This window comes from Protopterus annectens, chromosome 12.part0, assembly GCF_019279795.1.
Source record: "Protopterus annectens isolate FY-2018-M chromosome 12.part0, PAN1.0, whole genome shotgun sequence".
Lineage (NCBI taxonomy): Eukaryota > Metazoa > Chordata > Ceratodontiformes > Protopteridae > Protopterus > Protopterus annectens.
In genome coordinates, this window is record NC_056746.1 from 675,215,089 (window position 1) to 675,287,177 (window position 72,089).

Consider the following 72,089-nt stretch of genomic DNA (forward strand, 5'->3'; position numbering starts at 1 on the left):
ATTGGAATTGTAGTGAGTGTGGTTTCCTTCTCTTCCTGACTGGTTACACCAGTACTGAGTTGAGAGAGCTTAGCCTCCAGTTTGGCTATATGGATGTATCTCTCACATGTGTTGGAATTTGTTGGGAGGCGAGAGGGTTGTCTGTGTACATGAGGCAGTTGTAACATTGCCTCAAGATTCCCAGATTCACCAGCTGGACGGAGGAGATTGACAACTGACCTTTGGACATGCTAGAATAGTATTGGGAATTCCTTTATAATTGAAAAAAAGGGCCAATGGGGAACAAGGTCCTCAAAGGGAGTTTGTGAGGCTGTAGTGCTTTTAATTTTTTAGTGCTGACTTATATAATTGCTTTAGTGAGCAAGTGCCAGGTAACTTAAATGCAATGTGTTACAGGTAACTTAAATGCAAAAACGACAAACAGTAACTTTCTTTCAAGTGAAACAAGGAAATAAGTACAGTAAGCAATGCAGATATCACTAGGGATTAACAGAAGTGCTGAAAAGACGCGTTTTAGGTGGAATTAGCATTTCAGGTAAATAAGCAAACAAACAACAAGCATACAAACAAAGCTAGATTCAGCAGGCCTGGATCTAGTCTATGCTACAGCAAACAAGGTGTACCAATTTCGGTAAGAAACAGTTCAAATATGCAGGCACTATAAGCCTTTAACCAGAAATTCCCAGCTCAGAAGGGCAGAGTCCAGCCTCTCCTCCCACAAGAGTGCAGACCACAAACCTTCTTAATGTAAAATAACTGGCCTGAAGCCCAAGTGCTTAAACCAGAACTAATACACTTTTAGAATAACAGACACTGAGCCCTCAATCAGCAGTTCCCAACTTAGAAGGATGTAAGCTATGTGCATATGTGCTTTGTATGTGTGTATGAGTGTGTATGTGCATGTGTGTGCTTTGTATATGGGTGTGTGTTTGTATATGAATGTGGGGATTTTCTATGTATATGTTTATGCATATAGGGGTATGAAAATGCCTTTGTGAATGAGTGTGTATGTGTGTCTGTGTATATGAATGTGGGTGTATGTTTATGCATAAATATATACATTTTGCATGTTTGTGTATGTGTTTTGTGTGTATGTGTGTGTGTGCATGAGTGTGTGCACATGTGTGTGCGTGTGTGTGTGTGTGTGTGTGCGTGAGTGTGTGCACATGTGTGTGCGTGTGTGTGTGTGTGTGTGTGTGTGTGTGTGTGTGTGTGTGTGTGTGTGTGTGTGTGCGCACATATAGCTGTTTGTACATGTCTTTGTGTATATGTGCGTGTCTGCTTTGCATGTGTCAGTTTGAGCATGTGTGCATGGTATTCAATAAAGTGTCTTGTGTGTGCTGTTTCTGGTGTGATGTGATCTGTGAGACTGGACTTTGGTATGCAGAGCAGACCCATACGAATTAAAACTTATGAATCAGTACCTTATATATTGGATATTGCCACCTTCACTGTTGCAGTGGAATAATATGTGGGAAGCATGCAGTCTTTAGAAGATAAAGGACATATATTAAAACCAGATGGCTACTGGCTGTTTTATACCAGATGTGGATGGCTTCCTTCTTGCATTATAGCTTCCATAATATCATACCACTTTGTAGGTTTAAAGGTTAATAAGTTCATAGGCAAGAACTAAGCTGCCTTACATTGAGGGCCATTTTAACCTATATAATTTTCCTTTGTGTGCTCAAATTAATCTAGCTCATCTGGTTAGAGATTGTCCTTAACTGTGCCATGGCTGATAGTTATATATTGCAACTAATGAGAATAACTGGGATCAAATCACAGATAATTTGATGCATGGGATAAATCTTTTTGGAGCTGTCTCTCTCCATTTGTAGTACAGGGGGCAGTCCTGGGGTAAATGCTCTGTTTCTCATCCATAGATCCGAGTTGTGTTTGAATATAGACATGGATGCACTTTTGTTTTATGTAGACGAGGAGTCTGTTCCAGAGCAGCAGTATTCTGTGCAAGATATATCTGCCCTCCATACTGTTTTTTTTGATATTGCAGAATAGGTTTATATCCCTAGACTGAGTATTTCTAATATCATTTGACTTGCTGATGTAAAGTAAATCCATCAGTTTTGGGTCAGAGGATGCCTTGTATGCCAAACACAGATCACCTCTGAGCAGTCTGTTGGATACTGAGTATAGTGACAGGGCTTTGAGTAGGTACACAGAGGGCATTTTATTAGCCTTGTATCCTTTTAGTAAGGTATGTCGGTGGGATTTCCAGTTGTTGCATGTGCCTGGACAGGTACATGACAAGTAAATCCATCAGTTTTGGGTCAGAGGATGCCTTGTATGCCAGACACAGATCACCTCTGAGCAGTCTGTTGGATACTGAGTATAGTGACAGGGCTTTGAGTAGGTACACAGAGGGCATTTTATTAGCCTTGTATCCTTTTAGTAAGGTATGTCGGTGGGATTTCCAGTTGTTGCATGTGCCTGGACAGGTACATGACAAAGGAGCATTATATTCAATGATTGGTCTAATGAGGGCTGTGTGTGGGGCAAAATGAGATCAACTGATCTAGACACAATCCCTTTGTTTATAAGCTATGCAATATAGAAGGATTTTTTTTACAACAATGGACACGTGGTCAAAAAGTTGCTACTGTCCACGCAAGTTTCCAACCCAACAACTGGGCTCAGCTCAGATGTATTGTTAATGTGGTAGTTATTACTTAGAGGATATAATAGTGCATTTATGGCATTCAGTTTCAGATTTTGAAAAATTAATTATTTGGGACAAACCTTCGCAGGAAAAGTAATTTAAATTCAATTGCATCTCCTAACTAGTCATCTGCAATGTTACTCAGCCATTGGTATTTGCATTTATATTCTTAGATAATGCTGAGTTTCATTTATTTCTAGAATAAGCTCCTGCATAAATACAAGTTACTATAGCAGGTGCATAAAAGTATCAAATGACAAAACAATTAATTCCAGTTTATCAAATGAACTGAAAAGTGACCCGCTCACTGACATCTGTATTCTGATACTTATGTAAAGTTTTTTCCAGGATGACAATTTCGCATCCCACTCATCTACTAAACTAAACTAAATATACCTACTTTAATGTCATACATCCTTGCTCTCACCTACTAAAGCATTCCTGGACCCAGTATTGATAAACTCTAATCTGATAATTTTACTTTGATGAAATAACATTTGACAATCCATGAGTCACCCAAAATCTTACATCCATATCAAGTACCTGCATCCTCACAGCTTTGCATATTGCAAATATATGGAACAGATCTGAGATAGATTATGACATGGTAGAATGCTTCAAACTTTACTGATAATTGCTCATAAGATATGGCACATCATTTGGGGAGCCATTATTGAATCCCCAAATGATGTGGATACTCAAAAGGGTCAGACAGAAACAGATGCTTGGTGCCACAGCCATGGGCTCAAGCTCAATGCCAAGAAATGTATTGTTATCCCCTTTGGGAAAAAACATGTATCCATGAATTACCATATAGGTGGCAGTACACTAAACACAGAAAGTGTGATAAGAGACTTAGGGACACAGGTGGACAGTGGTCTCACCTTCGATAACCACATCGCCACAACAGTCAGGAAATCCTTCTATGTGGCACACCCTCATCACAAAGGGCTTTTCATCCAGAAAAAGGAGGTCATTGTCCCACTGTACTCATCCCTCATTAGACCCATTATAGAATACAATGCCCCATTTGGTATGTACCTCTCAAGACATCTGCAACAACTGGAAAGGCCTCAGAAATACCTCACTAAAAGAATCACAGGCCTAAAACAGATGCCCTATGCTGACCGCCTTAAAAACTCCAGCTATACTCTTGCATATCGCCTACTCAGAGGCGACAAGGTCATGTCAAACCAGAGCTGTTGGACATGCTACACTTAAAGAACCCAACCTCAGAGCCACGCCCAGGGATCTAAACCTCACAATAAACAAAACATGTTGGAGGGATAGGTTCCTGACCCAGAGACTCCCAGACTCTGGAATAGATTGCCCATACATGTCAAGCAGAGTGCCTCTTTGGACCTCTTCAAGAGGAACCTTGACGGGAGAAAGGAACACCCCAGGGATCACGCTAGTCGCCCCTGCTAGACAGGGTCCAGGAAAGTAAATAATGTGGGAAAAAATATTCAGGGAATTGGCTAGGCTTATAGGCCCTAGGCTGATAGCCTAGTACTAACCTATGAACCTATGAACCTATATAGCTGTGGTAAAGGTGTAGCCACTGCTCTTACTGAGACTATATTCTTCCATTAAATTTTATTTTGTACCCAAGATATTTCATTGATAGTACTCCTGAGTTCTGACAGCGTTTGCTACAATACTCTCTTCCATTAAGAATTCTTCTTCTGCTGCTGACACTTTTGGAGATTTTTTGTGTTTTGAATAGTTTTGGCATTATATGTCATTAAGTAAAATGTTCTTCATCAGTGTACTCAACATTATATTTGGTGAATGGTGAGTGTACTGATCATCTGTAAGAAAAGAAGTTCATGGAGTGTCATTATAAAGATTTTTAGCATTTTAACATTTCCCATACAAAGGGTACTTTCAGGAATAAGTATTCTGACCATCAGAGGAATGGTAAACACTGCAAATACTCATTCTAAAAGTACCTGTCAACAATTTACATTTTTAGTGGCTTTGAGAAAATGAGAAGTTAACACACAAAACGACGTTTATTCAAAAAACAAAACTAACTGCTGCTGCTTCATCAGACCTAATGATAAATGTTGCTTTGTGTTAACTTGGTGCAGTTTTTTGTTTTGCTATATTTTCTACACCTTTTGCTTTTACCTCTAGCCATTTTTAATCTTCAGATTCTACATAGAAGTAGTATACACAAATGGTTAATTAGTTATTGGCAGTTATCAGTATTTTGAGGAATGACAAAGGAATTTTCAGTGCATGTGAACTTTGCTGACATAAGGCACTGTTGTGCCACAGAACATTTCACAGAACTGTTGAATTGACAGAACTAAGCTGATCTAAGATACCTGGCTATGTGAACTGTATAATATACCAGAGGTAAACATGATAGCCTTCATGTGAAGAAAAATCACTGGTGTCTATGACGCCCCTACCACTGGCACCACTGACATTGGGGAGGACTTATAGGTACACACATACAGTATTTCCAGATGCAGCTGTTTGCATCAAGTGCAATTTCACTAAGAGCACACAGAAACGCAGTCTGGGGCTGGTTTTCTCCTTCTACAGATCCCCAATAAACTCCCCATTGGCACAACTATGGAGTTGAGATCTGAGTTGAGTTACCAAGCCAAGGCTCCCAGCACCCTGTCTGTCCAACCAGTGCTTTGTGCCCTGCCCATATAGCTGACACACATTCTTTTGATGTTTGATTTTTACACACACACACACACACACACACACACACACACACACACACACACACACACACACACACCTGGGAAAGACTGTCACAAATTTAGCTATACCTTCTGCACTATTGGGTAGTTGTTATACCAGTCACCCTTATCAGCACTTTAAGGCCCTTAACAAAGGGTGTCCAATCTTACTGTTTAAAAATTACTATCAGTACAAATGGTAGTTTGAGCTATTAGGAGTAGTGTCACCAAATAAATATGGAGTACTCTCAGAACTTAAATATATCTTACAAATATCAGCCACAATGATAGTTTTAAATAAATAATAAATAATAAAAAAGAAAATACTCAGTAAATAATCACAGTTACATCAAAAGTTCAAATCACAGGAAATACTTAAGACAACATTGCAAGACAGCCTCAAATGAATACAGAAAACATCTAATGTATATTTTCTATATTACTGACTGACTCTATGAGAATTATTATACTGTGTCACACTTCTCGACAGCCCCCTACCTGAGGCAATGAGGGCTGTGTGTGGGGCAAAATGAGATCAACTGATCTAGACACAATCCCTTTGTTTATAAGTTATGCAATATAGAAGGATTTTTTTCACAACAATGGACACGTGTTGGTCAAAAGTTAAGTTACTGTCCACGCAAGTTTCCAAATCCCGAACAACTGGGTCAGCTCTCAGGGATGTATTGTTAATGTGGTAGTTCCCTGTGAAAGATTACTTCCCAGAGGATATAATAGTGCATTTATGGCATTCAGTTTCAGCCCATGATTTTGAAAAAATTAATTATTTGGGACAAACCTTCCTGCAGGATGGCAAAGTAATTTGGGAATTCAATTGCATCTCCTAACTAGTCATCTGCAATGTTACTCAGCCAGATCCCTTTGGTATTTGCATTTATATTCTTAGATAATGCTGAGTTTTATTTATTTCTAGTATAAGCTCCTGCATAAATACAAGTTACTATAGCAGGTGCATAAAAGTATCAAATGACAAAACAATTAATTCCAGTTTATCAAAATGAACTGAAAAGTGACCTGCTCACTGACATCTGTATTCTGATACTTATGTAAAGTTTTTTCCCCAGGATGACAATTTCCCTGCATCCCACTCATCTACTAAACTAAACTAAATATACCTACTTTAATGTCATACATCCTTGCTCTCACCTACTAAAGCACCTTTCCCTTGACCCAGTATTGATAAACTCTAATCTGATAATTTTACTTTGATGAAATAACATTTGACAGTCCATGAGTCACCCAAAATCTTACATCCATATCAAGTACCTCGGCATCCTCACAGCTTTGCATATTGCAATATATGGAACAGATCTCTGAGATAGATTATGACATGGTAGAATGCTTCAAACTTTACTGATAATTGCTCATAAGATATGGCACATCATTTGGGGAGCCATTATTAAATCCCCAAATGATGTGGATACTCTACAAAAGGGCCTTACAGAAACAGATGCTTGGTGCCACAGCCATGGGCTCAAGCTCAATGCCAAGAAATGTATTGTTATCCCCTTTGGGAAAAAACATGTATCCATGAATTACCATATAGGTGGCAGTACACTAAACACAGAAAGTGTGATAAGAGACTTAGGGACACAGGTGGACAGTGGTCTCACCTTCGATAACCACATCGCCACAACAGTCAGGAAATCCTTCTATGTGGCACACCTCATCACAAAGGGCTTTTCATCCAGAAAAAAGGAGGTCATTGTCCCACTGTACTCATCCCTCATTAGACCCATTATAGAATACAATGCCCCATTTGGTATGTACCTCTCAAGACATCTGCAACAACTGGAAAGGCCTCAGAAATACCTCACTAAAAGAATCACAGGCCTAAAGCAGATGCCCTATGCTGACCGCCTTAAAAACTCCAGCTATACTCTGTTGCATATCGCCTACTCAGAGGCGATCTCTGCTTAACATACAAGGTCATGTCAAACCCAGAGCTGTTGGACATGCTACACTTAAAGAAATCCCAATCCCTCAGAGCTACACGCTCCAGGGATCTAAACCTTGTCATCACAATAAACAAAACATGTTGGAGGGATAGGTTCCTGACCCAGAGACTCCCCAGACTCTGGAATAGATTGCCCATACATGTCAAGCAGAGTGCCTCTTTGGACCTCTTCAAGAGGAACCTTGACGATTGGATGGGAGAAAGGAAATTCACCCCAGGGATCACGTCGGTCGCCCTGCTAGACAGGGGTCCAGGAAAGTAAATAATGTGGGAAGAAATATTCAGGGAATTGTTATGGCTAGGCTTGTATAGGCCCTAGGGCTGATAGCCTAGTACTAACCTATGAACCTATGAACCTATATAGCTGTGGTAAAAGGTGCAGCCACTGCTCTTACTGAGACTATATTCTTCCATTACATTTTAGGTTTTGTACCCCAAGATATTTCATTGATAGTACTCCTGAGTTCTGACAGCATATGTTTGCTACAATACTCTCTTCCCATTAAGAATTCTTCTTCTGCTGCTGACACTTTTGGAGATTTTTTTTGTGTTTTGAATATAATCTGATACTGATGTTTTGGCATTATATGTCATTAAGTAAAATGTTCTTCATCAGTGTACTCAACATTATATTTGGTGAATGGTGAGTGTACTGATCATCTGTAAGAAAAAGAAGTTTCCATGGAGTGTCATTAGTAAAGCTATTTTTAGCATTTTAACATTTCCCATACAAAGGGTACTTTCAGCCGAATAAGTATTCTGACCATCAGAGGAATGGTAAACTTGTGACTGCAAATACTCATTCTAAAGAGTACCTGTCAACAATTTACATTTTTAGTGGCTTTGAGAAAAATGAGCTCTACATAGGAGTAAAAACAGAAAAACTGCACCAAGTTAACACACAAAAACGACGTTTATTCAAACCAAAAAACAAAAACAAAAAGGAAAAAAATGTAAGCGCTTTCACAACTGCTGTTGCTTCATCAGACCTAATGAAGCAACGGCAGTTGTGAAAGCACTTACCTTTTTATCCTTTTTGTTTTTTGGTTTGAATAAATGTTGTTTTTTGTGTGTTAACTTGGTGCAGTTTTTTTGTTTTTGCTTTATATATTTTCTACACCTTGCTTTTACCTCTAGCCATTTTTAATCTTCAGATTCTACATAGAAGTAGTATACACAAATGGTTAATTAGTTATTGGCAGTTATCAGTATTTTGAGGAATGACAAAAGGAATTTTTCAGTGCATGTGAACTTTGCTGACATAAGGCACTGTTGTGCCACAGAACATTTCACAGAACTGTTGAATTGACAGAACTAAGCTGATCTAAGATACCTGGCTATGTGAACTGTATAATATACCAGAGGTAAACATGATAGCCTTGATGTGAAGAAAAAAATCACTGGTGTCTATGACGCCCTACCACTGGCCCAATAATCAAGGAGCCTCAATCCTCACCACTGGTAACAGTGGGGGGATGTACACATTGGGAGGACGATAGGTACACACATACAGTATTTCCAGATGCAGCTGTTTGCATCAAGTGCAATTTCACTTAAGAGCACACAGAAACTGCAGGCAGTCTGGGGCTGGTTTCTCTCTCCTTCTACAGATCCCCAATAAGACTCCCCATTGGCACAACTATGGAGTTGAGATCTGAGTTGAGTTACCAAGCCAAGGCCCCCAGCACCCTGTCTGTCCAACCAGTGCTTTGTGTCCCTGCCCATATAGCTGACACACACATTCTTTGATGTTTGATTTACACACACACACACGCACACACACACACACACACACACACACACACACACACACACACACACACACACACACACACACACACACACACACACACACACACACACACACACCTGGGAAAGACTGTCACAAATTTAGCAGCTATGCACCCTTCTGCTCACACTATTGGGTAGTTGTTATGGCCACCAGTCACTCCTTATCAGCTACTTTAAGGCCCTTAACAAAGGGTGTCCAATCTTACTGTTTAAAATTACTATCAGTACAAATGGTAGTTTGACCAAGAGCAAGGCTATTAGGAGTGGCCCACAGTGTCACCAAATAAATATGGGAGTACTCTCAGAACTTAAATATATCTTACAAATATCAGCCACAATGATAGTTTTAAATATGCTTAATAATAAATAATAAAAAAAGAAAATACTCAGTAAATAATCACAGTTACATCAAAGTTCAAAATCACAGGAAATACTTAAGACAACATTGCAAGACAGCCTCAAATGAATACAGAAAACATCTAATGTATATTTTTCTATATTACTGACTGACTCTATGAGAATTATTATACCCTAGTTAACTTACTTACAGAGCAAGGCAAGTGTGGTGAACGAGTCTTCTTGTCAGGTCAAAGCCAAAATGCAGAAAGCTCTCTCTCTCTCTCTCTCTCTCTCTCTCTCTCTCAGAGAGCTCCTAAATTAATAACTCTGCTGCATTGAAACCATCTTTTATGGCACAGTTATAAAGTAATTTAATTTCAATTATTTTTCTGAAGTTTTGCAGGTTAACCTTCTATGTTCCAGTTCCCACTGTTAATATATATATGTACACAGTTACAATAGTTTATGTACATTTCTGTTCTTTTCTATTAGGGTACACTGTGGACACATTTCTATGCTAAGTACTCTACAAAATATCTTTTCAGCACACGTCTGTATAAATCATCTTATATGACATATAGTTCTAATACATTTGTAGCACAAAAATATGAATCATGTTGAGCTTCACAAATGACATGATTATTTAGAAAATTCCATCTAGCTGTGCTGGAAGTACCTCCTGTTGTCACACTTCTCCTTCCTTCAAAGACTCAAGCTAGTTTTTCAAGAGACCCTTGAGAAATGTTGCTTGAGAGGGATGACTATCTGGGAATACATTACCCCATTCCCTGTCTTGACAGCCCATCTATGTTGGCACTGCTAACCCCACTGTGGTGCCACACTGTTATATCATATGCCTGCAACTCTAGGCTCCACCTTAGTAACTTGGAATTTTGCTGGCTGGCTTGATATAACCATGTTAAGTGATTGTGGTCTGCAACTACAGTGAATTTCCTTCCATATAAATAAGTCTGAAGTTTCTGCACTGCCCACACTATGGTTAGACATTCCTTTTCTATAGCTGCATAGCTTTCTTCCCTGGGTTGGAGCCTATAACTGAGATATACTACTGGGTGCTCTTCCCCCTCTGAGGAAACCTGGCTCAGTACAGTCCCCACCCCAAGGTTCTTTGCTGTAATCTAGATTGGCTAACACAGGGGGTCTTCCCAAAGCTCCTTTAAGCTTCTGGAATGCCTGCTCACATGCTGTGCTCCACACTACCTTATCTGGCTTGTTTTTCCTTGTCAGGTCTGTGAGGAGAGTAGTTATGGTACTACAACTGGGGACAAACTTTCTGTAGTACCCTGCTTTCCATAAGAATGCTCTCACCTGCTTTTTGGTAATGGGGCAGGGCATGTTTGGATGGTTTCTGCTTTGGCAGGTTCTGATCTGATCTTACCCCTCCACACTCTATCTCCCAGGTAGGAGACCTCTGTCATACCAGCTGCTGTAGGGCTTCATCTGTGCTAGGCATAGGGTAAGCATCTGACTCTGTGTGACTTTTTAATTTCCTGTAGTCCACACAGAACCTAGTGCTGGCATCCTTCTTTGGTACCAGCACCACTGGGAAGGCCCAGGGACTGCTGGACTCCTGGATTACCCCTAGTTCCAACATTTCCTATATCTCCCCCCTCAGAGTCTGTTTGAGTCTCTCAGACACCCTATAAGGGGGCTGCTTAATAGGCTTTTTGTGGTCCTGAATCCACATAGTGCTGCACCAGGTGGGTGCTGCCTGGTTTCCCAGTGAACATACCCCCAAATTCCTGTAATACTGCTCGGATTTCTCAAACCTGGGAAAGGGATACCTGCTGGGACATTGCTACCCCTTCCACTGAGGTGTCAGTTCGAGCTTCACTGAGGAGATCAATCAGCATATCCCTCTCACTCTTTTCCTGCCATCCACTGCACAAGGGCCTGTCTATCATGGTAAGGTTTCATCATGTTAACATGGTACAGTTTGTGCCCCTGAATAGCATTTCTACCATGTAGTTAACATGACTGACCTTCATTACCACTTTGAAGGGTCCCTCCCAAGCTGCCTGCAGCTTGTTGTGTCTGACAGGAATGGGAACCATTACCTGCTGCCCCACAGCATACTCTAGCGCACTCTCTAGCTCAATCATTCCTGTCATACCAGACCTTTTTTCTGTTGTTGGGCTTCTACCAGGTTCTCCTGGGTCAAGCCCACGAGTTCCCTGAGCCTTGTCCTGAGGTTTAGGACATATGTCACATTAGACTCCTTGTGGGATGCACAGATACCCTCCCACTCATCACAAATCAAATCAAGAGGTCCCCTCACCCTATGCCCATACAGCAACTCAAAGCGTGAAAAACCTGTGGATTCCTGGGACATTTCTCTGTAAGCAAACAACAGATGGGGTTAATATTTGTCCCACTCCCTCTTGAACTGGTCTGCAAATGCCTGTAGTATGGTCTTTAATGTAGAGTTTAACCTCTACACCAGACCAGTAGTCTGGGGATGGTAGGGAGTGGTCTTTAGGTGCTTCATCCCACAGTGGTTCCATAGACAAGCCAGTAGGTCTGACATGAAATTGGCACCTCTGTCAGTCAGTATTTCTTTTGGGAAACTTACCCTGCTGAAAATCTCTAACAAAGCATTTGCCACCTTTTCTGCCTCAGTGGCGGACAATGCCACTGCCTCAGGGTATCTGGTAGCATAATCTACTACCACTAGGATATACTTCTTCCCTTTGGAACTTGGGGTACTTAGAGGCCCCACAATATCCATAGGTACCCTTTGAAATGGCTCCTTAATCACAAGCAAAGGCTACAAATGAGCTTTCACCTTGCCCCCTGCCTTGCCTACATTTTGGCATTGCTCACAGGTCCTGCAATTCAAATAGTCCAAGAATAATTTGCCCCAGAGTTCTCAACTTAGCCTGTGACATAAGCAGAGTATGTTGGGGAGGCAGATATGTCCCACAGTGATTCACACTGCTCTGCAATAGGCTCATACCCCATGTGAAGCAGTGCTCCTCAATGACCCTGTTCAAGTGCAATACTGAGTACACTTTGGGTGATTAGAAAGTCATCTCTGGACTGGCACCTATGTCCCTCATGGACAATGTCTGTCGGTGCTGCTCACAAACTTTGTGTACTATAAGCAACCATCCAACTATACCCATTAAGGGTACTTGTGTTTTTACACAGATAGCCTTCCAAACCTGTTGTCTCCGACATGGCCTGGTGATGTCATCTGCTATAAAATCAGCTGCACTCCTATATAAATCAGACTTGTGCTGTGCTGCTAAGCACTGGGTTCTGTAGTCTGTGTACTTAGGTAGGGGTTCTGTTCTCACTGCAATTGATATGGTGTGTGTGTGTGTGTGTGTGTGTGTGTGTGTGTGTGTGTGTGTGTGTGTGTGTGTGTGTGTGTGTGTGTGTGTGTGTGTGTGTGTGTGTGTGTGTGTGTGTGTGTGTGTGTGTGTGTGTGTGTGTGTCTAGACAGTACAGCAAAAGTGTGTATCCTACAGTTACTTCTCCAATTAAATGGATTGCCAGTATTTTGATACTGACACATGCCTACACATCCATTTCATACTGGCCTCACAATGCCTTGTCTCCCACAAGACCTGCTGATGTAATCTAGTATAAGTTCACCTGCACTGCTATATAACTCAGACCTGTGCTGTGGCGGTTGGGTAAAGTAACCCAACCTTCACCACACTGATAATTGTGTACAATGCACCCTTCTACATGTACCTCCCTACACATCTTCCAGTGATGTGTAACTGAAGTGTACCATCTCTGTCAAAGTGTGCTGTCACACAGCTTATCGGCCATACCTAGGTATTCTTTCTGTGGAATATACATGAGTGTCTGATGGTGCGGAACAAGTTGTTACACCAGATGCATGTGTGCTACCTATTCTGCTTATGCACACACTACATATATAGGTGTTTGGCAACATTAATGGCATGTATATCATTCATGACAGTGTGGAGTGTGCCATTTTATATATATATATATATATATATATATATATATATATAAATATATATATATATGTATATATAAATATATACATATATATATATATATATATATATATGTATATAAAAATATATATATATATATATATATATATATATATATATATATATATATATATATATGGGTCTACTTCTATTCGCTGACAGCCCATTTCACTGAAACCCATTTGGTCGACAGCTGATTTCATTGACAAAAGTATTCAAGGCAAAAACCTGGGATTTGCCCCTCTCCCCACTGTTGTGCGACTGTGGAGTTGTTATATATAGTTGGGGTGTGTGGGGGGCTGTATTACAGCCCCCACATTGGGGGGTGCAGCCGCCTAGAATGTTTGTCAATGAAATGAGCTGTCGACCAAATGGGTTTCAGTGAAATGGGCTGTCAGCGAATAGAAGTAGACCCATATAATATATATATATATATATATATATATATATATATATATATATATATATATATATATATATACACACGCGCACATATACATATATATGCCGTGCACGCAAGACAACTAGCCTGTAATGCCCATACTGTCGCATAGAGATATAGAAGTGTCCCTCTTAACACCTTCAGCAGATGTCATAGTACCAGGACAGTGTGCATGATTACCCTCATAGAGTGTGGATGCATCATAATAGTTGTTCAAGTGTGTGTGTGCAGACTCATTTCTTATCCCTCTGCATCACATATGTTATGTCAGAGGCATGGGAATAGTGGTGGTATTATTTTGATATTGTCCATGATTGTGGTTGGTTCTTGTAATGATTTCCATGATCCTTTTCCTGTGGCCACCTTGCTGGAGACCTCTGCTGACAGTACACTCATATTCAGGCCTATCATTTTTTACAGCTTCACAATATGTGCCCTACCCCAATTGCATTTCAGATCCCCAATAGATGTCCTCTGCATTATTCATGTAAGGATCTTATCTCACACAGACCTCCTCCCTTTTGTTATGTCACCTTTTTAATGTACAGTCTGTACCGTACCATATAGATGTATACTTGGTGTTGCTGCTACAACCATCTTCCATTGACATGCCTTTCTCTGCTGTACATGAGGGACTTTCACCTGTCCTCTTTCCCTGCATTAATTCCTAAAATTCATCTGTGTGTCCCTATTCAATACACACACTTTCCCTGAGTGACCATGGCAGTCCCATGTCCTGTTACAGATCATTAACGCACCTTCAGTTCAGAATGCCAGGAATGGGATATCACAATACTCTGCACTGTAGGTACACTGTCCTGTACTGTGTTTGGACCATATACTTCACATTCATACCTCTCAACTATCCTAGTATTCCCAGGATGCCCAGATGTTTTCCTTATCAAATTTGTGGCTTTCTGCCATATCACTGGGATGATCTCTGCAGTGATGTGACTCGATCTTACATATATTTGAGTGTAAACCTCTCGACTGTCCTGATTTGTGCAGAATGTTCAGATTTTGTTTCATATTTGTGATATTTTCCTCATTACATTTTTGTTTGTTTGGTAATTATTGGCATGTCATTGTGGAGTGAAGTCAGAAACTGATGGCTGACATTTGAGTTTCAAACTGCATGCTCTTCAGGTAGCTCATGCTAATGTACAACCTTTTTATTCTATCAACTTTCTAAGTTTGGAAGTGAAATATTAAATATCTGTCCATATTTTGGGCCTTTTCCCCCGTTATGCATGTCTTTGGCCACATATCTTGCTCCAAGGAGATGAAAGGTATGTTTGAGTTTCATTCTTCCACATGTCTATGCAGCACCTTTGGCAATTATATCCCTATTTCTGGTTAAATGTCCCTTCATTATGTTGGCCTTTATGGAGATATGTTGAACTAACTGATTCACAGCTATCTGTGAAGCACTGGTGTTCATTGTGGTACTCCGTGCAAATCCTCAGACCATAGGTGCTCTGTTTTACAAGGAGTTGATATCAGTGTTTGCTTACAAATAAAAATGCAAAATTAGCTTGTACCATCACACCTCCACCTCTCTAAATATACTGAATTTGCTATAAATCATAGATTTTGATGAAACAGATAATGGACAGAACATGATATCTGGTTTCTGTTTCAATGAAACACAAACTGACAAACTGGGTGATTCCCATCTGACACTGTCCTCTAACCAACCTACCTCATGCCATCATCAAGACTTTTGTGGACATGCTTTTCTCTTTCTTATGGCAGGGGGCATTCACCCCAGATCTTGACAGTGTAACACCTGTTTATGGAGAAACCTATGTGCTGTCTGGGTATTTTGTATGGACAAAAAACATGACCTTTGTTTATTAACATGTCAGCAATATGCTGGCAAATTTAGGGTAAGCTTGAAATGGTTCTTTGGCTAATAGCCTAGTAACCACCTATGGACATATGAACAGAAATTGTCTGTAGTTTGAGCATGTTGTCACTTGTTTGCCCAAGTTTACTACCTCAGATGCTTGCTTTTATAAGTCCCATAGCAGTGGACTATCCTGATTGTAAGTAAGAAGCCTATGAATTAGAGAAGCCGGGGACATCGATTTTATTTTTTGCTACAATCAATACAGGAATAAGTAAATAAGAAAACAGCATGCTGGTATACATGCATAACAGTGATATTGAGAAGTTGCACCATACATAACAGGTACATCCTCAACTAAAGTACATATCTGATAACTTTAGCACATGTAAGAATTGTAAATATTATATAATTGCAAGAAAAAACAACAACAACAAAGGGAAAAGGAAAAGAGGAAAAACAAGAAACGAGCACGTGTTGTGATGTGTTGCCGTTATTCAGGTACAACTACATCAGGCAATATGATCAGTGTCTTTCCACAAGTGCACCAAGTACTCTAAAGTAAGGGACCAGGATAGTAAACAAGCCAAAAGATGATTATTCCAAAATGTCATCTACAGAAAAGAACTTTGCAAGTGGATTGAGAAGGGTCATTGCAGTTAGTAACTATACACAGTTGTGTGACAGCTGACACTTGCAAAATGCACTGTTAGTAGGACTGGAATAAATGTGAGATTCTGCTACGACCCAACAAGATCCAAAGCTTAGTATTCATAGGAACCTTCTGCTCTACCTCTCTGCAAGCCAGCACATTGATATATTCCCATAATCTATTTACAACCTTAGATCTAATGGCACTCATCTGCTGTCTCAGCCTAATAAGCAAAACAGGTACCTCCCGGACAGGCCTTTGTCTACCTCCATATAGAAGTTCAAACCCCTTGTAAACTAACCTCAATCAATACATGTGAAGATGTGAAACTACCTTTAATTTCTCTAGTATGACAATTTGGTGGTGATACGAGGCTCCCAAGGGACCAAATACAAAGTCATTAATGTGTCGTTTGATCAGCCTATGTGCTGTAGCTTTATTATTCATGAAAACATAACAGAGAAACAAAACAATACAAGATAAGTGATCATGAAGACCACAAGACGCCTGCCTTATACAACTTGAAAGTTCATTCCTCCGTTTTTCAAGCACTTAAAGTATTTGCTGTTAGCCTCTGTGGAGTGACCAGTTCCTTGGAAGAAGAAAGAATAACATCTACTAGGGAGAAGCTGGGGAGATTTACCAAGGAGTGTTTGTGGGGGATATGAAGGAAAATGTAATAAAGGAAAATGGAAGAAGATTGCTTGATTCAAAGGGATCCTGAGAAATGTTACTGAGGAAAATAAGGATTACTAGGAATGGAGGCTGAATGGGATGGACAAAAAAATGAACCATCGTTTTGGCAGTGAAGGTTAGAACTGGAGAAGTCTAGAAAGCTAGAGCAAGTACCAGGAAGAAACATATGAAAAGAATCAAGAAATAACACAAGACTGTTGTGCGAAAAAGGACTGAATGAGGTGCAGACACGCTTTCAAAAGCAAAAGGAATTATCTGGGAGCGAGGAAACAAGTGGGGAAACCAAATTAATTGTTTGCAATAGCTGTCAGTGGAAAGAGAAAGATAAGAGTACCAGCTTGGGGAAGAGAAAGGGAATAAGGAAGTGCCATACAAAGATGATGACATCACAGGTGAGAAGTTAGGGAAATAAGGAAAGGAGAGTCAAGGCTCATTATCAGATTAACTAGAACTAAGAGTAGTGACGGAGGCAAATGAAGCACTGAGAGTCATGACTATATTGTACATCCTGAGGCAGGAGATTAGAGAGGAGGTGAAACAGTTATCAGTTAATAAAAAAGAGTGAGAAAGGATCCATAAAAGTACAGGCCTAGCAGCTTCACTTTAGTACATGATAAATTATATGTTTATGGAATAGTTTCTAAGGTGAAGATGAAAGAAGTTTCTGAAGTCTGGTGAGCTAGTAAACAATCATCTACATTGTGTCACATCAATGAGGTCATGTCAGACAAATGTTCTTGAGTTTATATGATGGGGTGACAATGACTGGCAACATCAGAAACAGAAAAGGTAATCCAGTAGATTCTGTGTATCTTAATGATTCATCAAGGTCCCACCCAAGAAACTCGTAGGAATCTAGAGGGTATCAGAGTGCGTGGACCTCAGAAAAGTGAGATGAGTAGGAATGGAAACAGACTGAAGTTAGGAAGAGAAGGCTGAGGTCAATGTAGTATGTAACACTATCTCTAGTGAGAATGAAACAGGGGCCAGTGCTGTGCTAGTTTTACTTAAAACTTATGTATTAAATATAACTAGAGGAGACAAATACTTGATTGCTGATACAACTAGTTTGGTGTAGTAGTGAGATATCAGTGAGACAACTCTTAAATGGCTCAGAATATTAAGCATGAGATGGCACTTTGAATTAAATGCCAATAAGTAAAATGAGATGTGCAAAGCAGCAGGAATTAGCATATGAAGAAGAAAACAGGGGTATCAGCTAACAAGTGCAGAGAAAGAAAAAGAGGTTATAATCTCTTTTAGAAACATTGTGGTAATCAATATGTAATGCTGATAGCAAAGACCACCAGAGCATTAGGGTTTAGAGGAAGGGAAATAGGCACCTGCGAGACAGATGTCTTCTGTCTCAGTATATACCACTGTTCATGTTGTAGCTGGAAAGGTCTGTGTAATTCTGTAGGCTGCAAAAACAAGATGGGATTAGACAGGGGAGGAAGGCACAGGAAAGGTCATCAAAAATGCCAGTGGATTGCTTCATAGGTAATTATGAACCAATCAATCTGCAGACGATTACACCCTAAGCAAGGCAATAACCAGAAAGTGAGGAAAGGTGATAATCAGATCCTGTACATTGTGCCTGGGAAGTAATCGCCTTAACCATTGTGCCAACCACAAACTTCTATGATAGCTAGGATGGACAAGGAAGGAAGCCTAAGAATAGGAATATAATCACTGGAGGAGGAAATGAGCTAGGAGCATGGATTGGGCTTATCATTTTCATGTTTTACCCCAAATGCCAAATTGAATAAAGTGCTCTACCCCAGTTATCAGATTGAATAAATAATTAAATAAATCAACCAATCTAGCACTTCTGAGTTCTATGTCTTAACATTTCATATATATATATATATATATATATATATATATATATATATATATATTTTTTTTTTTGGCTTCGCAGTACATTCCTAATGGGTTACCTCCTTCATTTATCTAGTGCAAGCACAATTCATACTTTATCCTAGAAAATATTATTACTCACTCAACATTAAATAACACCAGGACAATAGACACTTGTCCACTTACAACTGATGCTGGACCACAGTTTCAGACTTTTATGGGAATATTTGTGTGTGTGACAATATCATAAAAATAAACCAAGAAGAAACTTTGCAGTGGAGATGGTGTGATGTTCACTTCCTGACTTATGTTAGGCACTTAGTTCACTTAATAAAAACTGAACTGTAAAATATAACTGTAAAATACGTTACAAAATAATCAAGTAGAAAATAGTAGGGAGTCTACAGTTGAGTTATCATAAAAATGTTTTACATAATTACATTAATATGTGTCTCTACCACTTCATTATATGTTCACTTTAAGCACATCATTTCATCTATCAAGTCAAATTTATGGTTGCCCCGTACATTTACTTTCTGAAATAAAACAGATAGTTGATGTTTGGTAAAAAAAGCATGAATATGTGCTCCATTTAACAAATCTGTAGCACCCCTGACACATTCCAACATTGTTTTTCTCTATATTGTTTTACTGGCTGATTATGTATTCTCCATTTTCTCTTTTAAAATGTCATTTTACATATGCATTTGTGTATATTTAACATCAGCGTCACCTATGACATCTTATTCAAAATTTCATTTATTTATGTATTTATTTTTGTTTTATTGGCTGGGTTAGTCCCACTAAACAACAGTTTTTTTTATGGGAGACCTGACATGGTGTTTATAGTAACTAGTGAAAATTTGGACAGGGCATCAGGGAAATTCCTCTATTGTTTTCAGTAGGAGTCGTGGGATGTTTTACATTTCCCTGAATTACAACCAAATCAAGCAGATGGGACCTTAGTTTAATGTCTCTTCCAATGGATGGAAGACACAGGAGTGTAGCGCCCCCTTCTGATGCACAACAGTGTCAATTCAGAAAATGAATCCAAGAACTTGATGTTGGAAGAACACCTACAGTCATGTGATTATCCAGCACCAAGGGTAAGTGTTCTAAAGTGACATTTTACTGCAGGCAATAGGATGGCAATTTCACAACTAGTGAATTCAGATGCAGCAAGCCAGTATCCATTATCACTGGAAATGTATAAGACTCTGGACAGATTAAACTTTGAAAATCATATCTCAGTACTGATATAAAAAGGAAAATGTAACCATAGCTTATATTAGAAGTGTGGGTATCTGAGGGATGACATTGATTCACAATTTCAGGTTTCTGAATTTTAATAGAGGAGGAAATGGAATTAAGAAGCAGTTCTTCTCCCTAGAATGCTTCCCTGATATTGCCGTATAAATGGTGTTCATAATAGTTGGAGTTTGCCATGGTATAAGGTGACTCCATAATGGCAAATCTTGACGAGGGTACTGGGAAATGCCTTGGGGCTCTAAGAGGTGGGTAAAAGGGACAGGGACTAGGAAGTTTAAAGAAGGTTGGCTAGTATCATGGACCACATTCATAATAGTATCACTGTTTACCTCATTCCACCATTAGAATGGTTTAGCGTGGTGTGTGTGTGTGTGTGTGTGTGTGTGTGTGTGTGTGTGTGTGTGTCTGATAAAACTCGAATGACTAAATTTCAAATGGGACAAAGCAAAATGGAAAATTAGCAAATAACAAAGATCATCGAAACTAAATGCATCGAATGGGCATAGTTGGCCAACATTGCAAATACAACCAACCAATTTGGGAGGCTGTGCCCTCCACACCACCTCCGAGATTGCACTACAGTGGGGAATAGGGCAAATTGAAAAGGTTTACCTTCACTTACCTTATGCATCACGTTACTTCCTGGTTGTTGAACTCTGATCACTGAGCATGCACAAATGCTCAAACTGACACATGCAAAGTATGTGAGAGTGGGAAGATGTGGACACCAATTATACAAGGTGTGAGAAAGGCATGGGAAATTGTTCAGACAGAAGGGGAGACACTAGGGAGAAATGGCCATTGTGAAGAATGCTAGAGGGGGCAGAAGGGCAGAGTAACTATTAGAAGGAGGACAGGTAAGTAAAGGCAGTAGACGATACTGAGTGCTGGACAGATGAGATGTTTATAAATGATGGTTACTCAAAGGATGGAAACAGGGACAGTAGAGGCAAAAGAGTAGCAGGAGGAGGCAAAGGATGAAGAAATGGGTTGTTTTTTAGATTTCAGTATGTTGAACTATAGGGAGATTGTTAGTCAGGGAAAGGATAGTTCAGCATTTTTTTTTTAATTTTTACATTCAGTAACTTTTTCATTCAACATTTTTAACTCATATCTATCTATCTATCTATCTATCTATCTATCTATCTATCTATCTATCTATCTATCTATCTGTCTTTCGATCATCAGACGTTTGCTTAACAAAATTCTGGTCAGCTTAGAGTTCAGCTCTGTGTTTTCTACTCCAGCTTTAATGTTTCTCAATGGAATGCAGCAATCAATGCAGTTCACTAATTTAGTTGCAGCTCCAATCAGGGATGTAGCCAGAGATATACATTTTGTACTCAAAGCTAATGCTTTTGCCCCCCATTACTCACCTATCACTTTAAAAATGTACTCAGCCTTCAAAATGCTACCCCGAGGTATATAGTATGTAGCACATTATTTTCAACTGTTATCATTTATATCCATAAAAAGCTAGTTTTAGAGGTGTATTCCTTTTGCACAAGAATTACATGTATACCTGTATATGGCAGATATTAATTTATACAGTTCTAAACAATGTGTGTTTTTTGAGTGCTGACATTTCCAAGGGATGCTCAGAAAAAATATACTCATTTGAGTACATTGTGTATTCCTAACTACACCCTTGGCTCCAATCAAGCTGCTTTGCAATCCCCAAACACATCCACAGGCTCCACAGCATGTCCAGAGATTTTTATGGTACTTCTACAGCTTTTTCTGGTCAAGGTCCACCAAGTGCCTCCAATCTCAGGCTCAGAATACCTCTACATGAAAGACAAATGTTTCTGATCACTATTTTTACTACTTTAACAGTAGCTTTCTCACATGATTCTCATTTAGCTATGCTATGACAGGACTTCTGTATTGTAATACACTGATTGTACTTGCTATGATCACGTTCTCACAACAATATAGTATATAAATAGAACTTTCACTTGTAAAATCAGCCAATATGCTGCATTATATAAACATAAAATCAAACAACAATAAAATTGAATTACTGAACATTTGATCACTTGTGCTGGCATTAAAAATGTTCAGTATTTTATAGTCTTTCCATACACACACACACACACACACACACACACACACACACACACACACACACACACACACATGTATACATATATTGTATCTTCCATAATAGTAGGCTATTGTACTTTGTTCCAGCTACTACCAGCCATGAATGCAAATGAATGCATATATTTTATTAAATTCATGCAAATGTGAATTTTGTTTGTTTGTGATAAGGCGACTGAGTTGCTAAAATGAACCATCTGACTACATTTTAAACACTGCTGATTAGTACATGGTTTAGAATATACAGTGCAGCATATTATTACATAAACTCTGTGATACCTGTCACTTAAATTCTGTGTTAAGTTGTTCTCATCTGTGTTATATTCCCAATACTGAAATGTACCTTATGCCTGCTATGAATAGATATCATTCCATTGTGTACTTAACTTCTGGTCACTTTCAGCAATTAGCTAATACAAAAATATGCTATGTCATCAGCTCCACATATATGCTTTATTTTTATTATTTTTTTTTTATTTTATATTTGTTTACCAGGGTAGTACACTGATCACACATGACATTTTGCAGATACAGTCCAGATAAATGAATTCATAAAAACTCAATAAAAAGAGGCTTTGTACAATACATAGTTGTAGGATAACATGCACAAATATTTACAGTGTAATGATTGTAGTGATGGTAGGTTCATAGGTGCATACGTAGGTACTAGGCTATCTGCCCGAAGGCATTTATAAGCCAAGCCAGAATGTGTTGGCTTTCACCGCCCCCTTAGATTAGTTCCCTGTGCCTCTGTCCAGCAGAACCACTGACGTGATCCTCGGGGTAAACTTTCTGTTTCCCATCCACTCTTCAAGGTTTCCCTTGAAGAGTGCTAGCGAGGAGCTCTGCCTAATGTAGGTTGGAATCTTGTTCCAAAGCATGGGAAGTCTCTGGGACAGGAATCTATTCCTCCAGCATGTCCTATTTATTGTTGTGGTGAGATTTAGATCCCTAGAGCATGTGGCTCGAGGGGATAAGGTTTTCTTAGGTGGAGCATGTCCATCAATTCTGGGTTGGACATGGCCTTGTATGTCAGGCAGAGATCACCTCTGAGTAGGCAGTATGCAGCCGAGTACAGCTGGAGTTTGTTCAGTCAAGCAGCATAGGGCATCTGTTTGAGGCCATTTATCCTCTTGGTGAGGTACTTCTGTGGTCTTTCCAGCTGTTACAGGTGTCTTGTAAGGTACATCCCAAATGGGGCATTATACTCTATGATGGGTCTGATGAGTGATGTGTAAAGGAGCACAATGACCTCTTTTGATCTGGATGCCAACCCTTTTGTGATTAGGTGGGCCACATAGAAGGATTTTCTAACCACTTTGGCAATGTGATTATCAAAGGAGAGATTACTATCTACTTGGGTCCCCAGATCCCTTATTACGTTTTCCGTATTTAGGGGACTACCACCTATATGGTAGTTTGTGGGCACTTTGTTTTTTCCAAAGGAGATGACTATGCACTTTTTGGCATTTAGCTTGAGACCATGATTTTGACACCAGGTATCTGTCTCAGTGGAAAGATGTCTGTGTCAGCCTGAGAGTCAAGATACACAATTAAAAACAAAACATATGAGTAACTTGTCACAAGATAAATAAAATCAGACAAAGAGGTCATAAACAGTAGGAAGTACAAGGTACAGAGAAGAACATTAGGGAGAGAGAGGGAGAGAGAGAGAAAGATAAATCGATTAGGTGATAGGACTGAAAAAAAATCTATATTCAGCTTTGTATTGGTGTTCCTTGTTGCTTTTCTTTTTAACACTTGTTGAAAGTTTTATGTAGGAGCAAACACAGTAACCTATAAAATAAATAACTATTTACATGTGTGAATTCTTACCATATATAGTTGTAGGCGGCGCAGTGGTACAATGGTTAACATTGTCACCTCACAGCAAGAGGACAAACATGGAATTATTTCTCAAAAACAATTATCTATATTTTCAAGGGGAATATTACCATAAATTAGATGGAGTGGCAATGGGTGCTTCATGCGCACCCACATTTGTCAACATTGTTATGTTATATTGGGAAAAACATTTTGTTTTTGAGTACCTGTTATAATGGTCATATAAAAAAAATTCCCATTTTTTGGATGTCATTTTTATCATTTGGCAGGGACCCCATGACATTGTCCCCTCTTTTGTGGATTACTTAAACAACACCAAATAATTTTTGAATTTTATCCATGATATTGGGTTAGATGAGGTACAGTACCTGGATGTAAGTATTAGGAAAGATTTTTCCAATAGTAGATATGTGTCCCAGGTATACAGAAAGAACTGTTTTTCCAACTCCTACTTGTATTTCGATAGCAACCACCTGCCATTTCAGAAAATAAATATATTCAAGGGCCAAATGGTGAGGGTTACACGAATTACATCAGAAAAAGAAGATTTGACAAACAAATTAGAATACGTCCAAATATTATTTTTGGAAAGGGGTTATCCAGAAAAAACTTATCAGACCCTTAAAGGAAGAAATCCTAACAGGATGGGGGTCAAAGTACCTACTATTACTTTATGGGACATTAACACGTAATACTGACAATTGTATGAGAGAAAACATTACATTGACACCAACATCAGCTGTCCCTGGGACACCTTATTTAGTACTGACATATAACCAAGATACAAGATGGGTTAAAAAGACCATTAATAACTACTGGGAAATGTTCAGTAAAATGCCTAATAGGCTGGACATATTCAACAGACCTTTGACATATAGTCTTAGGAGGAACCTTAATCTTAAGGATATCTTGGAAAATAGGAACAGTGATGAAGAAAACTTGACAGCTAAAAAAGAGGAAACTACAAGTGTGGTAGATGTTCCCAATGTACTTTTATAGCAAATTAGAAAGACTATACGTCCCTCCATTGTGATACAGATTTACAGCTACTGGTCATATAATTGTTCATCAAAAGGTGTAGTATACATAGCCTATTGCACATTTTGTTGGGCATTCTACATAGGCAAAACTGAATGTTACTTGAGGCAAAGGATATATATATATATATATGCACATGTATGAGGTTGGTAGAAAAAAGGAAACAAATGCATTGTACAGGCACATATTGCAATGCACCTCAGCAGATTTTAAATTTTGGGTACTGGAATTAGTAAAACCAAATGACAGAGGGGGAGACTGGCAAGCTAGGTTAGAATACAGGGAATTGATCTGGCAGTTATGTTTAGATGCCTGTGTTCCCTCAGGGTTGAACGATCATACATCCCTAGCCCCAGCCCTGAAGTTAAGAGCTAATAATTTAAAACAATACAATTTAATATAATTAAAAAAAAACACTATGCAGTACTTTTATATATTTTTTTCATGTTTTTAATTTTTTATGTAATTTCATGTTGATGTTGGATGTGTTAATTGTTGCAAGGGGGGGGGGTTAAAGGAATTTTGATTGAGTGTGTCAATGGGAGGGTTAATTTTTTAATGAAACTTAACCAATGAGAATGTTGCATTAATTATTTAAGAACAGGGTAGTCTGCACTATCGTGATTCTGATGAAGTTTCCTACAAAGAAACAAAAGTGCTAAATCCTTGTTTTGGTGTGCTTTTATTGTTGTTTGTCTTGCCTGTGGACTAAACTATCATTTGGTTACTGCTGGGGCTGTTTTTTCAGAGCACATTTGGACTACCTTTATTGGTGCCCTGTGTTCACTGGAGTTTTTGGTTTACTAGTTCTTGTTTCTCCAGGAGTCCATCGTTTTATTTATTGGAGAGAGAGAGAGAGAGAGAGAGAGAGAGAGAGAGAGAGAGAGAGAGAATGAGAGAAAGAGAAATAGATTAGGTAATAAGACTGAAAAAAAATCTATATTCAGCTTTGTATTGGTGTTCCTTGTTGCTTTTCTTTTTAACATTTTTATTGAAATTTTTATATAGGAGCAAAGTAATACTATAAAATAAATAACTATTTTCATGTATGAATTCTCACCATATATGGTTGTGGGTGGCATAGTGGTACAGTGGATAACATTGTCACCTCACAGCAAAAGGTTCTCCGGTTTCATTCTTGGCTGGAGTGCCCTCTGTGCTGAGTCTGTATGTTCTCCCTGTGTTCATGTGGGTTTCCACCAGGTACTCCAGATTCCTCCCACACTCTAAAACATGTGATTGGAGAGTTTCTCCCTGGGCCTCTGCTGAAAATAGGCTCTGTTCTAGTTGGAATTTCCCAGTCAACAAATGTTAAATAAATATACCTCACTAACATTTATTAATCAGCTGTAAACCGCTCATAGAACATAGATTATTTCCCTATTAAAGAGTTCAGTTGTATCCAGTAATTATATTCTGTGGTTGTTTTATTTTCGTGTATTGAAGTACTTTTGAGCTGTGCTTGGACAGTGGAGGAAAATTGTTTAATAGTCATTGAGTAGGGACTGCCAGTGTTCTAGGATAATAACAGGGACTAAATGGTTTATGCAGAGTATTTTGGTTTGTAATGTACTGCAAGAAAATTAAGAAGCATCACTATGTGCAGACTTACATGCAGTGTACATGTGTATCATGTATGTAAGGCTTAGAAAACACTTAGCTTTCTAGACCACTTTTGCCCAAAAGCCAATATACCAAATTCTTGCAGTGTGCTGAATTTCTGAAATATGTAACATATAAGGAAGGGATGAGGATTTCTGCATATTAGTGCTGCTGATTCACAATATATAGCCTAATTAAAGGTTCTACAACTTTGGAGTTGTAATAGTACATTCAACTGATGAGAGGAGCTTCATCTACCACATGGTAGGGTCAAGAGTGTGTTGTCACCATGACAGGAGAGTGAATGTGTGTGTGTGTGTGTGTGTGTGTGTGTGTGTGTGTATGTGTGTTTGTGTGTGTGTCTGTTTGTACATATATGCACGTGTGCTTTGTATGTGTGTATGAGTGTGTATGTGCATGTGTGTGCTTTGTATATGGGTGTGAGTTTGTGTATGAATGTGTGGATTTTCTATGCATATGCTCATGCGTATAGGGGCATGAAAATGCCTTTTTGAATGAGTGTGTATGTGTGTCTGTGTATATGAATGTGGGTGTATGTTTATGCATAAACATATACATTTTGCATGTGTGTGTGTGTGTGTGTGTGTGTGTGTGTGTGTGTGTGTGTGTGTGTGTGTGTCTGTGTGTGTGTGTGTGTGTGTGTGTGTGTGTGTGTGTGTGCGTGTGTGTGTGTGTTTGTGAATATATGCATATGTGCTTTGTATGTATGTATGAGTGTGTATGTGCATGTGTGTGCTTTGTATATGGGTGTGTGTTTATATATAAATGTGTGGATTTTCTATGTATATGTTTATGCATATAGGGGTATGAAAATGCCTTTGTGAATGAATGTGTATGTGTGTATGTATATGAATGTGGGTGTATGTTTATGGAAAAATATATACATTTTGCATGTGTGTGTGTGTGTGTGTGTGTGTGTGTGTGTGTGTGTGTGTGTGTGTGTGTGTGTGTGTGTGTGTGTGTGTGTGTGTGTGTGTGTGTGTGTGTGCGTGTGCATACATCCGTTTGTACATGTCTTTGTGTATATGTGCGTGTCTGCTTTGCATGTGTCAGTTTGAGCATGTGAGTATGCTATTCAATAAAGTGTCTCTTGTGTGTGCTGTTTCTGGTGGGACGTGATCTGTGAGACTGGACTTTGGTATGCAGAGCAGACCCATACAAATTAATACTTATGAATCAGTACCTTATAGCTCAGATATTGCCACCTTCACTGGTGCAGAGGGGTAATATGTGGGAAGCATGCAGTCTTTAGAAGATAAAGGACATATATTAAAACCACATGGCTACTGGCTGTTTTATACCAGATGTGGATGGCTTCCTTCTTGCATTATAGCTTCCATAACATCATACCACTTCGTAGGTTTATAGGTTCATAAGTTCGTAGGCAAGAACTAAGCTGCCTTCCCTTGAGGGACATTTTTAGCCTATATAGTTTTCCTTTGTGTGCTCAAATTAATCTAGCTCATCTGGTTAGAGATTGTCCTTAACTGTGCCATGGCTGATAATTATATATTGCAACTAATGAGAATAAGTGGGATCATATCACAGATAATTTGATGCATGGGATGAATCTTTTTGGAGCTGTCTCTCTCCATTTGTAGTACAGGGGGCATTCCTGGGGTAAATGTTCTGTTTCTCATCCATAGATCCAAGTTGTGTTTGAATATAGACATGGATGCACTTTTGTTCTATGTAGATGAGGAGTCTCTTCCAGAACAGCAGTGTTCTCTGCAAGATATATTTGTCCCTCCAAACTGTTCTTTTGATATTGCAGAATAGGTTTATATTCCTAGAGTGAGTATTTCTAATGTCATTTGACTTACTGATGTGAAATAAATCTGCCAGTTTTGGGTCAGAGGATGCCTTGTATGCCAGACACAGATCACCTCTGAGCAGTCTGTTAGATACTGAGTATAGTGACAGGGCTTTGAGTAGGTACACAGAGGGCTTTTCTTTTAGCCTTGTATCTTTTTAGTAAGGTATGTCAGTGGGATTTCCAGTTGTTGCATGTGTCTGGACAGATACATGACAAAGGAGCATTATATTCAATGACTGGTCTAATGAAGGCTGTGTGTGGGGGAAAATGAGATCAATTGATCTAGACACAATCCCTTTGTTTATAAGCTGTGCAATATAGAAGGATTATTTTTACAACAACGGACACGTTGGTCAAAAGTTAATTCACAGTCCACACAAGTTCCCAAATCCCGAACTACTGGGTCAGCTCTCAGGGATGTATTGTTAATGTGGTAGTTCCCTGTGAAAGATGACTTCCCAAAGGATATAATAGTGCATTTTTTGGCATTCAGTTTCAGCCCATGATTCTGAAACCAATGAATTATTTGGGACAGACCTTCCTGCAGGATGGCAAAGTCATTTGGGAATTCAATTACTTCTCCTAACTAGTCATCTGCAATGTTACTCAGCCAGAGCCCTTTGGTATTTGCATTTATATTCTTAGATAATGCTGAGTTTCATTTATTTCTAGAATAAGCTCCTGCATAAATACAAGTTACTATAGCAGGTGCATAAAAGTATCAAATGACAAAACAATTAATTGCAGTTTATCAAAATGAACGGAAAAGTGACCTGCTCACTGACATCTGTATTCTGATACTTATGTAAAGTTTTTTCCCCAGGATGACAATTTCCCTGCATCCCACTCACCTACTAAACTAAACTAAATATACCTACTTTAATGTCATACATCCTTGCTCTCACCTACTAAAGCACCTTCCCCTTGACCCAGTTTTGATAAACTCTAATCTGATAATTTTACTTTGATGAAATAACATTTGACAGTCCATGAGTCACCCAAAATCTTACATCCATATCAAGTACCTCTGCATCCTCACAGCTTTGCATATTTCAATATATGGAACAGATCTCTGAGATAGAATATGACATAGTAGAATGCTTCCAACTTTACTGATAATTGCTCATAAGATATGGTTGGCTTTCATATAGCTGTGGTAAAAGATGTAGCCACTGCTCTTACTGAGACTATATTCTTCCAGTAATTTGAGTTTTTGTTTCCCTAGATATTTCATTGATAGTACGCCTGAGTTCTGACAGCATATGTTTGCTACAATACTCTCTTCCCATTAAGAATTCTTCTTCTGCTGCTGACACTTTTGGAGATTTTTTTTTTGTGTTTTGAATATAATCTGATACTGATGTTTTGGCATTATATGTCATTAAGTAGTATGTTCTTCATCAGTGTACTCAACATTATATTTGGTGAATGGTGAATGTACTGATCATCTGTAAGAAAAACAAGTTTCCATGGAGTGTCATTAGTAAAGCTATTTTTAGCAGTTTAACATTTCCCATACAAAGGGTACTATCAACCGATTAAGTACTCTGACTATCTCAGGGATGGTAAACTTGTTACTGCAAGTACTCATTCTAAAGAGTACCTGTCAACAATTTACATTTTTCAGTGTCTTTGAGAAAAATGAGCTCTACATAGAAGTAGTATACACACATGGTTAATTAGTTATTTGGCAGTTATCAGTGTTTTGAGGATTGACAAAAGGATTTTTTCAGTGCATGTGAACTTTGCTGACATAAGGCACTATTGTGCCACAGAACATTTCACAGAACTGTTGCAATGAGAGACCCAAGCTGATCTAAGATACCTGGCTATGTGAACTGTATACTATACCAGAGGTAAACATGATAGCCTTGATTTGCAGAAAAAAAATCACTGGTGCCTGTGACGCACTACCACTGGCCCAGCCTCAATCCTCACCACTGGTAACAGTGTGGGATGTACACACTGGGAGGATGATAGGTACACACACAGTATTTCCATATGCAGCTCTCTGCATCAAGTGCAATTTCCCTTAAGAGCACACAGGGACCACAGGCAGTCTGGGGCTGGTTTCTCTCTCCTTCTACAGATTCCCAATAAGACTCCCTACTGGCACAACTATGGAGTTGAGATCTCAGTTGAGTTACCAAGCCAAGGTCCCCAGCACCCTCTCTGTCCAACCAGTGCTTTGTGTCCCTGCCCAAGTAGTTGGCACACACTCTTTGAGGTTTGATTTATACACACACACACACATACACACACACACACACACACACACACACACACACACACACACACACACACACACACACACACACACACGCACACACGCACGCACACACACACACACACACACACATACACACACACACACACACACACACACACACACACACACACACACACACACACACACACACACACACACACACCTGGGAAAGGCTGGCACAGATTTAGTAGCTATGCACCCTTCTGCCCAAACTATAAAGTAGTTGTTACTGCCACCAGTCACTCCTTATCAGCTTCTTTAAGGCCCTTAACAAAGGGTGTTCAATCTTACTGTGTAATGTTACTATCAATACAAATGGTAGTTTGACCAAGAGCAAGGCTATTAGGAGTGGCCTACAGTGTCACCAAATAAATATGCAAGTACTCTCAGAACTTAAATATATCTCACAAATATCAGCCACAATTATAGGTTTAAATATATTTAATAATAAATAATAAAAAAACAAGAAAATACTCAGTAAATTATCACAGTTACATCAGAGTTCAAAAATCACAGGAAATACTTAAGGCAACATTGCAGGACAGTCTCAAATAAATTCAGAAAACATCTAATGTGTATTTTGCTATATTACTGACTGAATCTAAGAGAATTACTATACCCTAGTTAACTTCCTTACAGAGCAAGGCAAGTGTGGTGAATGAGTCTTCTTCTCAGGTCAAAGCCAAAATACAGAATGCTCTGTCTCTCTCAGAGAGTTCTTAAATTAATATCTCAAACATTACAGCTGAGTTAGCTTGCAAGATGACATCACTTCTTGTCATCTGACTTTAGTTCCCAAGCTAAATTTCCATTGCTAGAAATTGCCAGCATTTAGCATCTACCTGTGAAAATACATAGCCCTCAGATCTTTGCAGCTGCTGGAAGTCATAAAACAATAAAACGCTTACAAGACAATGCAGAAGGCTCCTTAGTTTTAGAAATCCTGTCTCCTTGCTGCATTGAAACCATCTTTTATAGTACAGTTATAAAGTAATTTAATTTCAACTATTTTTCTGAAGTTTTATAAGTTAACCTATTATGTTTCAGTTTCCACTGTTAAAATATATACATGTACACAGTTACAATAGCTTATGTACATTTCTGTTCTCTTCTATTAGGGTACACTGTGGCCACATCTCTAAGCTGAGTACTCTGCAAAATATCTTTTCAGCACATGTCTGTACAAACCAACTTATATGACATACAATTCTAATACATTTGTAATACAAGCATATGAATCATGTTGATATTCACAAATGACATGATTATTTGCAAAATTCCATCTAGCTCTGCTGGCAATAACTCCTTTTGTCACACTTCTCCTTCCTTCTAAGACTCAAGCTAGTTTTTCAAGTGACCCTTGATAAATGTTGTTTGAGAGGAATGACTATCTAGGAATACATTACCCCATTCCCTGTCTTGACACCCCATCTGCGTTGGCACTGCTAACCCCACTGTGGTGCTGCACTGTCATATCATATGCCTGCAACTCTAGGCTCCACCTTAGTAACTTGTCATTTTGCTGGCTGGCTCGATGTAAGCATGTTAAGTGATTGTGGTCTGTATCTACAGTGAATTTTCTTCCATATAGATAAGGCAGAAGATTCTGTAGTGCCCACACTATGACTAGACATTCCTTTTCTACAGCTGTATAGAATTCTTCCCTGGGTTGGAGCCTATGACTGAGATATACTACTGGGTGCTCTTACTTCTCTGAGAAAACCTGGCTGAGTACAGCCCCCACCCAATGGTTTGAAGCATTTATTTACACAACAAATTATTTACAGTAGTCTGCATTGACTAACACAGGGGGTCCTCCCAAAGCTCCTTTAAGCTTCTGGAATTCCTGCTCCCATGCTGTGCCCCACACTACCTTATCTGGTTTGTTTTTCCTTCTAAGGTCTATGAGGGGAGCAGTTATGGTGCTATAATTAGGGACAAACTTTCTGTAGTACCCTGCTGTCCCTAAGAATGCTCTCACCTGCTTTTTTGTAATGGGGCAGGCCATGCCTGGATGGCTTCCACTTTGACAGGTTCTGACCTGATCTTACCACTCCCCACTCTATGTCCCAGGTAGGAGACCTCTGTCATACCCACTTGACATTTACTGGGCTTAATGGTCAACCCTGTCCTCTGTAGTCTGTACAGAACCTCCCTGACAGGTTGAATGTGCTCTAGCCAGGAATGGCTGTAGATGGCAATAACATCCAGGTATACAAGGGCAAAATCTCCTGCTAGGTTATGATCTACCAGCCTCTGGAAAGTCGTTGGGGCATTTGTCATAACAGAAGGGCATCTTCATGAACTCATAGAAACTGAAAGACGTCACAAAGGATGACCTCTGTCTAGCACTGGGAGTCAAGGGCACCTGCCAGTAACTCATGGTAAGAGCAATAGTGGTAAGATACTTAGCCTCACCCAGCTGCTCTAGGGCTTCATCTGTCCTAGACATAAGGTAAGCATCTGACTCTGTGTGACTATTTTGCTGTAGTCCACACAGAAACTGGTGCTGCCATCCTTCTTTGGTACCAGCATCACTGGGGAGGCCCAGGAACTGCTGGACTCCTGGATTACCCCTAGTTCCAACATTTCCTGTATGTCCTCTCTCAGAGTCTGTTTGAGTATCTCAGACACCTATAAAGGGCCTGCTTAATAAGCCGTTTGTGGTCCTGAATCCACACAGTGCTGCACCAGGTGGAACATACCCTCAAATTCCTGTAATACTGCTCAGATTTCTCAAACCTGGGAAAGGGATAGCTGCTGGGACATTGCTACCCCTTCCAGTGAGGTGTCAGTTCAAGCTTCACTGAGGAGATCAGTCAGTATATCCCCCTCAGTCTCCTCCTGCCATCCACTGCAAACACACAACACAAGGGCCTCTCTATCATGGTAAGGTATCTTCATGTTAACATGGTACAGTTTGTGCCCCTGTCTTGAATTTATACCATGTAGTTAACATGACTGACCTTCCTTACCACTTTGAAGGGTCCTTCCCAAGCTGCCTGCAGCTTGTTGTGTCTGACAGGAATAATAACCATTACCTGCTGCCCCACAGCATACTCTAGTGCACTCTCTAGCTTGAGCATGCCTGTCATACCAGACCTTTATATGTTGTTGGGCTTCTACCAGGTTCTCCTGGGCCAAGCCCATGAGTTCCCTGAGCCTTATCCTGAGGTTTTGGACATATGTCGTATTAGACTCCTTGTGGGATGCACAGTCACTCTCCCATTCATCAGCAAATCAAATCTAGAGATCCCCTCACCCTATACCCATACAGCAACTCAAAGGGTGAAAAACCTGTGGATTCCTGGGGCACCTCTCTGTAAGCAAACAACAGATGGGGTTAATATTTGTCCCACTCCCTCTTGAACTGGTCTGCAAATGCCTGCACAATAGTCTCTAGTATAGAGTTTAACCTCTATACCATGTAATTAATCTGGGGATAGTAGGTGGTGGTTTCTAGGTGCTTCATCCCACAGTGGTTCCACAGACAAACCAGTAGGGCTGACATAAAATTGGCACCTCTGTCAGTCAGTATTTCTTTTGGGAAGCCTACCCTGCTGAAAATCTCTAACAAAGCATTTGCCACATTTTTTCCACAATGGCAGACAATGCCACTGCCTCAGGGTATCTGGTAGCATAATCTACTACCACTAGGATATACTTCTTCCCTCTGGAACTTGGGGTACTTAGAGGCCCCACAATATCCATAGCTACCATCTGAAATGGCTCCTCAATCACAAGCAAAGGCAACAAAGGAGCTTTGACCTTGTCCCTTGCCTACTTTTTGGTATTGCTCACAGGTCCTGCAGTACCCTGTTATATCTATGGAAATCCCAGGCCAATAAAAGTTCTGCATAATATGTCTCTCTATACAGATTACCCTTTTACTTGGCAATCAGGTGCTTCACTGGCTACCTCCCTCAGGCCTTGTAATGTAGAGTCTGAGAGCTGAGCCTGTCTCAACTCTGTCTTGATAACCCTTCCCAGCTCCCATTTCACATGAAGCCTGGTATCCTCTGACAGTGGTGCCTTACTGTCAGCCTGTGTACTACTATTCACCTCTGCCCTTCTAGTCACTCTGGCCAAGGGAACATCAGTACCCACAAGCAACTGTGGGTCACCTTCAGTCTCACTGCTACAGGGTAACTCCCTCCCTGAAGTAACCACCGCACTAGTCCTGGCTTCGAGTCTCTGGTCTGTCTGGTTCCCCCCAGGCTACCAGACCTACATGCTTGTCTCCAAGTCTGACTGCATGTCACTGTATGCACACAAGGTACTGCATTATCAAAATCATTCCTTATCAGGACATCTGCAGGGATATCCTCAAACACACCTACTTGTTGGCTTCCTTTTCCATCCTCCCAATCAAGGTGAACCCTAGCCAAAGGTATGTGGAATGGGTTCCCTCCTAAAGCTCTGACTGGAGTAGACTGCCCAAGCATGTAGTGCTCCTCTTTAACCATTGCAGGCTTCACAACTGTTAGGTCAGAGGCTGTGTCTCTCTTAGCAGTGGCCTGTTTCTCATTTATTAAGGTAGGATATAACTTTTTGTGGTACTTTGGTACCCTTGTTTTCTCCAGACCACTTACTGCTGGCATTCTGTCATTTCCACTTACTGGCTCTCCCACCATTTGTTCCCCACCTTGCCTCCATGGATATCTATATGCTATATGGCCCCACTGGTTGCATTTAAAACATTAAACCCTTAGTCCTGACCATGTACCTGAACTAGTGGCTTCCCCTGCTACTGGCAGACTCTGTTGGGGTGGTTTATGCTGCCCACTATGAGTTCCCTTAGACCCATGTGCAGCACTGGGTATCCCTTTCCTGTGCAGTGATATCCTGCTTGCTAGGTATAGGTCTCCCTTTTACCCCATTTTCTTTACTATATTATATTCTCTATCTGCTAACCAGATTCTCATGTCCTCAGGCAAAGTGCTAAGGGCTTGTTCCCCCACCAAAAGGTTTGCCAACCCTTCAAAAGTAGTGCTCTGACACCCACTCACCCATCTTTGAAAATAAGTGCTTAGTTCAGCAATATATTCACACACACTTTCATCTGCCTTGTGTCTATGCTCACAAAACTTTTTTCTATAAGCTTTGGGGGTTAACTTAAAACACTCTAACAAACAATTATAACAGTATTATAATTTAAGCAATCAATATCCAACAATTTAGAAATAGCAGTTACAGCTTTACCATAGAGTAAGGGGGGGTCAGGAACCGTACACAGAGCCCTTGGTCAGCATTATCCTGTTTACATACCCTTTCAAACATATGAATACAAGTGTCAGCATTATCACCCACTGGAAATTGTGGGAAAAATTTACTGACCTTTGTGGCTTCTGGGGGTTCAGTCATTCCCTTCCCCATTACCTCCATGACCCTGGCAAAGAGTCAGCATCTCCTTCTCATGTTGCCTCTGCCTTTCATTTTCTTCAGCTTCCAGATATCTCAGTCTCTCCACTCATTCTAGTGCCATCTGTTTCTCCTTTTCTTTAGCCTACAAATGCTGCAGTCTCTCTGATGATTCTAGTTCTAACTGTATGGCCTCCAGTTCAAGTCTCTTTAACTCCAGACAGATTTTTAAGTCCCCTGTGGAAAGGTTGAACTGTCCATTTTCTGAGAATTGTAGATCTCCAGTGCCAGTCTGGTTATGCTCCTGGTTGCTGGTCTGTGATGCAGCTATGCCCAAGGCTGCAATCATTTATGTTTTAGTCAGGTTGGCATGTACCAGTCCTTTGGCCTGGCAAATTTCAGCCAACTGGCTCCTTGTCAGCTTGCCATACCACTCTGCTGACATCCCTGCCTGCTCTCCCTGACTAACTAAGCGAACAAAAAATAAATACAACTATTGTGATCTGAAACTCTGAATGTTCACTGTGTGGCTGATTTAGAGTACAAACACTTTCTTCAGTGACCACTGTTTACAGGCTACAAGAGTTCAATATCCACACCATTGAATCCTAATATGTGGATATCCCACCACTGCCAACCAATTAATATGTGACGCTCAACCACTGGCCCAGTAATCAAGGAGCCTCAATTCTCACCACTGGCAACAGTGGATGGCGTACACACTGGGAGGATGACAGGTACATGCTCAATAATTCCAGATGCAGTTCTCTATCAAGTGTAATTTCCCTTAGGAGCACACAGAGACCACAGTCAGTCTGGGGCTGGTTTCTCTCTCCTTCTCCAGATCCCCAATAAGACTCCCTACTGGCACAGCTAAAGAGTTGAGATCTCAGCTGAGTGACCATGCCAAGGCCTCCAGCATCCTCTCTGTCTAACCAGTGCTTCAAGTCCCTGACAAGTAGCTGACACACACACTCTTTGAAGTTTGATTTGCACACACACACACACACACACACACACACACACACACACACACACACACACACACACACACACACACACACACACACACACACACACACACCCCTGGGAAAGGCTGGCAGAAGTTTGATCGCTATTCCCCCTTCTGCCTAGAATATAAGGTAGTTATTACTGCCACCAGTCACTCCTTCTAAGCTACTTTAAGGCTCTTAACAAAGGCTATCTAATCTTACTGTGTAATATTACTATCAATGCAAATGGTAGTTTGACCAAGAGTAAGGCTATTAGGAGTGGCCCACAGTGTCACCAAATAAATATTCTAGTACTCTCAGAACTTAAATATGTCTCACAAATAGCAGCCACAATGATAGGTTTAATATATTTAATAATAAATAATAAAAGAACAAGAAAATACTCTAAATAATCACAGTTACATCAGATTTCAAAATCACAGGAAATACTTAAAATAACATTGCAGAGCAGTCTCAAATAAATATAGAAAACATCTAAAGTATACTTTGCTATATTCCTGACTGAATCTAAGAGAATTACAATACCCTAGTTAACTTACTTACAGAGCAAGGCAATTGTGGTGAATGGGTCTTCTTGTCAGGTCAAAGCCAAAATACAGAATGCTCTGTCTCTCTTAGGGAGTTCTTAAATTAATATCTCAAATAGTACTGCTGGGTTAGCTTGCAGGATGACATAACTTCTTGTCATCTGACTTTAGTTCCTAAGCTAAACTCCCATTACTAGAAACTGCTAGCATTTCGCATCTACCTGTGAAAATACTTAGCCCTCAGATCTTTGCAGCTGCTGGAAGACATAACACAATAAAACACTTACAAGACAATGCAAAAGTATCCCTAGTTTTAGATATCGTGTCTCCTTGTTCATGGACACCATCTTTTATGGTGCAGTTATAAAGTAATTTAATTTCAACTATTTTTCTGAGTTTTGTAAGTTAACTTTCTATGTTCCAGTTTCCACTATTAAAATATATACATTTACAAAGTTGCAATAGTTTATGTACATTTCTGTTCTCTTCCAGTAGGGTACACTGTGGACACATCTCTAAGCTGAGTACTGAGTATTTATTAAAAATAAAAAGTAGAAAGTCCATTAGCACAACATTTTATAGAATATCACAATTCTGAGTGTGATAGTTTTAGAGCATCTATTTTAGAACAAATTATAAGAAAAGAAGCTAGTGAGGATAAAATAAGATATGAACTTTTGAAAAAGGAATTGATTTTTATTTTAAAGTATCAGACACTGATTCCTAAGGGGCTAAATACTGACTGCTGCTGGAAGAGTGTGATTTAATTGTATAATTGTTTTTTAAATGTATTAGTATTTGATTGTTTGGCTTTAATTGTATAATGAGTTAATGAAGGTGTGTATAAATGTTAACTGCAAATTTACTGTGAGATACTCCTTGAAGGCTTTGTGAAGCCGGCTAGAGAATCTACTGAGAATAAAATTGTTTTGGATATACTGGCTGTTGTTCTTTTCTGAGATACATATCGTAATTTGGTGCTGGTTTTTGGTTCTATCATTGTGAGTGGTATTTTATCTTCATGGCCAGTGATCCAGGAGCTAACATTCCAAGAATCTTTAGGGAGGAGAGCTCAGGTACCTCCCAGCGGACAATAGAAGGCTTTTTGAATCGAAATATGGAACACAGTTCTAATTGGACTGATGGTAATGTGGAAACTAACCCAGGCATTCCGGTCTGGGAGCGTTTTCTGGCTGAAGCTAGAAGCAAGAGAGAAAGTAATCCATTTGCCCATGTTGGGAGACGATCTACTGAATATTCGGGTGAAGTAAAAACTTTGTTGTCAAAATTAAAAAACTTAATGGACAAAGAAATGTTGACCTATTATAATTACACTAGTTTACAAAGGTATGTAGATCTCAACATCATACCTAGAGGTCTTAGAGCTGTTAAACTTTCTTCGGAACCATTTAATATTACATGTTCCATGGATAAAGCGTTTTTAACCAGATGGGAGAAGGCAGCGCATCACTGTTCCATTGAATGGATAAAAATTTTGATAGAGCGGGACATTTTAAAACTGTCTAATATTAAAAAAGATATAACACTGCTATGCACTAATTTAATGTCTGTCTTGGACAGAATTAAGTTTGAATCATGCCTAGTTGAAATTCAAGAGAAAATCACGATGCATGAGAATAAAGTTATAGATCAGAAAGTGCATAAAATCACTAGAGATCTACGGGACTTTGAAAATGGTACAGCTTTCTTTGGAGGACCCAATCAGCAGGTCCGATTTAATAGACGTTATTCGAATGTCAACGTCAACCAGTGAGGTAGAGCTAACAGTTTGAGCAAAGAGAATGTGAAGCAACCAAACAGAGTTCCCAGTTACAACGATAGAGATGAAGAATTTCCACCATTGGTGTCACCAGCAGATGACTGTTTTTTACCTGAACATTTTGGGTCGCATAGACAATAAGGGAGGCAACAGCAACAGAAGAGAACTTTTGCAGAACAAGATGCGTACAGGGGAGGGCCGGTGCGAACATGGCGTGACAACAAAAGGACAAAATGGTACTAGCTTTAGTAAACATTATAATTGTAATAAAGTTGTCAATTTATCTGGTAGTTTTGTGAAGGATGAAATTTATGAAGTTCTTAATCATGGTCTGAAATTTGTTCCGATAATTATACCAAAAAAATACACATGTAAAATTGAAATTTTTCAGTTTATTCGTAAATTGCATTTATTGTATTATTTTAATTGCATTGTGAATAAGAGTGAGGAATATAACAATTTACATGCTAATGGCAGTAGTTTAGATAGTGACACTTTTGAAAGTAATACTGTTTTATCAGAAGATTCATTTGAATCATGTGTAAGTGAAATGAATGCTTATTGTGCAATAGATACATCCAATGTTAATATAAATAGTAAATTTATGCCTCCGTTTGTGCATGAAGGCATCAAGAGTTTTCACACTATGATTGGTTTTGAAATAGAGCAGTTACTAAGTAACATGAATATTTCTAGTGTTAACTTCAATTTATCTAAGAATGAATGGGTAGAATTAATGAATTTTTCCAAACAAAATGAGCTGATTATAAAGCCTTCAGACAAAGGCAATAAAATTGTGATCATGCACTTTATGCAATATATGAAAATGTGTATGAATTTATTAGGTAATGAAACAGTTTACAAAGAAACGACTGGGAAGTTGTGACATTGGCAAAAGAAAATTATGTACAACTGATTAATAAGGACTTAAGATTAAGCTATTGGACTGAACAAGATGTAGAAAATAAGCTTGATATAAAAGATTGTGATCCTGCATATTTTTACTGCCTACGAAAATACACAAAAACATAAATGACCACCCAGGAGACCAATTGTTTCGCTAGGAAATATTTTTTACATAATTTGGGGGTAATTTTACATCAAGTGTTGTTGAAGGAAGCTATTAAACTTCCATCATATATACAGGATTCATTTGATTTTTTTGTATAAAATAAAAGATGTTGTTTGGAGTGAAAATATGTATTGGTTAACATTGGATGTCAGCAGTCTCTATACCAACATTAAAAATGAATATGGTATAGAAGCATTATTAAAACAAATGGGAGACTTTCCTTTGACACATTATATTATTGAATTAGTAAAGTTTTGTTTAGAAAATAATTATTTTATTTTTAATAACAGAATTTACCATCAAATACAGGGCACAGCCATGGGTGCAGCTTTTGCACCCATGTATGCGAACATCTTTATGGGTTTGGTAGAATCAGAATGCATCTACACACATGCCTTTGTAAAACAATATGTTATATATTATTTTAGATTTATAGATGACTTGATTGTTTATGTAAGGGAGGAAAAACAGAAAGTGATAATTTTATTCAAGATATACAAAAAAACAGATTTGACATTAAATTTGATGGGATACAAAGTGTAAATAGTGTTTCTTTTTTAGATGTTAACTTAAAAGGAATAATAGGTGAACATGTGGTCACTGGGATACATAGAAAATTTGACAGTATAAATCAATTTCTGATGGGTACCAGCTGTCATCCTAAGCATGTAATAGAAGCAATACCATATAGTGAATTGTTGAGAATTTCTCGAATATGTAACAATGAAGAAGAATTTCTTGAGGAAGTTAATAAGACATGTGAAATGTTTATAAATAGGAAATATGATAGTCAGTTGGTTAATAGGAGTAAAAATAAAATATTTAATAAAAGATACCATAGGTACCCTCAAAGATATATGAAATATAAATTTGAGTTAAATGGTAAGGTAGAGGTAGGTAAAAATAATATTTTTATGGTATCTGTATATAATATATGTAGTGAGGACATAAAAAGATGTATTTCATATTTCTGGAAATTTTTACAGAACTTTGAGGAATTAAATGATATGACAAGTAAGATGTTAAAGTTTAGTTATAAGAGAGGGAGAAATATCAGAGATATAGTTGTACATACAAAGTTTGAATTACCCATACAAAATTTAGTTAGATCTGTTTATAGTACAGGCACTAGAGCATGTGGAAAATGTAAGATTTGTACTTACGTGGATAATGTTTTTCCTTGCATAAATGGAATAAGCTTTAAACCAAAGGGGCTTTTTAGTTGTACTACGGAACAAGTAATTTATATTATAAGATGTGGATGTAAAAAATATTATGTGGGTCAAACAAAAAGGATGTTTAAAATTAGGATTATGGAGCACTTGAGAGATATTAAAAATAAAAAAGTAGAAAGTCCATTAGCACAACATTTTATAGAATATCACAATTCTGAGTGTGATAGTTTTAGAGCATCTATTTTAGAACAAATTATAAGAAAAGAAGCTAGTGAGGATAAAATAAGATATGAACTTTTGAAAAAGGAATTGATTTTTATTTTAAAGTATCAGACACTGATTCCTAAGGGGCTAAATACTGACTGCTGCAGGAAGAGTGTGATTTAATTGTATAATTGTTTTTTAAATGTATTAGTATTTGATTGTTTGGCTTTAATTGTATAATGAGTTAATGAAGGTGTGTATAAATGTTAACTGCAAATTTACTGTGAGATACTCCTTGAAGGCTTTGTGAAGCCGAGGCGCTAGAGAATCTACTGAGAATAAAATTGTTTTGGATATACTGGCTGTTGTTCTTTTCTGAGATACATATCGTAATTTGGTGCTGGTTTTTGGTTCTATCATTGTGAGTGGTATTTTATCTTCATGGCCAGTGATCCAGGAGCTAACATTCCAAGAATCTTTAGGGAGGAGAGCTCAGGTACCTCCCAGCGGACAATAGAAGGCTTTTTGAATCGAAATATGGAACACAGTTCTAATTGGACTGATGGTAATGTGGAAACTAACCCAGGCATTCCGGTCTGGGAGCGTTTTCTGGCTGAAGCTAGAAGCAAGAGAGAAAGTAATCCATTTGCCCATGTTGGGAGACGATCTACTGAATATTCGGGTGAAGTAAAAACTTTGTTGTCAAAATTAAAAAACTTAATGGACAAAGAAATGTTGACCTATTATAATTACACTAGTTTACAAAGGTATGTAGATCTCAACATCATACCTAGAGGTCTTAGAGCTGTTAAACTTTCTTCGGAACCATTTAATATTACATGTTCCATGGATAAAGTGTTTTTAATTAGATGGGAGAAGGCAGCGCATCACTGTTCTATTGAATGGATAAAAATTTTGATAGAGCGGGACATTTTAAAACTGTCTAATATTAAAAAAGTTATAACACTGCTATGCACTAATTTAATGTCTGTCTTGGACAGAATTAAGTTTGAATCATGCCTAGTTGAAATTCAAGAGAAAATCACGATGCATGAGAATAAAGTTATAGATCAGAAAGTGCATAAAATCACTAGAGATCTACGGGACTTTGAAAATGGTACAGCTTTCTTTGGAGGACCCAATCAGCAGGTCCGATTTAATAGACGTTATTCGAATGTCAACGTCAACCAGTGAGGTAGAGCTAACAGTTTGAGCAAAGAGAATGTGAAGCAACCAAACAGAGTTCCCAGTTACAACGATAGAGATGAAGAATTTCCACCATTGGTGTCACCAGCAGATGATTGTTTTTTACCTGAACATTTTGGGTCGCATAGACAATAATGGAGGCAACAGCAACAGAAGAGAACTTTTGCAGAACAAGATGCGTACAGGGAGGCGGTCAAGAACATGGCGTGACAACAAAAGGACAAAATGGTACTAGCTTTAGTAAACATTATAATTGTAATAAAGTTGTCAATTTATCTGGTAGTTTTGTGAAGGATGAAATTTATGAAGTTCTTAATCATGGTCTGAAATTTGTTCCGATAATTATACCAAAAAAATACACATGTAAAATTGAAATTTTTCAGTTTATTCGTAAATTGCATTTATTGTATTATTTTAATTGCATTGTGAATAAGAGTGAGGAATATAACAATTTACATGCTAATGGCAGTAGTTTAGATAGTGACACTTTTGAAAGTAATACTGTTTTATCAGAAGATTCATTTGAATCATGTGTAAGTGAAATGAATGCTTATTGTGCAATAGATACATCCAATGTTAATATAAATAGTAAATTTATGCCTCCGTTTGTGCATGAAGGCATCAAGAGTTTTCACACTATGATTGGTTTTGAAATAGAGCAGTTACTAAGTAACATGAATATTTCTAGTGTTAACTTCAATTTATCTAAGAATGAATGGGTAGAATTAATGAATTTTTCCAAACAAAATGAGCTGATTATAAAGCCTTCAGACAAAGGCAATAAAATTGTGATCATGCACTTTATGCAATATATGAAAATGTGTATGAATTTATTAGGTAATGAAACAGTTTACAAAGAAACGACTGGGGAAGTTGTGACATTGGCAAAAGAAAATTATGTACAACTGATTAATAAGGACTTAAGATTAAGCTATTGGACTGAACAAGATGTAGAAAATAAGCTTGATATAAAAGATTGTGATCCTGCATATTTTTACTGCCTACCGAAAATACACAAAAACATAAATGACCACCCAGGGAGACCAATTGTTTCGGCTAGGAAATATTTTTTACATAATTTGGGGGTAATTTTACATCAAGTGTTGTTGAAGGAAGCTATTAAACTTCCATCATATATACAGGATTCATTTGATTTTTTTGTATAAAATAAAAGATGTTGTTTGGAGTGAAAATATGTATTGGTTAACATTGGATGTCAGCAGTCTCTATACCAACATTAAAAATGAATATGGTATAGAAGCATTATTAAAACAAATGGGAGACTTTCCTTTGACACATTATATTATTGAATTAGTAAAGTTTTGTTTAGAAAATAATTATTTTATTTTTAATAACAGAATTTACCATCAAATACAGGGCACAGCCATGGGTGCAGCTTTTGCACCCATGTATGAACATCTTTATGGGTTTGGTAGAATCAGAATGCATCTACACACATGCCTTTGTAAAACAATATGTTATATATTATTTTAGATTTATAGATGACTTGATTGTTTATGTAAGGGAGGAAAAACAGAAAGTGATAATTTTATTCAAGATATACAAAAAAACAGATTTGACATTAAATTTGATGGGATACAAAGTGTAAATAGTGTTTCTTTTTTAGATGTTAACTTAAAAGGAATAATAGGTGAACATGTGGTCACTGGGATACATAGAAAATTTGACAGTATAAATCAATTTCTGATGGGTACCAGCTGTCATCCTAAGCATGTAATAGAAGCAATACCATATAGTGAATTGTTGAGAATTTCTCGAATATGTAACAATGAAGAAGAATTTCTTGAGGAAGTTAATAAGACATGTGAAATGTTTATAAATAGGAAATATGATAGTCAGTTGGTTAATAGGAGTAAAAATAAAATATTTAATAAAAGATACCATAGGTACCCTCAAAGATATATGAAATATAAATTTGAGTTAAATGGTAAGGTAGAGGTAGGTAAAAATAATATTTTTATGGTATCTGTATATAATATATGTAGTGAGGACATAAAAAGATGTATTTCATATTTCTGGAAATTTTTACAGAACTTTGAGGAATTAAATGATATGACAAGTAAGATGTTAAAGTTTAGTTATAAGAGAGGGAGAAATATCAGAGATATAGTTGTACATACAAAGTTTGAATTACCCATACAAAATTTAGTTAGATCTGTTTATAGCACAGGCACTAGAGCATGTGGAAAATGTAAGATTTGTACTTACGTGGATAATGTTTTTCCTTGCATAAATGGAATAAGCTTTAAACCAAAGGGGCTTTTTAGTTGTACTACGGAACAAGTCATTTATATTATAAGATGTGGATGTAAAAAATATTATGCTGGTCAAACAAAAAGGATGTTTAAAATTAGGATTATGGAGCACTTGAGAGATATTAAAAATAAAAAAGTAGAAAGTCCATTAGCACAACATTTTATAGAATATCACAATTCTGAGTGTGATAGTTTTAGAGCATCTATTTTAGAACAAATTATAAGAAAAGAAGCTAGTGAGGATAAAATAAGATATGAACTTTTGAAAAAGGAATTGATATTTATTTTAAAGTATCAGACACTGATTCCTAAGGGGCTAAATACTGACTGCTGCAGGAAGAGTGTGATTTAATTGCATAATTGTTTTTTAAATGTATTAGTATTTGATTGTTTGGCTTTAATTGTATAATGAGTTAATGAAGGTGTGTATAAATGTTAACTGCAAATTTACTGTGAGATACTCCTTGAAGGCTTTGTGAAGCCGAGGCGCTAGAGAATCTACTGAGAATAAAATTGTTTTGGATATACTGGCTGTTGTTCTTTTCTGAGATACATATCGTAATTTGGTGCTGGTTTTTGGTTCTTAACAAAGGCTATCTAATCTTACTGTGTAATATTACTATCAATGCAAATGGTAGTTTGACCAAGAGCAAGGCTATTAGGAGTGGCCCACAGTGTCACCAAATAAATATGCAAGTACTCTCAGAACTTAAATATGTCTCACAAATATCAGCCACAATGATAGGTTTAATATATTTAATAATAAATAATAAAAGAACAAGAAAATACTCTAAATAATCACTGTTACATCAGATTTCAAAATCACAGGAAATACTTAAAATAACATTGCAGAGCAGTCTCAGATAAATATAGAAAACATCTAAAGTACACTTTGCTATATTCCTGACTGAATCTAAGAGAATTACAATGCCCTAGTTAACTTACTTACAGAGCAAGGCAATTGTGGTGAATGGGTCTTCTTGTCAGGTCAAAGCCAAAATACAGAATGCTCTGTCTCTCTTAGGGAGTTCTTAAATTAATATCTCAAATAGTACTGCTGGGTTAGCTTGCAGGATGACATAACTTCTTGTCATCTGACTTTAGTTCCTAAGCTAAACTCCCATTACTAGAAACTGCCAGCATTTCGCATCTACCTGTGAAAATACTTAGCCCTCAGATCTTTGCAGCTGCTGGAAGACATAACACAATATAACACTTACAAGACAATACAAAAGTATCCCTAGTTTTAGACATCATGTCTCCTTGTTCATGGACACCATCTTTTATGGTGCAGTTATAAAGTAATTTAATTTCAACTATTTTTCTGAGTTTTGTAAGTTAACCTTCTATGTTCCAGTTTCCACTGTTAAAATATATACATTTACAAAGTTGCAATAGTTTATGTGCATTTCTGTTCTCTTCCAGTAGGGTACACTGTGGACACATCTCTAAGCTGAGTACTCTACAAAATATCTCTTCAGCACACGTCTGTACAAATCCTTTTCTATGACATACAGTTCTAATATATTTGTAACACAAGCATATTTATCATGTTGATATTCACAAATAACATATGACTATTTACAAAATTCCAGCTAGCTGTGCTGGCAGTACCTCCTTTTGTCACAGTGCCATTTCACATTTCTACGTATCCCACATGAAAACAAAAACAGAACTATGCTGTGTTGACAGTAGCCAGTAGACAGAAGATATATGGAGTAAGGCCAACTCTTACAGTATGATAGTCAACGGTAAGGACAAGGAGAAGGACAAACAGCAAGGTGCAGAGTGGCTACCTGGCCTAAGGGGATGGCTCTTTAATGAAACTAAACAGCACACAAAAGTATAGAAACAAGAGAACAATGGGCATAGAGGTGCACTGAGCAAGCAGACAATTCATTCTGAGACAGATTCAGACCCAGACATGCAAACTAGGCAAGGTGCATTCATGCATGAATTTCAGGACATTATGTGCATGTATGCAGTACCCTTACAAGGGATGCAGCATTATAGTCTAGAGAAAAACTGAAGAGCTGTGTACAATCTGCTGTCCAAGAACTGGTGACAGAGGAAATAGAATCAGTCATGCAAACCAAAATCTATCATTTCATGCGTGATATGCTAGTTTTCTTTTCAATGGTTTGAGAACAATTCATTTTATAGGGTTTCTGTGGTACCATGACAGCTGTACAAGCATTGCTTCCTCGTATACTTTTTTGCCTCTCATGCTCAATTTTAACTTGGACTTTGGCTCAGTCAGTCCCACATCTTGGAGAGCAGGTTAATATGTGGAGCATGGCTGGGCAGTGGCAAAAAAGGAGGTGCCCTCACTTTCACAATACTCCACATAAAGAATTTGACATTTGATGAACTACACTCTAACATTTGTGTGGTAGATGTGTAGTGGGCATCGGGTATTGGCAGCAAGTCCTCTCTGCCCCTGTAGTGACACACTCCACTAGTGTTCCATCTGCCGTGCTTTCTAGCTCATGCATCCTTGTTAAAACCTCTGGTCTACACCAGGTCTGTTGTGAAGGACATGTCCTTTACATGATCATTTTACCTTTTTCCTAAATAGAGGCAAGCAGACCTAACTTTTTCATTCTTCACAAATGGCTCAATAATCAAAACCATCTAAACTAGTGCCTAGTGTATAGCTTACCTGATAGGAACATATAACTAAAACAGTCTTTTTGATATAAATGGAAATAGTTAAAAAAATGTCCCTTTTCAAGGTATATAAGAGCACATTTTGAAGGCTGAGCAGATTGTCTGAATGGTAAGCAAGCAGTGCAAACAACAGCTTGAGTTTGGAGTACAAAATATAAATTTCTGGCTACATCCCTGTTCTAGTTTAATCCTGGCCATCTGTGTCATACTCAGAGCTTTATCTATCTGTACCACAGAACCAGTTGTGATGTGTTTGTTTTCACAACACAATGTATTGACACAGTAAACCATATAAACTCAATTTTCCAAGTCTTAAATTTGCTGCAGCAGCTTAGATCCTAACAGTTCTAAAACAGAACACACACATCTAAATGTCTAAAGCATCAATAGTTTTAGAACATTGCAACAGTTTACTTATGCATACAGTCTTGGCAACTTCTTCAAATCATTTGCAATGTTGCCAACATCTAAGAAAAATATAAAATAGATGCAGTAGAATATTTTAATACAAACACATTCCCTTGCACTTCCTATGCTGAAGAAAAGGTTATACCACACCACGCTCGCTGTGGCAGAGCAGAATTATACCTCACTGCAGAACACCATGTGTGTTGTGTGATGGTTTAGGATGTATGTTGACATGTTGACATTTTTGTTTAAATGACTGTTAATTTGGATCAGCTTTACTTTTCCAGTGCATCCTTATGGAAAAACATATTGCCAAGAGTTACAGACTGAAACTGAAATAAGAACAATCCACAAGTATCAAACAATGGCACAGCATCAAAAATGTCAGCATCATACGGCACATATAATTTTCATGGTTAAGCCTCACTGCACACCTCATGTGGTTGCCCCCACACACACACAAACACGCACTGAAATGTATATTCCAGCTCTGAGATTACAATACCTTGAGAAAAAATGGATTATCTTTTGGCAATCCACGTAAAGTAATCCCTGACCTTGAGGTGCAGTGACATCAGACCCGTAATATAAATTATAATATAAATTAAACAGGTGTACAGAAGAGAAGGCTTGTATGATGAACGTGTGTGTATGTGTGTGTGTGTGTGTGTGTGTGTGTGTGTGTGTGTGTGTGTGTGTGTGTGTGTGTGTGTTGGGGGTTATTAGTAAAGATATCGGAGTTACAAAGAGCTATATGAGCAGCATTTTCAGTCTAAGAAATTCCCTAAATGTGCCTGCATATATGTAATATTGTATAGCTCTTTTATTAACTATTTCATTTGTTTCTGCATTTGGAGCTGTTTCTGTTAATATGTTTTTAATAAGTAACATATCAAGAAGGGAAAGAAGATCTGTTGATTTAAGGTACAAATCAAATTGGTATACATCATGAAAAATAATCCCAGTATACAACATATTTGCTATGTGCCCCATGATATTTAGCAGTGGTTTTTGGAATCAGATGTAATTGTAATTTGGTCCAAGCAAGTAATATGACTTCATGATGTTACAAACAGATGAAGTAGCCTGGTCTGGTACGAAGAACTATGCACATACATATCAACAGAATGAGACTAATATGTAGTTAGTGAGAAGCACACCTTAAGAACATACAGAAATGTTACAGCTGACCTTTTAGATAGCTTCTTATATTAACTCTTTCATTTCACTTTTTATTTACACTTTTCATTTTGCTTGAATTGAGCATAATAAACGTCTGCCATGCAGACATTTTTGTTCATGAATGCCCACCTCATTAAGTGTCACAGTAGTGGGTGTTAGGCGGGGTGGTTAGATACTCTTGGAAGGAAGTAGAGTAGCATAGGAAGTGAGATAAGGGAGTTTTAGGTGGGGAAGGGGACTCAAGCTTTCATGGGAAAGGAGAGCATGTATTTAGTCCCTTTGGTATGGGCATTTTATATGCAACCACCATCCAAGTAACTGACAGCCAGACTAGTGAGTCCTTCAGCAGGATCAGTTACTGGGTTTTTGAGGATTCAGGCACGTAGTGCCATAGGAGGGCATGAAGGAATGGTTATTAGTGGCCTATTGGTGTTAATGTGTCTACTAGCAGCTTCTGGAATAGCTCCAGGGATGTTATGGGGTAGGATGTTAAGGGAAGTTAACATTGCTCCTTACATGGATATGGTGTTACCTAAAATCAGACCTAGTTATAAGCACTTATACCTTAAACAGCAGCTAGCCTATACAAGGACTTGCCACCCTTAACTTTAGAGTCTAATAGATGTAGTAAGATTAGGTATTTGAGAATATTTCTCTAACAACTTAAAAAAGGAAGGCAAACAAATAATATAAAATAATAATGATTTCATTCATGGCTGCTTTTAAGCCATGAACAGATTAGGACAAGGATTCTTCCTCTGTGTGTTGGCAAGGTAGCAGGGGGTACTTCTTTCAGTTGCACTGGGAAATTAGGGTAGTTGTGGTCATTTTTGAATGAGTCATTGGGCAGTTGTGGTAGGTCCATAGTCTTGCTATCATTACTAAGTAACATTCATGTCGCATTCATGAGTGGTGGCACACAATTATGTCGCTATAACATGTAGAACCAACACAATGAATGACCAAGGGGGAGTGGCCAGGAGTGGAACCTGGCATGCAGTGGTATGGCATTCTTAAAAAAAAAAAAAAAGAAAAGAAAATCGCTTAGGTATGGTGACTTTGCAGTTAAATATTAAAATTTCATATAAAATGCCCACATTCTGTGACACTTTGGAAGGACAAGGGGTGGGGGAGCAGCATAGTGAAAGGTGGGAAATATAAAAAAAAAAAAAATATATATATATATATATATAATTGGAGGAGGAAGACATGATTGGTGTCAGTGAACAGGGGCTGGAAGATAAAAAGGACACGGGGGGGGGGCGGTTATCCCTAGACCTTTCAACATTCAAACAGCACACACACACATACACACACTTATACATATATATGTATATGCATGTGTGTGCGTGTGTGTGTGTGTGTGTGTGTGTGTGTATATATATATATATATATATATATATATATATATATATATATATATATATATATATGTATTAGTGTGTGTGTGTGTGTGTGTGTGTGTGTGTGTATATATATATATATATATATATATTTATAAAAACTGACGTATACCTGGATCCTACGGGTAACATCCCCACTTCATGTGGTGACTCCTCGTGCACAAGCCCCAAAATACTCTGTATAAGAAGGGACAAACCTCCCTGCTGAAACTAGTGGAAGTCGCTGCCCTCTAAAGTTTAAAACAAGGTGACTCCTCGTGCACAAGCCCCATAATACTCTGTATAAGAAGGGACAAACCTCCCTGCTGAAACTAGTGGAAGTCGCTGCCCTCTAAAGTTTAAAACAAGGTGACTCCTCGTGCACAAGCCCCATAATACTCTGTATAAGAAGGACAAACCTCCCTGCTGAAACTAGTGGAAGTCGCTGCCCTCTAAAGTTTAAAACAAGGTGACTCCTCGTGCACAAGCCCCATAATACTCTGTATAAGAAGGGACAAACCTCCCTGCTGAAACTAGTGGAAGTCGCTGCCCTCTAAAGTTTAAAACAAGGTGACTCCTCGTGCACAAGCCCCATAATACTCTGTATAAGAAGGACAAACCTCCCTGCTGAAACTAGTGGAAGTCGCTGCCCTCTAAAGTTTAAAACAAGGTGACTCCGTCGCACAAGCCCCATAATACTCTGTATAAGAAGGGACAAACCTCCCTGCTGAAACTAGTGGAAGTCGCTGCCCTCTAAAGTTTAAAACAAGGTGACTCCTCGCACAAGCCCCATAATACTCTGTATAAGAAGGGACAAACCTCCCTGCTGAAACTAGTGGAAGTTGCTGCCCTCTAAAGTTTAAAACAAGGTGACTCCTCGTGCACAAGCCCCATAATACTCTGTATAAGAAGGGACAAACCTCCCTGCTGAAACTAGTGGAAGTCGCTGCCCTCTAAAGTTTAAAACAAGGTGGATAAAGTGGAACTTATTACCTTAGGCTGGAAATTGCCGTGTAGGATCCTCGGCTACCTTAGTTTCAGGTAATCCACCTGGATTTTACCCAATAATACTTCCCAAAGAAATAGTGCACTCTCAGTGTCCTGCTCCTAAAATACTCAAAATTACACTCAACATTTGGACAATTACTAAAAAATTGGATTAAAAATAAACCAAAAGATAAGGAAAATAAAACAAAAAAATCTTTTACTATCAGGCTAAATACCCAGCTGAGCTTTATTTCCTGGGTTATAGTAGTGGACTGTTGTAGCTTTCTGCGGGAAAGATTGCTTAATATATTTACTCCTCCCCCTCTAGCGAGGTTTTAAAAGACCTGCAGGAACCCGCCAATTTTTAAAACTGAGGTATACCTGGATCCTATGGGTAACATCCCCACTTCATGTGGTAAGTCGTAACTATGTTATAACAACATATATCTCTGTTTATTACTGTTTACTTGAACATCCTTGAGTTAAATAAGACATTTTATCCCTTGATATGTTGTGTTGTGCTATCACATCTCGCTGAACTATTTACAAGCTGTTAACTGTTATTGTCTGGTTAAAATTACGGTACCGCACCAAAGACTGTTACTCTGTAAAGTTTGTAATCAGCGTAAAACTAGACTAGCTGAACTAATGTCCAGTAGTTGCCTTGCTCTCGTGCTTTTAATGTAGAAGTGCATAACTCAGGCTCAAACTTGGTCGCTAGAGTAACTATAATGCTATTTTATAACTAGCGATGTGCTTAGAGTGCTTTTAAAGTAAAGTAAGATGACCCTATGCATATGTTGTGTAATTAGAGTCAGAGAGTATACTTACATGTTTAGTGCGGTCGCTAAAGATATTTGCTAACCTTTAAGTATTAGCGACTGCATTTCTGAGCTGGAAGCAGCCTTAGAAGTTTCATTTTACGCTGGTTCCTGGTAAATAACAGTGTCTAATTACTCAATAATTATATACCTGCCCCATGCCAAGGGTAGATCATAGGCCTTTCTATTATATCCTGTTTTCTAAAGTTTTCCTCTGGCCTCCTTCCTTTCTACCTAGGTGACTCCTCGTGCACAAGCCCCATAATACTCTGTATAAGAAGGGACAAACCTCCCTGCTGAAACTAGTGGAAGTCGCTGCCCTCTAAAGTTTAAAACAAGGTGGATAAAGTGGAACTTATTACCTTAGGCTGGAAATTGCCGTGTAGGCTCCTCGGCTACCTTAGTTTCAGGTAATCCACCTGGATTTTACCCAATAATACTTCCCAAAGAAATAGTGCACTCTCAGTGTCCTGCTCCTAAAATACTCAAAATTACACTCAACATTTGGACAATTACTAAAAAATTGGATTAAAAATAAACCAAAAGATAAGGAAAATAAAACAAAAAATCTTTTACTATCAGGCTAAATACCCAGCTGAGCTTTATTTCCTGGGTTATAGTAGTGGACTGTTGTAGCTTCGCTTGGGAAAGATTGCTTAATATATTTACTCCTCCCTCTAGCGAGGTTTTAAAAGACCTGCAGGAACCCGCCAATTTTAAAACTGAGGTATACCTGGATCCTATGGGTAACATCCCACTTCATGTGGTAAGTCGTAACTATGTTATAACAGCATATATCTCTGTTTATTACTGTTTACTTGAACATCCTTGAGTTAAATAAGACATTTTATCCCTTGATATGTTGTGTTGTGCTATCACATCTCGCTGAACTATTTACAAGCTGTTAACTGTTATTGTCTGGTTAAAATTACGGTACCGCACCAAAGACTGTTACTCTGTAAAGTTTGTAATCAGCGTAAAACTAGACTAGCGCTGAACTAATGTCCAGTAGTTGCCTTGCTCTACGTGCTTTTAATGTAGAAGTGCATAACTCAGGCTCAAACTTGGTCGCTAGAGTAACTATAATGCTATTTTATAACTAGCGATGTGCTTAGAGTGCTTTTAAAGTAAAGTAAGATGACCCTATGCATATGTTGTGTAATTAGAGTCAGAGAGTATACTTACATGTTTAGTGCGGTCGCTAAAGATATTTGCTAACCTTTAAGTATTAGCGACTGCATTTCTGAGCTGGAAGCAGCCTTAGAAGTTTCATTTTACGCTGGTTCCTGGTAAATAACAGTGTCTAATTACTCAATAATTATATACCTGCCCCATGCCAAGGGTAGATCATAGGCCTTTCTATTATATCCTGTTTTCTAAAGTTTTCCTCTGGCCTCCTTCCTTTCTACCTAGGTGACTCCTCGTGCACAAGCCCCATAATACTCTGTATAAGAAGGGACAAACCTCCCTGCTGAAACTAGTGGAAGTCGCTGCCCTCTAAAGTTTAAAACAAGGTGGATAAAGTGGAACTTATTACCTTAGGCTGGAAATTGCCGTGTAGGATCCTCGGCTACCTTAGTTTCAGGTAATCCACCTGGATTTTACCCAATAATACTTCCCAAAGAAATAGTGCACTCTCAGTGTCCTGCTCCTAAAATACTCAAAATTACACTCAACATTTGGACAATTACTAAAAAATTGGATTAAAAATAAACCAAAAGATAAGGAAAATAAAACAAAAAAATCTTTTACTATCAGGCTAAATACCCAGCTGAGCTTTATTTCCTGGGTTATAGTAGTGGACTGTTGTAACTCCGCTACGCGGGAAAGATTGCTTAATATATTTACTCCTCCCCCTCTAGCGAGGTTTTAAAAGACCTGCAGGAACCCGCCAATTTTTAAAACTGAGGTATACCTGGATCCTATGGGTAACATCCCCACTTCATGTGGTAAGTCGTAACTATGTTATAACAGCATATATCTCTGTTTATTACTGTTTACTTGAACATCCTTGAGTTAAATAAGACATTTTATCCCTTGATATGTTGTGTTGTGCTATCACATCTCGCTGAACTATTTACAAGCTGTTAACTGTTATTGTCTGGTTAAAATTACGGTACCGCACCAAAGACTGTTACTCTGTAAAGTTTGTAATCAGCGTAAAACTAGACTAGCGCTGAACTAATGTCCAGTAGTTGCCTTGCTCTACGTGCTTTTAATGTAGAAGTGCATAACTCAGGCTCAAACTTGGTCGCTAGAGTAACTATAATGCTATTTTATAACTAGCGATGTGCTTAGAGTGCTTTTAAAGTAAAGTAAGATGACCCTATGCATATGTTGTGTAATTAGAGTCAGAGAGTATACTTACATGTTTAGTGCGGTCGCTAAAGATATTTGCTAACCTTTAAGTATTAGCGACTGCATTTCTGAGCTGGAAGCAGCCTTAGAAGTTTCATTTTACGCTGGTTCCTGGTAAATAACAGTGTCTAATTACTCAATAATTATATACCTGCCCCATGCCAAGGGTAAATCATAGGCCTTTCTATTATATCCTGTTTTCTAAAGTTTTCCTCTGGCCTCCTTCCTTTCTACCTAGGTGACTCCTCATGCACAAGCCCCATAATACTCTGTATAAGAAGGGACAAACCTCCCTGCTGAAACTAGTGGAAGTCGCTGCCCTCTAAAGTTTAAAACAAGGTGGATAAAGTGGAACTTATTACCTTAGGCTGGAAATTGCCGTGTAGGATCCTCGGCTACCTTAGTTTCAGGTAATCCACCTGGATTTTACCCAATAATACTTCCCAAAGAAATAGTGCACTCTCAGTGTCCTGCTCCTAAAATACTCAAAATTACACTCAACATTTGGACAATTACTAAAAAATTGGATTAAAAATAAACCAAAAGATAAGGAAAATAAAACAAAAAAATCTTTTACTATCAGGCTAAATACCCAGCTGAGCTTTATTTCCTGGGTTATAGTAGTGGACTGCTGAAACTAGTGGAAGTCGCTGCCCTCTAAAGTTTAAAACAAGGTGGATAAAGTGGAACTTATTACCTTAGGCTGGAAATTGCCGTGTAGGATCCTCGGCTACCTTAGTTTCAGGTAATCCACCTGGATTTTACCCAATAATACTTCCCAAAGAAATAGTGCACTCTCAGTGTCCTGCTCCTAAAATACTCAAAATTACACTCAACATTTGGACAATTACTAAAAAATTGGATTAAAAATAAACCAAAAGATAAGGAAAATAAAACAAAAAAATCTTTTACTATCAGGCTAAATACCCAGCTGAGCTTTATTTCCTGGGTTATAGTAGTGGACTGCTGAAACTAGTGGAAGTCGCTGCCCTCTAAAGTTTAAAACAAGGTGGATAAAGTGGAACTTATTACCTTAGGCTGGAAATTGGTAGGATCCTCGGCTACCTTAGTTTCAGGTAATCCACCTGGATTTTACCCAATAATACTTCCCAAAGAAATAGTGCACTCTCAGTGTCCTGCTCCTAAAATACTCAAAATTACACTCAACATTTGGACAATTACTAAAAAATTGGATTAAAAATAAACCAAAAGATAAGGAAAATAAAACAAAAAAATCTTTTACTATCAGGCTAAATACCCAGCTGAGCTTTATTTCCTGGGTTATAGTAGTGGACTGCTGAAACTAGTGGAAGTCGCTGCCCTCTAAAGTTTAAAACAAGGTGGATAAAGTGGAACTTATTACCTTAGGCTGGAAATTGCCGTGTAGGATCCTCGGCTACCTTAGTTTCAAGTAATCCACCCGGATTTTACCCAATAATACTTCCCAAAGAAATAGTGCACTCTCAGTGTCCTGCTCCTAAAATACTCAAAATTACACTCAACATTTGGACAATTACTAAAAAATTGGATTAAAAATAAACCAAAAGATAAGGAAAATAAAACAAAAAAATCTTTTACTATCAGGCTAAATACCCAGCTGAGCTTTATTTCCTGGGTTATAGTAGTGGACTGTTAGCTTCGCCTTCGCTACGCTCAGGCTCACTTCGCTCCCCTCCCTGCCCCCATATCCCACCCGCCCCCACTACCTCTACATTTATAACCACAAAACCACACCCCCTATCCCCAGGTCCAATCACATTAGCCTTCTACTCAATCATTCTCCCTATCACAGGAGCTACATCTTATCCCACCCCCATCCACTACCGCCTCGTCTTTCTCTCCCTAACTTCTTATACATCTACTCCTTCAAAGGCACCTGTTAGTGCATCCTTGTGAACCATATCCCAAAAGTCCTCTAAGATGTGGTACCTTATGCTAATACCGCTCCTAATAACCTCCTATATTACAACCTTATATGAAACCCAAACCTGTTTAGGGATCTCAGCTTCCAGGGCTGAGACCAACACTCCAGAAATTAATCTCCTGAACTTTTATCACACTCAGGGTACATGGGTGGACACTACTTCTTGCTCCATGCTCCCATACCCTTATACCTCTATAAACACCAACCTTAAACAGAAGCTTACTTATAAAATTGTAAATAAATTCCTAAAGCTTATCTCCAAATTAAGACTAAATCTACTTAGACATGGGGACATACACCCTAACCCTGGTCCTGCCAATATTATCCAACAATCCCCTCTCATCATGGACCTCAAAAGCAATCCCAATATGGTACGCCCTTCTAACTCACTTCTTACCTGCCATCTGAACATTAGAAGTATCAACAATAAGGTACATGAACTTCATGCAGTTATAGCTGACCTCTCCCCAGAGATCCTGTGCCTAACTGAAACATGGCTTAAACCATCCACTATGGACAATGAAATACTTATCCCTGGGTATAATATTTATAGGAAAGACCGAATCTCTAGAAAAGGAGGAGGGGTTGCCATACTCTATAAATCCAATCTAACCGTTTCTATCGATGTCAATCAACCACCTCAGATTAACAATGCTGAGATCCTCATTTCTAGGCTTCAAATCAATATTACTAAATTCATCTATATTATCTGTGTGTATATTCCCCCAGGTAAGAATGTAGATACTCTTGAAGCTACCTTACACTGGTTATCAAGTCACTTCCCTCAGGAAACCATAGTCCTTGGGGACTTTAATATAGACTGGACTTCCTGTTCCCCTCAAGCCCCCTCCACTCATATAAACCTACACTCCTTCACGCAAATTATTAACACGCCTACCAGGATAGACAAATCTAACCAAAAAGAGAGTATACTAGATTGGGTGCTTATCAATAGTGATCCTAACCAATATATATCTGGTTCTCTCCCTGATAGCCTAAGTGACCACCACCTTACCTACATTATTAAGCACAAAATAGCCATCCCAAAGCATTCCACACTAAGACTAATTAGAAATAAAAAAAAATTTGACCTTACTAGATTTCAACTAGAATTAAACTCTTGCAACTGGACGTTACTAAAATATTTACCCCTAGATGAAGCAGTGCAGTATTTCAACAAAAAATTTCTGGAAATTCTTAATTTTCATGCTCCTATTCGATCTAGGATGACTAAGACAGGAGATGTCCCGTGGCTCTCCAAAGAAACCAGGCAGAAAATTAATCTTAGAAATAAAGCATGGTCGGTATGGCGAAGCAATAAACTACCAGCTGATCAGATTAAATATAGACAACTTAGGAATGAAACCAAAAGACTAATCTTACTTGATAAAAGACAATACTATTGGAAACTGCAAACTGAGCATACAAACTGTCCACAAAAGTTCTGGGGGCTAAATAATCTCCTACACCCAGGACGCTCCACTACCCCTGTCCCTGCTACACTCATAGATAAACCATCGGAAATGATCTCAAATAGTTTCAATTGCTTCTTCACTGAGACAATCCAAACCCTGTCTAATCAACTACCAGTTAACTCTCAAAGCCTTGATACTCCCACCTATAAAAATATTCCCCAATTTACCTTTCAGCCTGTAGCAACTTCTGTCATCTGTAAATTACTCAAAAAACTAAAACCTACCTCACTCTCAGCTGATCAACTTCCAGCTGAATACTTGCAAAAATCAGCTGAAGCCATTGCCTATCCTGTGTCAATACTCATTAATCGGACCCTAACAGAGGCCAATATCCCTGATATCTGGAAGGTATCCTATGTAATTCCTCTCCATAAAGGTGGCACTTCCACAGACCTCTCGAACTACAGGCCCATATCCATATTGTCCCCCCTAGCAAAAATAATGGAAAAATGCGTGCAGAAACAACTTATGCAACACTTACTTGACAATCACCTATTAGCTGACACTCAGCATGGTTTCCGACCTCTCCATAGTACTACCTCAGCCCTTCTTGTCTTCTCCAATGCCATAAATACCTATCGTAACAACAATAATATCTCCTCAGCAATATTCTTGGATCTGTCCAAAGCCTTTGATATGGTGGACCATAAACTACTAATTGATACATTGCACTCATTTGGTCTGGACACTACTGCTATTCAATGGTTTAGATCCTACTTAAATGGTAGAAAACAAGCAGTTTTATAGCAGTCCAAACTTTCTAACTTTCAACCCAATACTCTAGGAGTCCCACAAGGATCCATCCTAGGACCACTATTATTCTCAATCTTCATCAATGACCTGCACACAGTTGTATCTAATGCTAGTTGCATTCAATATGCAGATGATTCCACGCTGATTTGCGCTGGAACATCCCCAATAGAGCTACAATCTTTAACCCAAACTACTTTCAGCAAAGTAGAAAACTGGCTCTCTAGTCGTCGTCTGATACTTAATCCAAAAAAAACAAAAATGTTACTGTTTTCTCCAACACAAAGGTCAGGCCCCTTCAACTTTACAATCCAAGCAAAGGACGGGACAATAATCTCTCCGGACCCCTCGACAAAATTACTAGGGGTAACTATAGATAACAATCTAAAATTTGATACTCATGTAAACCTAATGATTAAATCAATCAATAAGAAACTAGGTTCGCTATATAGAATAAGAAGCTTCTTGACTCCCCAAGCTAAATCTGCCATTGCCCAAACCCATCTCCTCTCTACCCTACTATACTCATCCCCCTTACTACATAATATTAATAAAACGATCATGAACAAGCTCACTATTTGTTATAATCACATTGCTAGGTTTGTTACTGGATTACCATATAGAACCCACCACTGTACCAACTTAACCCAGCTTAACTGGCTTGAGCTACCGAAACTAATTTCTTATAACCTACTAGTATTGACCCACAAAATTTTATATAATCCTGAATACCCTCCCTCACTCAAAAAATTGATCTCCCCTTGCAACAACCCTCGACCACTGAGGTCATCCAGTCGTCTCCTCATACAAACAAGTAAAACCAATAACGCAGCTGGTGACTCTCTCCTTTCCAACTCCGCAGGGAAAACCTGGAACAAACTCCCTCCTGATATTACCTCTCTCCCCTCATTAAACCAATTTAAAACTAAACTAAAAGGCTACCTGGGGTCTGATATTACCTGCCATTGTTTTAACCCTGGCTAGCTATCTCTCTGAATATACTACTCCTTGATCCTGGTTATCTGAGTACTCCTTACTATAATAAATTTCTGTCATCATGTATAATTATTAAGTAAACTAACTAAATTTAAGCTATTATTTACATATCATGTAATGACTAACCTCACCTTGCTGTAAATGCTTATGTTTTGTTATTTCTGTAAATGTCTCATATTGTCTTGCTTGGAGCTTTTCTCCCCGGGCCCCCGCTGTAAATGGACATGTATCCAGTCGGACTATCCCGGTTAACAAATGTAAAATAAAATAAAATAAATAAAATAAATATATATATATATATATATATATATATATATATATATATATATATATATATATATATATATACACATATAGGGGATGTTAGCACTGTCCTTTACCTATTATGTTGGGGGGAAGACAGGAGCATTTTATTGTAGTAGGGAATTATGTACTGGACTCTTGGCCTAAAAAGCAGGGGTTATATTAATAAGAATAAAGTTACCCTTCTGGAGTTGATGCCCATTTGGACGGCTTTGGTGGTCTGGCAAGGGGGGGGTTCAGAATAAAAGAGTAGCTTTTCATTGTGACAATGAATGAGACTGTGGTTAAAGTACTGTTGAAAAACTCAGTGAAGGATGTAAGGGTTCATTTGCTGCAGAGAAACTTGGTATTGCACTCTATTGATATCAGCATTTTTTTTCTGTGAAGCATGTTCCTGACAGACTGGATGGAATTGCTGATAGTTTGCCTTATTTTCAGTTTTACAGGTTTCTGGCATTGACCCCAGAGACAGAAGAGCTCCAAACTGCTGTACCAGAAAAGGTTTTGTAATTTGCTTGATATAGTAAGTAACAGGCTGGGTTTGGGAGATTAGTCAGCTTTTGACAAGTTGTTAATTCAATAGTCTTGGTCATATTTCACCAAGCAGTCTTCTTGAGATATATTGTCATGTTTTAAAAAAACTTTTTGGCTAGGTTGTTTATGCAGCACAGTATGTGATTTCTTTGGTTTTTTTGAATGCAGGCAAAATACATGGTCCGTAGATGTGGGACAAGTGATTTGTTAATAAAGATCTGAGTGCAGCAGTAAGGTGAGTAGGCACTAGAGATTTTACTATTAGTCAATTGGCAGAATGCTGAAGGGATGGGAGGGGGTTAGGGGTCCTTCAATGAATAAAACAGACTGCTGATTGGTGAGCAGTTTGTAGAAGTTAGTTTCAAAAGCTATGCATTTCATGTCAGCTACATTAGACTGGTATGTTTTGTGGGTAACTCTAGTAGTGTGTCTGCATCACAGTTTATTTTGGGTCAGTGAACTTTTGTGTTTGGGATGGGTGGATATGTGTTTGACAGGTGAGTCAGTGTTTATTTTGCCTTTTAAGTCTAAAATCAATCAAGCAAATAAAGGACGGCAAGTGATTTTTGAGAAGGAAGAAGGTGATGGTAGTACTTATTGAAGAGGCTAGCTGAGACTAGAGTTAATGACTTGTATTTTAGTGCAGCAGATTGGAAATTGTTATCAGAAAATCAGTTTCATTTGACATTGTAAAGTTTGCCAGCTCGCCAGGAAATTCTAGGAGGGATGTATTCTTCATATTATTTCTGAATAGACCAAACTTCTGATTTGGTGCAGGAAGGCAAGCCTGTTGGTTTTATTAAGAGGAAAAGTAGATGGTCTTTAAATGATATAAGATTTACATGAGGTAGTTTTGTTGGTTTTAATAACTTGTTTTCTATGTGTTTGATTTATTGCAGGTCATGGGAGAGTTTTAATTAAAGGGCAGTTCTTCATGTTTTGGGCTGTAAGGGGAGCTGCTATCAGACCAGGAGGAATATATTTGAGCCTCAATACTTCAACATAGGATGTGATAAGGAAAGGAATGGGAGGTGTGGTATGGTATGTTATAGTATGATGTGGTACGGTATGGTATGATGTCGTCTGTCATGGTATGGTATGATGTGGTACGGCATGGTATGGTGTGGTATGGCTTGGTATAGTATGATATGATGTGGTATGCTATAGTATGGTATGGTATGATGTGGTATAGTGTGGTATGGTATGATATGGTATGGTATGGGATGGTATGACGTGGTATGGTATGGTATGGTATGGTATGGCATGCTATGGTATGGCATGATGTGGTATAATATGATACAGTATGCTGTTTGCACTCTTGGTTCTGTTGTGTTCTGGCATGAGAGTTAGATGGATGGATGCGACTCTCAGTGAGACGTCAGTTTTCCAATAGATAAATGTTATATTGTTTGTCTAGCAAAATTACTACAATTGCTAGAAATTCTGTAATTGATTTGATATTATATTTGTGGTCTAGTAGTAATATAGTTGGGAACAAGTCAAATCTGGTTTGCTTTTTGGGTGAAAGGGGAGTCATGAACAATGAATTCTATTGTTTTAGTGCATAAGCAGCCATATCTTATTTGAAACCACTAAAGAACAGAATTAGCACCTGTCAAAAATCTGTTTTCACCTTTTTCCCTCTTCTGAAAGCATTACTGGTATGAAGGGGAAATATTCCTCTTAAAACCAAGCATCAATGGGATCTTTAACGGGCATAATCTTTATTCTAACAGCCTCCAAAACATTAACTAACACATTTATAGATTACAGCTGACCTTGTCCATATACCACACACACATACACACACACACACACACACACACACACACACACACACACACACACACACACACACACGCACACAAAGCACCCAGTAATTTTATATATATATATATATATATATATATATATATATATATATATATATATATATATATATATATATATATATACTTACTCTGAGACTGCACAAATTCCGGGGAAAGGAAATATTCCTCTGTCCAGAGATTATATATCTCGCACAACTGTTGACAATATGTATAGCTGACCAAATGCAGTCAATAAAACAGATGTCAACCAAACTTCTTGTCGACCAAACCACCAGAACCCAAGAAAAGATATCTAAGATAAGTACACACAGCCTTAAATTAATATCTCAACAGGCTCTCATGAAAAAAAAAAAAAAAAAAAAATATATATATATATATATATATATATATATATATATATATAAAGTAAAGATAATTTTGTTGCAGCTATTTTAAAACCAGTACCTCCTGACTTGCATTATAGTTTTAGTGTTAATCTAAAACAATACAACTTTGTACTAAAGTAAAAGATGTGACATTTATAAACTGTAGTTTGCTTTATTTAGAGTATTGAGGCATACCTACCGGTTATTATTGCTAGTTTACTTTGTGAGCTATTTTGTCATTTGTTTCTTCCCATTCCCATTTTGTTTCTCTAATGTTGCCGCCAATATTCCAAATCTTCTGACAGCATGCTGCAGTGATTGACAGTTGTTGAATATTGCCTTTTCTGAGTTATTCAGCAACTCTGGGGCTTGTCGCTGTCATCATTTTTTAATTTCATCCTGATTTATTTAGGTTAAAACACGAACCAAAACAAAATAAAAATTAATAAATGGAAGGAGTCACCAACGGAGCACTACAGCACTAAATCAAGATATAATTTATTAAAGTTAAGCGCTTTCATCAAAATCCACTAGACTTCATCAGAACATTTAAATAACCAAAGTTACATAATTAAATACCCTAACCCTCTTGACCATTGGATAACCGTAAAATGTAATTTCCTATAAGTTAATTAAGTTATTTAAAATGACAGTATCAAAAAAACAACAGGAAACAGCAACAAAACCATAAACCCCAACCAACTAAATAAAATGTAATACAACATGATTCAAAATATGTCCTGCATTTAATTTAATCTGCCACTTGTGCTCTAAAATTTCTAGGAAGGCATCATCCGGACCACCCCGTGGACCCAAGTCTACTTGTTCTAATACAAAAAATTTGAAGAAATGTGTCAGATGTACCTTAATGTGCTTGTATAAAGCATTGGTATCTTTGTTTTTCTGAATATCATAGTTATGTTGGCATATTCTTTGTCTGAGGGCCCTGATTGTCTTCCCCACATAATAACCATTACATACCATAGAAGTTGCGATGTAGACCACTCCCTTGGTATACAATAATACTTTTTGTTAGTAATAATTGCAAAAAAGAAAAGAAAGAAAACTTATCAGGGACAAAACTGATTATGATGGAGGAAGGCATACCCTGACCCACCCCAGGGCCAACAAGCTAGGTGGTCCGAGAGATTTGAAGACGTGAATGGAATTAATGAAGAGGATGATGTAGTTGATTCTGTGGGTGACAATGCCCCTTTAAAACCACCTCTTCTGAGGAGATCCCAGCGATTAATGAATCAGAGGGGGGAGACAAGGGAATGGAGGCTATGTACAAGTGAACTATCAGAATCAATGGAGGAGGGGGAGACAACAACAACAACATTGGAGGTGATCAATGATAGACATGAAGGGATGATTTTATTAGAGAATGTGATGTCCTAATGGGGATGTTGCAAAAAAGAGGTTACCCTTTTAAATTTGTCAATGACATAGCTGAAGAATTAAAACTTAAAAGAGCTGGGGGCATTTACACTACACTTTTAGAAAATCCTGGAGGCTTGATTAGAGCCCCTGGATTGGTAAAAACTGATAGTTTTAGTAGGGCATGTGTCCTCCCCTTCACCAGAGATTTCTTTCATGTTATTAATATTATTTATGACTTTTGGACCATGTTTTGTATGGATGACAAGATCAACAAAAGATTGGGGGAAAAACCTTCTGTGGTATACAAAAAGGGCACTTTATTGAAAGGTCTGGTGGAGAGGAAAAAGCTAAAGGCAGGCCTAGGTGGAACTTTGAAATGTGGGAGGTGTGGACAATGCCCTTTCATACTGGATACTGATTCAATTAAAGTTAGGAATTATGGTAAAATTATTACTAACAAAAAGTATTATTGTTATACCAAGGGAGTGGTCTACATTGCAACCTGTATGGTATGTGATGGTTATTATGTGGGGAAGACAATCAGAGCCCTCAGCGAAAGAATATACCAACACAACTATGATATTCAGAAAAACAAATATACCGATGCTTTATACAAGCACATTAAGGTACATCCGACACATTCCTTCAAATTTTTTGTATCAGAACAAGCAGACTTGGGTCCACGGGGTGGTCCAGATGATGCCTTCCTAGAATTTTTAGAGCTCAAGTGGCAGATTAAATTAAATGCATGTCAACCACCTGGGCTCAATGACAAGACTTCTATTAGTTCTGTATTGAAACTAAAATCAGCTTTCTTTATGTGATTTTATTAGGACATATTTTGAATCATGTATTACATTTTATTTGGTTGGTTGGAGTTTATGGTTTCATTGTTGTTTCCTGTTTTTTTTTATACTGTCATTTTAAATACCTTAATTAACTTATAGGAAATTACATTTTATGGTTATCCAATGGTCAAGAGGATTAGGGTATTTAATTATGTAACTTTGGTTATTTAAATGTTCTGATGAAGTCTAGTAGATTTTGATGAAAGCACTTAACTTTAATAAATTATATCTTGATTTAGTGCTGTAGTGCTCCGTTGGTGACTCCTTCCATTTATTCATTTTTATCTGATTTATTTAGGTTAGATGTAGGTGGCTTAAGAGATCACAGTAATAAGCCATTCGCCAGGCTTCACTATGCAACCACAAATGAAACTTTGTTTTTTATTTGTACAGGCTAATAGATAAGACTGCTGCTAGAATATTTTCTCAGTTGTGACCTACTTGTGTAATAATGGAAATTGTGCATATAATAAGAAATAAATGCGGTTATTAGGATTACACAGAACATTGTAACACAAATAATACATAATACTGAAATCTAATATAAATGAGCACCATGTAAAATAGCTGTTTGTAAACATGCTTACCATCCTGGCTAAGCTTCTGACCTATCTTCGTAAGTACTATGGTTTATGGAGCAATGCACCATGATTTTGTAACAGTGCCATGAAATTTGCAAATTTATTTCTCTTTTGGTAACTTTGAACTGTATTAACCAAGTGAGATAAATTGGATAAATAATTTTCGTCACTTGAAAGAGACTTCCATTCTTGTGGTCCTACTATAGAGAATGTCCTGGGTAAGCATTGCAGTCCCAGCTGAGGGGTGAACAATTAATTCTTGTAAAACTAGAACTGAGTGTTCTGGTAAAGGGCCTTATTTATTTATTGATATTTACTGATATTTGTTAACCGGGTTAGTCCAGCTGGGCTTGTGGCCCATTTTCAGTGTAGACCAAAGGAGAAAAGCTCCAATACATAGTACAAAAATTACAGAAAGTCACAACTTTACAATAAAAAATATATATTACATTACTTTTGAGAGAATATCATTTTGAAAATATATATAAGATAAGGCAGAGGCTTGCAAGCATAACATTTTTAAGAAGGATATGCAGACAAAAATTATGACATTTGATCAGCTTTGGCAAAGAAAGTCATTGTAGGTGGAAGTTTCTTTGTCATGGTTCAGTTAGAAATCCGTATTCATTACAAGTAATGGATGTTAGGTCAGCTTTGGGAAAAAGGCAAAAATAGCTCATACTAGGTGATAGTTATTTTGTGAAGGTTCAGTTTGAAATCTTTATACATTTTAAGTAAAGGATTTATGGAGGTTTCTGGCTGAATTAGAATAATTTGAGTGGATTATTGTGGAAATAGAATATAGTTGATTAGCCTGGTATAGCATTTGAGTAGTTATAATGCATAATAGAATTAAAAAATTTCTAGCTTGATGGAGTGTAGAATATACAGGGAGGGAGAATGGACAGAAAATGAAACAAGAGAATTGGGTGTAGTATTGTGGGATAGAGTGCTGGTCCTATATCTTTTTAAAGTGGGGTGAGGAATTAATAGTGGGGGGTGTTTTAGGTGGGAGCATGTGAAGGGCGTTCCCATTTGGAGGACAGATGGGAGAGTAGCATGGATTTGAAGTTGTGGTTTGGTATGTTGCATAGTGGGGGGGGTAGAGAGTTCCACAGTTTGGCTAGGGTATAAAATAGTAGTAGTTGGCCAGGTGGATGTCAGGGTTTGTGCACTTGTAGGAGGTTTTGGCTTTCGGATATCAGGGAATGGCTGAGTGTGTAGGGTATCAGAGATTTGGCAAGAGAAGGGCATTCTGTAGGTTTGAAGATGAGTTTGTGGGCTGTTGTAAGTTGTAGGTATATTAGGTGGTTGGGGAGTTCTAGCCAGTTGAGGGTGTGTAGAGAGTGGCAGTGATGGGATGAGTTCTTAGAATTGGTTGCAAATTTGCAGATTTTGTAGTAGCAGGCTTCGAGTTTGGAACGAAGGCCAAGTTGTAGGTTGGAGAATAGAGGAGCACCGTACAAGAGAGAGGGGAGAAGGAAGGTAGATGCAAGAGTTTGTTGAGAGGAGGGGGTGAGGTAGCAGTTGTGTCTGTATAGGAGACCGATTTTCTGATGGGTTTTCATGATTGCAGAGTACACGTGGGAGTTGAATTTTAGGTTTTCATCAATGGTAATGCCAAGTAACTTGGTACTGGGAACAATTTCTAGAGGGGTGTTATTTTGGCTTTTAATGGAAAACAGGTTTCTGTTGAATTGGGAGTTTTTAGTAGGAGTGAAACTCATTAGTTTTGTTTTGTTGGCGTTTAGGGCTAGGTGATTGGATTGCATCCATGATTCTGTTTTGGAGAAGACTACTTGGGTTTTGAGTAGAAGTTCGGAGGGGCAGGAGGCTGAGAAGATGATGGTGGAGTCATCTGCATATTGAATAACTGAGGCATCAGAGATGGAGTGGTGGAATTTATTGATGAATATGTTAAAGAGGAGTGGGCCCAGTACAGATCCCTGTGGAACTCCTGTGGGTGTGGGTAAGAAAAAGAAGGTTGACTCTTTCCATTGCACAGTTTGTTGATGCATGGAAAGGTAGCTGCAGAATCAGGCTAAGGTTGGAGGAGAGAGGTGCAAGTGTGAGAGCTGGGACAGGAGTAGAGTGGGAGATGGTATTGAATACCTTTGAGAGATCTAGAAATAGTGATGATATGTATTTGCCACTGTCACATGCTAGGTTAATTGTTTCAAGAAAGGAAAGGAGGACAGTCATGGTGCTGTGGATAGGATGGAAGCCGTGTTGAGTAGGAGAGAGGAAGTTGTGCTGGGTTAGGTACAGCATGAGTTGTGAGTGGATAGTTTTTTTCTAGTATTTTAGAGGGAGGAGAGAGTATAGCTATGGGTCTGAAGTTAGTTGTGTCTGTGTTTTTACCACCTTTGTGGAGAGGGATGATGAATGCATGTCACCAGATAGTTGGGACATAGGATTCTTGTATAGATCTATTTATAAGAATAGATATGGGATAGGCTATGGTTTCCACAGATAGTCTGAGGAAACTTTCTGGTAAGGTTATCTAGTGCGCTGCGGCATGGTTTTAGCTTTAGGAGTAGTCTTTTTATTGTGTTAGTAGAGACAGGTCTAAGGTTGAAGAGAGGAGATGGAGAAGGGTGAGTTAGTGGGGCAGGGTGAGGGGGTTGTGTTGGTGGGGGTGTTAGGGAAGGAGGAGGATACTTTAGCTATGCAATCTATAAAGGATGTGTTGAATTTTGTGGCACTTTCAAGGCTGGTGAACTTAGGATCAGGTCAAGGGTTGGCTTTATTACCGGGGTTGAGAATGGAGGAGATGGAGTTCCAAAATTTCTTTGGGTTAGTTGAGTGCCTGGATTGCAGATTGCAGTAGTAGGTTTTGCGATCTTTTGTTATTAATTTTTTGTCTAGGTTATGTCAGTGTTTAAATTATAGGTGGGTGTTGGGGGTTTTCTGTTTTTGCTACTGTTTCCACTTTTTGTCTTGTTCATTCATTATACATTTTGTTTCCTGGGATAGCCAGGGGCAGGGATTGGTTCTGATGCATTTGGATCTGAGGGGGCTAGTTTATTTAGTAGGGTAAGGAAGGTATGGTTGAAATAAGATACAGCGTTGTCTAGTGGAAGGCTTTTTAGGGGAGACCAGTCAGTAAACTTAAGGCATTCTGAGAATATTTCAGGGCTGAAGGTGTCTAGGTTGCGGGTTTGGGTGAATTGGTGTTGTTTTTCTATGTGAGAGGGTAGGCAGTCTACGAAAGTTGGTAGGTGGTCGCTTAGGAGGTCTGGTATTATACCAGCATTTGTGGTATGGTTGGGGTGGGTTGTTAATATCCAATCTATGATGATACCGGAGGAACCATCTTTATTTGGCCTGGTTGGAAGGTTTATAAGTTGGGTGAAATTATATAGGTTGATTGAATGAGATAGGGTATCAGAGTGAAAAGAGGCCCAATTAATATTCATGTCGCTGAGGATATAGGTTTCATTTTTGATGTTGGAGCTAAACCAAGAGAGGATGTCTTCTAGTGTTTTGGTATTGTCTCCAGGTGGGATGTAGATGGAACACATGCAAATGGAGTTGTTAAGTTTTAAAAAGCCTGCAGTCATTTCAGCATTGGCAAAGGTTGGGATGGAGTTGGTGTATGGAGTAAAGGTAAGAGGTCTATCATTATGTAAGATGTGGTAGTTTGAGGGGAGGATTTTGTTGTCTTTGATGGAGGGTTTAAGCCAGGTCTCAGAGATTGCGGTTATATCAGGTTGGTTGTGTGAGAGCTAGGCGTGAAGGTTGGGAATTTTATTTTGGAGGCTTTGTGTATTAAGGATGGTGAGGAAGATAGATTTGGGTTTGTGGGGTTTGGATGTTTGATTTGGGTGGGTAATGCTGGGGTTTGGACCTGGCTTAGGGTGGAAGTCGCCTGAGAGTGAGAGAAAGATATGGAGGAGGAGCTGCCTAAGGAGGTGCAGTGTGGATAGTGAAGTATGTTTGTGTTGAGGGAGGGTTTTTTGAGGTATTACTTAGAATAGGGTGTGGGGAGAGTGGGGTGGGCAGTACAGTGTGTTTGAACATAAAGGATGGGCCTTATTGCTACATTTTGATCTGTATTCCACTCTAATTGGTATTTAATATTTTATATATTGAGGTTCATGTGCATTATTGCAGGAAGCCGTATCAAGACCTGAGCTCCTTTGCCTCAGCTATAATGCTGTCCTTTTAGAGCTTTTGTAACAAAACTAACAGATAAGCTGGAGCTTGGTTGAAGTTTGAGAGCTGTCCTGCTATAACTGACAAAATATAATCTAATGAAAGGATGATTACCCCTTTTGTTGCTACTCTTTTGCCTCTTTCTTAGTAGGGCAGACAGTTTACAGCTGACTACTAGAAGTGCTTATGTCTCAGAAATAGGTTTCTGATTTTTTAATTTCTCCAAGTCTTTTGGGTTTCTAATAACATGATGGGAATGGACCCCATTCCTAAGTCAAAGTACGATTAAAGTTCATGAAATTGGTATTGTTTCACTCTTTGATGTTAGCCAAAAGTGCTTTTTGCAGTACCTGCAATGTGCCCAGTAATGACTCCTTCAGCAATTTGTACGGTGTTACATGAATTGGTAACATATTGAAATACGATTGTAAATTATTTTTTATAAGACCAGTTGGTCCTACTACTATTGGAACTGTCTGGGTATCTTTCTTCCACATGGCTCTCGTTTCTGCCTGCAGATCGAGGTATTTTATGACTTTGTGTCTCCCTGTACCCAAGATACTGTAGTCACTAGGTGTGGTGATTTCAATGATCAATGCTACTTTTGTCTTCTTTTTTTGGACCACTATATCTGGTTTTCTAGCATCTATCTTTTGGACTGTTGGTATTGGGTGATCCCATGTGATGTAAATTTCATCATTTTCAATGATTCTCTGTGGCTCATGTTTCCAGTGTTTTTCAGCCACTTCAATACCATCATGTTTGCACAATCTCCAGTGTAACAATCTTGCCACATTATTATGCCTTTCCAGTATACAATCCCTCTGCCATTAGAGAGTCGCAACCAGCAATAAAGTGTGTGACTGTTTCCAATTCTGTTCCACAAAACTTACATATGTCTGTTTCTCCCACATGTTCAATGGACTTAGTTAACCAGCATGTATGTAGCCCCTATCTTGGGCTGCCAATATTAACCTTTCATTTCTTGATGTAAATTCACCTCTCCTTAACCATTCCTGCATTCGTTCTTGATCAACATGAGGCTCTTCCAGAAGTTTTCTATACTTGCAACTATATTTATGTTTTTTCCACATTTCTTGCATTCTCATCTGGTCCTTCACCTTATATTCTTTCTTTTGTTTTTTAGCATATTAAGTTGCTGCCTGGTTTTTATCCACTTCTGGTTTGATTTCCATTCCTGCTTGACGTCGATATGCTTCTGCTAAATTAAGCAGAGATGTCATCTTAGATTTATTCTCCTCATGTTTCCAAACTTTCACCACATTTGGATCTTGTGAGGTCAGTAGATATGTGTGGAGTCCTATGATTGCAGATCTATACATGTAATCAATTTCAAGGAGGCCCATCCCTCCTTCAGAATGGGGAATATATAATCTTGGTATACACTGATTTTTATTAATCATTTGGTGCGCATGAAGCATCCATCTTGTTTTAATATCCAATTTATCCAACACTTTATGGGACCAGTCAGTCACTCCAAAACTATAAGTTAGGACAGGCAGAGCAAATTGATTTATAGCTTGGATCTTATTCCTTGGTGTCAA